General features: G+C 38.0%; 1 protein-coding gene across 2 annotated transcripts; it reads left to right on the forward strand.

Moving 5' to 3' along the window:
* Positions 1-8,278: 8,278 nt before the first annotated feature.
* LOC127422212 (uncharacterized) lies at positions 8,279-56,535 on the forward strand. 2 transcript variants are annotated; one of them, XM_051665550.1, is made up of 3 exons: positions 8,279-8,614; positions 49,451-49,546; positions 55,940-56,535. In XM_051665550.1, exons 2-3 carry the CDS (start codon positions 49,526-49,528, stop codon positions 56,525-56,527), a joined length of 609 nt encoding a protein of 202 aa, XP_051521510.1. In that variant the 5' UTR covers positions 8,279-8,614; positions 49,451-49,525; the 3' UTR covers positions 56,528-56,535. The 2 variants fall into 2 exon arrangements, with proteins under 2 accessions (XP_051521510.1, XP_051521509.1); XM_051665549.1 differs by lacking the exons at positions 8,279-8,614; positions 49,451-49,546 and adding an exon at positions 33,215-36,561.
* Positions 56,536-72,089: the final 15,554 nt, after the last annotated feature.

Consider the following 72,089-nt stretch of genomic DNA (forward strand, 5'->3'; position numbering starts at 1 on the left):
TGGTTATAAATTACAGTGACATACTGACCTAAAGATTTCTTATCCGCAGAACCATCAGGTATGCTCATGGTTTTTATAGGGATATTGTTTGGTTCGTTGGTCTGTTGGATTGAATCGCTCCAGAGTTTGTTTGCAATCAGACCATCCAGGTGGTCTGGGGGCCGATTGTTTTGGTGCAGATCCTAATGTGATTGTCATGTTCATATATGCCTAAATGAACCGAACTAAGGGAGAAAACGCACCAGGTTCCAAAATAAAATGCTGCAAACAAGCATGGTCTGAAAACGCCCTTAATAAGTCGCTGCAGTAATGCCTCTATACTGTATGCTAGTATTTCTAGAGGTGTTCAAATACTATCTGCCACTATTTGCACAGGGGTTCAAATAGCAGTCATTAAACAAAAATATTTGACCGCAAAAAAACTTTAATGACTTATTCCAATTCCTATTTTGTCTAAGAAAAGCAATATCTTAGGTCATAACATTAAACGTTTAACTGCCTCTAAACATCAAGGCCCTAGAGTGTATACTTGTCCCTTTCATTTTCTCTCAACAATTCTCTGCACCCCCCACCCCCTTCTCTCCCTCCTTCCAGGGGCCTAGTTCTGGCACAGAGACTTCACCAGACTTATGGCTGATATTTTCCTGTCTTCCTGCACAGCTCTTTTGTACATGCTAATCATTCACATTTGAGGGCTTGACACACTGATTCCGGAAACAAGTTTCTATGGCCACATAAAGGCTGAGGGGATCAAAGAGGGTGTGGAGTGGAATACTGACACCGAAAACAGAAGAAAGAATTGTGTGACTTTGAAAAAAAGAGGCCAAGGGGATTCCTAAACACTTTAATTTGCAAGAAATGCCCTGTCTATTTAGTCGGGGTCCAACACATGAGCATTTCGTGTATACAGTGACTTGAATACATCTCTTTGTAACATGTTTTCAATATCTGAATAGATATTATTTTGTATTTTTGTGGTACAAACGGACAAGTTGGTGTAACCATCTAAAGTTCATTAAAAGGCTGAAATTCTTATTAAGCAGCTTGTTGTATTTCCATATTTTCTAATTAATGAATCATCTTCATTAAAATATTATTAATATTTGAAAACATTTTGGCAGTGTGTCAGGGTGGTAACATGAAGGAAGCCATTTTGCTGTCATGCAGTCCGGAGGCAAAAAATAAAAAATAAATCAACATTAAATGCTGAAATAAAAAATAAAGAAATTTTGTCATATAATCTTTTATTATTATTTCTTAAAAAATTAGTGATTTATTTTTTTAAATATGATTTTATGCACCAAATCAAAATCAGGTGGTTTAACCAACATGCAGTTTAACCAACATGCAGGTAGCCATTTTGTTATGTGACCCAAAAAAAAAAAAAAAAAAAAGCAGAGAGGACACCTTTAGATCCTCATGACTGTATGTGAAGTCTTTAAAAAATATAATTATTTTCTTATAACATTAAATATCAATATGGTCATATGTAGTTACCCTGAAGAATCTTCTTGATATTCTTGTCTCAAATTTATGATAATTTTTTTTTCCTTTTCATTATATATATATATATATCTTATTTTTCATTGACCCAAATATGAATTTGCCTAGAGCATCAGAGAAGATCTTTCAGGATTAGAAATTTAAAATTCCAGGGAATAACGATGGTGGAAAAACAAATTATATAGGGGCAAAAGTAGTCAACAAGGTCAAACTAAGTTTAACAAACTCAGTGAGGGGAAGAACAAATGAGCCACCTCATTTGTTCTCGAGGGAACAACATTCATCTTTACGCTTTTGATTTACGTCCATGGAAAGCTGCTTAAGCAAACGGACCACTGAATGTGAGTATTGTTTGGTTATTGTTACACATCGCGCACCCTGCACTCCACCCAGGAAATTTACAAACTCAGCACCCATTCTTTTTTACCCCAGTTCCCAACGACTCCAACCCCTCTCTGGTCTGACAGCAGGTTAAATACACACAGACTTTTCCCATTAGTGTGTGGTCTCTATGTAAGCAGTGACACCAACACACACTCAGGGTTATCGGTCAGCAAAATACTAGTGCCATATTTGATTGATGAAAGTGTCAAGCAATAAGAAATGACGCTAAATTAACGGCAACACAATGGTCCTAAGAAGTGTAAAATATCCTCAAAACTCCAACCAATTATCCCTGATGTTTGTCTACATTTGTATGCTAGAAGACACCAGGATTTTGATTTACTAACGGTTTGCGTATATAAAAACACTATAAAAACAACCAAACTTGATATTATATTACAAAAATGACCGAGCTGATCTACTAATGTTGTGTTCTGAGGATTGTGTCTTTCAGATACGCAAAATAGCATGTCTTGGCAATTTTTGCGTGTTTCTCTAAATGAATATTCAATTTAGAGGAGTGCTTCCAACATGCACAAAACAAAGGGGGGTGTCGATGCAAATAGATTCAGTTGCACCCGCAAAGTGATTTATCATGCAAAGAAAGTCATTCTAGAAACAGTATCTGTGAGAGCAAATTAATATGAGTAAAAGGCAGGTATTAATCTGATTCACACTGTGCATTATGTTGTCATTGTGGCAAAATAGACTTTGAGAACAGAGAATACAATATTAGGGTACATCATCATCATCATCGGCGGTCACTCGAGGCGAGTATGACTGTCCTCTCCGTTGGGTCATCTACTTGTGGGTCTTCAGACGGCCGATCCGTGAACCACATATTTTGGTGCAGTGTGGGCAGGGGAGAGTGGTAATGGTTGGTGGTGGTTGAGCCTTTTTTTCCTTTCTCCTTGCGAAACTGTCGCTTCCTTCAGCTGGGAGTACAGGATCTGTTTGGGGAGACGTGTGTTGGGCATGCGGATGACATGGCCTGTCCATCGGAGTTGGTACTGCATTATTGTGGTGGTGATGCTGGTTATGTTGGCTTCCTCCAAAATGCTGATGTTGGTGCATCTGTCCTCCCAGCTGATCCTCAGAATCTTTCGTAAGGATCTTTGGTGGTGTTGTTCCAGGGCTCTCAGGTGCCTGCTGTAGGTGGTCCATGGCTCGGCTCCATACAGCATGGTGGGGAGGACAACGGCTCTGTAGACCAGGAGTTTTGTTTGGGCCTTTGAGTCTGGCGTAGGCTCCACTGGCACAGCTCAGGCGATGGTTGACCTCAGAGTTGATGTTAGCTTTTGAGGAAAGAAGGCTGCCGAGGTAGGGGAAGTTGTCCACGTTTTCAAGAGTGGTGTTGTCCACTTTTATGGTGGGCTGGGGTAGATGGCTGTTTGGGTGAAGGCTGATGTAGGACCTGGGTCTTCTTGATGTTTAAGGCTAGACCCAGGGCTCTGTATGCCTTGGCAAAGGCATTCAGGATGCCCTGGAGGTCTTCTGCGGAGTGTGCTGCAATGACATTGTCATCCATGTACTGAAGCACCGTGATGGTGGTGTTGCTGACTTTGCTCTAGGCCTTGAACCTTAAGATTGAAGAGTCTGCTGTCAGTTCTGTACAGGATTGGGATCCCCTGTGGCAGCTCTTAGCCAATGAGGTGGAGTATGGCAGCAATGAAGATGGCAAACAGGATAGGTGCAATGATGCATCCCTTTTTGACCCCTGTTTCCACAGTGAAAGGCTCAGTGACTGACATGACATCATGTAGAAGCCTCAGTATTCTGATGTACTTGTCATGGCAGCCGTACCTTGATAGTATGCTCCACAGAGCCTGGCGGTCTACCGTGTCAAAATCCTTTGTCAGGTCTATGAAGGCCATGTACAAAGGCTGCCTTTGTTCACTGCATTTTTCCTGTAGTTGGTGTGCTGTGAATATCATGTCTGCTGTACCTCTGAATGGGAGCACTTCCTCAGACAGTGGTTGCAGTTGGTTTTCGAGGATATGAGCAAGGACTTTGCCCGTTTTTGACAGAAGCGAGATGCCCCTGTTAATTTCCACATTCAGCCTTGTCCCCCTTCTTGAATATGGTCACTATTAGAGCATCCCTGAGCTCTGAGGGAAGGTCTTCTTTTTCCCAGACCTTGAGGAGTAGGGCATGGATGTGATACAGGAGCTCTGATCCACCTTCCTTTAAGATCTCAGCTGGGATCCCATCTGGACTGGCGGCCTCTGTTATAGTTGGAGGTTCCTCCATGTCTTCTCTGATGGGACTCTGGGGGATGTGGCTGGTATTGTCTGTTTCAGTTGTGCTGTCACGTTTGAGGAGTGCTCCTCTTGGAAGTGCTCCTTCCATCGGGTGTTAATGGACTCGCTGTCCTTCAGCAGCTCCTGCCTGTCCTTTGAGTGCAGGGGGTTTAGGCTGCGGTAGCTTGGACCATAGACGGCCTTGGTGGCACTGAAAAAGCCTCTGGTGTCACCCAAGTCTGCCAGTCTCTGTATTTCCTGAGCCTTTTCTGTCCACCAAGAGTTCTTTAGCTCCCTCACCCGTCTCTGGACATCCACCTTGGCTCTGGAGTGAGCCACCCTTTTGGCCTTGCAGGTTACATCATTTTGCCAGGCATGAAAGGTTTTCCTTTTCTTGAAGATGAGTTGTTCAATCTCTGTGTCGATCTCATCAAACCAGTCCTGGTGTTTTCTGGACTTGTACCCAAGAATGGGTTTGCAGGTATGGTGGATTTGAGCAGGTGTAGAAGGTCTCTGTTCCACCGTTGAGGTCTTGGTTGGATTGCTCTTTGTCAGGGACCTCCCAATCTACCTTACCGCCATGGGTGGCCCTACCAGGAGCATAGCTCCAGGCGGCATTGCTCTCAGGATCTCAGGACCACACAAGCCTCTCCACCATGACAAGGTGACAATCTCCGGGGGAGGAAATATGCTTTTTTGAGTAACAAATTAAGGTGATGCTTACTCAAAATAACCACTTCAGAAAAGGGTGCACGATTTCCTGTTAATTTGGCATTTTATAACATCAAATATTCTATAAACAAATTAATGTCTATTGTGATTAGATCAGTCAAGTTGAGCCCACTTTGAACATTTTACAGACCAAATCTATTCCCATGACTTAAAAAAACTATGTGTTTTATAGGGGCCTTTAGCCCCTGCAACAGGGGGGCTTTTTTACCACAAATAATATCCTTTCACTTATTGGAAAGCTATTAAAAAACTTTTGATTTAATGACCTTTAACAAAACTGAAAATGATAAATAAGTATTTTGTCTCAAAATAAATGTGCACATTTCAGGGATTTTCATTAGCTACATTAATTTGCAACATTTAAAAAAATATTACAAATTTAGATTAAATTGCCTCAAAAATCAACATTTAGACACCACATTCAAAGATCTCATGTATCAGGAAAATGTTGCTGTGCATGCATAGTGACAAACATGTGATTAGGAAAGTGTTGTGGAAGTTTTTGTTGCTATTTAGTGTTTTGGAAGAAAAGAATATCAAAGGAGACTTTTACCCCGAAGGGCCTTTAGCCCCGTTGTACCCTACACTACTCATGAAAAAATTGTTATTCATTTATTTATTTTAGAACACAAATTCATAACTGATGCAGTCTGGCCACTCTCTGTTGACCTCTCTCATCAAACAAGGCCGCAGATCTGCCGCTGACTGGATGTTTTTTGCCACCACTCTGAGTAAACTCTAGAGACTGTTGTGCGTGAAAATCTGAGGAGATCAGCAGTTACAGAAATACGCAGACCAGTCCATCTGGCAACAACAATCATGCCATGGTTGAAATCACTGAGATCACTGTGGTGAAGTGGGCATGGTCGTGTGTCTGTTTGAGGGAGAGATGGAGTGGTGTGGCTCATCAAGTGGGTTGTCCTCACCCTCCGCTACTACCTGCTGGGGCGAGCCTACACCCTCTGTTCAGATCACGTCCCACTCCACTGGCTCCACCGTATGAAGGGTGTGACGAGGAGGAGGGCGTGGCCGGGCCGTGATGATGCATGGCCAGTGCTGAATAAGCTGATCAGCGGGAGAGCAAGATAATGGGGAGCCAGAGGTGCCAGTTCGAGAGAGAGAGACGCACACGGCCGCATTGCATGTGTTTCTGTGTTTGTTTTATGTTGAGTTTCTTAATAAACTTTGTTTACCGTTCAGCAGGTTACCGCCTCCTCCTTGCCCATCCTTATACCGTTACAATCAAATTTTTTCCCCATTCTGATGGTTGATGTGAACATTAACTGAAGCTCCTGACCCATATCTGAATGATTTTATGCATTGCACTGCTGCCACACGATTGGCTGATTAGATAATCGCATTAATAAGTAGGTGTACAGGTGTTCCTAATAAAGTGCTCAGTAAGTGTAAATTAATGTTATAATAAATTAATTATCCGTACATCACATTGCATAAAATATAATACTCTCTTTTTGGAGGGTGTGTGCAACATAACTGCATGTGTGTTTATTTGTGCAATTATTCTTAGTAAATCTGCAATAAACCTGCAATGCAACCACAAAGTGCATGCAATTTGATCGATTGCAGGAGCAAATTAGTACCCTTTATTGTGATCTTGGTGAATCAGGACCCAAACCTTAATATTCACAAAGATTTTGTGAGACATTTTATGGCTGTTTACCCTTGAACAACCACATGAATATCCATTGAATTGTGTAACCACATAAATGCAGTAATTGTCATCTACAGAACCATTTACTAAAATTGAGGTTGTTTTTATCTATGGTAGGCCAGAAACATACTGTACACAAGTACACAAACGTAGACATAAATGCTTGGTCAATGCATTGTAAGTGCGCAGTCTCGTTGTATGTAATTGCGTTACTATGGCAGTAACAAAATCTCAATACAAACTAACTTAATCAGCATTATTCTTTTCAAAATGCTGCTCCAACATAACAGTAGTTAACCTGAAAGAGAAAACTGAAAATAGACAATTTACATCAATGCCTGCTATAACACCCCTTGCCTATGGCCAGAAACATACTTAGTGCAAGTGCTCAAATACAAAATGCTTGGCCAGTCCAATAGCAAGCATATGATATATACAGAGTGTTTTTGCATTACTGTTGTTGTAACAAATCTCAGTACAAATGGAGCAATAGGGTTACCTTCAAATGTTGTACTTTTTAACCAGATGTGTTATAGAGCTGATCAGCTGTGACATCAATTTGTAGGCGAACCTGGAAGTCTAATTCGCCATGGGTTCCCTCTGGATTTTCCTATGGGTTTTATAATGGGAATTTTTAACTTATGAGTTAAATAAGATCTGTGGGAAACATTACTTCACGAAACGTGGATGTTTTGCTCTTCAACATAAATTACACACAGTCGCCGTGTGTTTTTTTTAAAAGTATGTAATCCAATTCAGCTTCAAAATTCACATTTGAAATATGAAAGTGTGTAATTTATGTTGTAGAACAAAATGTACACGTATTAAGTAATGTTTACTACAGACCTTATTTTACTCATTAGTTCAAAAACCCCATTACAAAAAGCCATAGGAAAATCCAGAGGGAACCCATGACGAATTCCGGGTTTTTGGACTACAAGCTGAACAGCTCTATTATTCAGGTAGCTAGCTATAAGCATGTTGACAGTTTAATTCAGTTTAAGAAGTTCTTGAAACGCTACATGTGCAAGCTGATAGGTCCTTTGAAATGTAACAGTTAGCTAATAGCACACTACATGGCTCAAACTGATAGGTTCTAATATGTTAAACCAATCAGCTATGGTGCAAACTGATACGTCTTTTTACGTGTTATCTGTTAGCCAATCAACTTGCATACTCTCTTTGGCTAACATTAAAATTGCTCAGTTGTTATGTTTCACTGCAGTGCACTACAAGTTTTTTTCTCTGAAACCCTTCTCCTCCCCAGCACCACTTGTCTAGATCTGCTTCAAGGGGATTGTATTTATGTCTAACCGCCTGAGACCCAGACGAGATTGCTGTGTTCATTTTCTATTTTCTCTTTATGATTTGTTACTAGTAGCACTTGATAACCAAACAAAGCAATTTCTTAGAACAGCAAATAGTTTGCCTAAAAATGTATGTCCTTATATGGGGATAGCAAGTCTATGTTTTGGAATTTTTTAATTAATACCAAGCTACAGAAAGTCAGCTTTGTGTATATGTAACAGGTGTTATATTTATTTATTAATTTCACACAAAATCTCTCTTTTTGTTATTATCATTTGTTATATTTATATAATTATTTTGTATTCTGGAAATTCTTTTAATATTTCATTTAATTTATTCTTTTAATATTGATTTCTTGTATTTGAGATGTCATGTTTCTATGGTTATATGGTACTTTTTCAGTATTGTTAAAAATGGCGCGTGGCTCCTTTAAGAATTATGTTCCGGTTCCGGTTGTTCTCCTTCAGTTCGCGGTAAGCGCGACTGAAGAGAGGTTAGTTGTGCTGAAGCTCCGTCTAAAAAGTTTGATATGAGTTTTGTTTATTGTAATAAAACATGTAATTTTGTTCTTAAATTCACTTTAATCTTATTTAAACATGTATGAAGTTTGTGTGAATGATATGGAGCATGTATTTTTGGAGAGAGTTCATTAAGCATGAGTGTGCAAGCTCTGTGGCTAAAATAATGCTTTTCACGGACAGGCTGGTGTTCCAGTTGTGAGAGAAGGCCACAGATTCGAGCTTATTTTGATAAATTTGTTTCTTTATTCATGCAGGTATGTTCTCTTTCATGCTTCTGATAATATTGTTTTGAATTTATGTAAAATGCTTTATTTTATTTAGTTTTATTTTTCTATTTTTTAATGAAATATGTTGAACACAATTGATTTTGATTTACATGAGAAACATGAAAAGTGTAAAATGTGTTCAGTTCGCGGTAAGCGCGACTGAAGAGAGGCTGGTGTTCCAGTTGTGAGAGAAGGCCACAGATTCGAGCTTATTTTGATAAATTTGTTTCTTTATTCATGCAGAATAAAATCTGGCCTGAGTAATTCCTGTTGCCCGGTCTTGTTCATTTATCCACACAACGCAGAGCTAAACGAAGGCCGGTCACATATACATTTTTTATTACAATGTTTTCTTTACTTTAGCAACAAAATCTCAATGTTCTCTCTGTATTGTCAGACAAACAAGTGGTAGCTAGTGCTGTAGTATTTTGAAATATTAGAAATTAGCTTAATCAATTCTGAATCAATGTAATGGTCATTGGCAGGGCTGTTTCTAGACATTAAGAGGCCCTAGCAAAAATTTATGTTGGATTGTGGTTAGACATTTTTTAGCTCTAAACAACTTTCAAATGTTCGCATTATTATTTATTTCTTGTTTTTATTAATTGCTGTGGTAAGACATGCAACAAAGTGGTAGCTCATTCAGATAATCACTTTATCGCATAATCTGCTTCAAACAGTACTCTTTGATTTTTTTTTTATTTTTTTATTATTTTTTTTTAAGACTCAATGCCATTAAATTTGCAAGCTTTGTCAAATCTTAAAAAAAAAAAATTAAAAAAAATCCACTTGTTCTTTCTCAGGTGCTCATGGTAGCAGCCAGGTAACTTTCTAAACAAAATTTGTTACCTGATGAACTGATAAAAACCTGTACACCCCTGTCTCACAAGAGTTGTGTAGGGCTTTACTGGTTGTTTAGATCAGTGTTACTATCAGAAATAATAATTATTTCTTTAGTTATTAATTAATATTTAAATTAATTAATTGAATCTAACTCATTAAAACCTCATATGGGGCTCCAGTAAATGTAGTGTGCTATGTTTAGGAGCAAGTTTGGTTATTAGCAATAATTAATAATTATCAAAGATAATTATTAATTATTAAAATCAATAGAACATTGATGAGAATCAATGTTAGCTTTTTTTAATCCTTTAAATCAACAATTATCAAAGATAATCGTTAACTGTTAACATTGATGAAACATTAATTAAAATTAACACTAGCTTATTGATCATTCAAATTCAACAATCAAAGATAATTATCAATTATCAAAAATCAATAGAATATTAATAAGGATTAACATTGACGGGGCACCACCCTGGAATCAGGGACTAATAACCAGATAGTAAAATAGTCTCAATATTAGATTGTTTTCTTAGGAAAATCGACATCCGAAGAATATCGATTTTCGGGAAAAAAAACAATGAATGAAGGCTTGAATCCGAGCACTGATATCCCGTCAGCATGACACAGGCGTACGCAAAACAAACCAAAACACTTCTTTGTAATATAAACAAAGTTTATTTTATACAGTAATATCAATTAATAATTAATACAATGCAGTCAATAAACTTCCAACTACAAACTAAACAGTGATATGATTAGATATGGAAATCAAAATAATCCTATAACACATAAGGTGTGTGTGTGTGTGTGTGTGTGGTTAGTACGTGAGAGAGAGAATTAACTGACGGCCCTAAAGCCGATTTCGTGATCGTGGGAGAGAAAGCAGCTATTAGTTTATCACTCAGAGACTCGGTGGACGGCTCGTAAAAGTCCCGCGTTCTTTGACTCTATAATGGATAACTCAGTTTGCCGGTTTCACCCGTGATGGCGAAAATGCACAACAGTCCAGTTTGGTTGGACCACAATACAGCAAAACAAATTCGTGATAATTAATACCCTGAGTATTAATAATGAGCGGACATGGTGGTCCGTAAACTGTACAAGCAAATAAAAACCTTGAAACACAAGAATAACACACTATAATATTCTATCTCTGCCCAGACGTAAACCTCTTACTTGAATCGCATGAGGACACAGGTAGAATGTTTGTCCCTCCGTCCTTTAACTCCGACCCCGTTCCTTGAGGCTCGTGTGATAACGGGAGGCCGTTTCCTCGCTCTGTTGGCGGGCATGGCTGTTGATTCTCAGCGGGCTGGTGGAGAACTTCAGAAAGGTCGACTTGATTGAAGATGCAAGAGAAATCTTTAATCTCTTCACTTCTGCAGGCAAACAGATGAAGATGCAGATTGCTCTGCGATCTCCTTCGGATCCGTTAGAGTGTTCGGTTGAACACAGAGTAATCTCAACTCGTCCAGCAAGATGGAGATTGTATGGCCACAGTTTCAAGTCGGACGTTACTTCCTTGTGCCACGAGGTTGCACCTGAGAGCAGCGATGAGCTGCGTCTACACACTGCAAACAAAGTTGCTGGAAGCAAATCCCGGAAGCATTTCAGAGGTATTTCAACTCCTGATGATGTCATGGTTTGAGGTGCGTTCTGTTGTGTGCCTCATCCGATAGGAGTTGAGAGTTCGATCCTTTAGTGAGCATGGCTTCATGGGATTTGTAGTCTGTTTTGGACTCCCTTTGTTTGATTTTGGCGCAATTTTATCAGTATAATTTACGACTTGGAATGTGGGGGCTTGAGTTAGGTTTTTACGACTGTGTTAGGCCTGCCTTTGTCTCCTATCTGAATACATGAGGCCCAACAGTTGCATTGCAGTCCGCCTATCAGAATGGATTTTCTGCTGCATCATTTTATGCATAATTGCTGTGAAAGTTCTGTGGGTATTCCATAGGCATGCTGTCTGAGACTGTTTAGTGTTTTAGAAGTACAGTGACTAAAACATAAGGGAGTGCACAATAATCAATTCCTTACACATTCTGATATTATCTGATATATACTTTTATTACTATTAATATTCATGTTAAGAAAAAATAAATCAATTTTTAAAACTCAAACACACCAAAGAACAGCCTATGCATTTTCTTATTTCCTGCTTTGTAATAAACAACAATATAATAAATACAAAAAAATTTAATACATGTTTTTATTGACATTCATTGTACTGGTTTAAGAATAGACCACTAAAAAAATAACCTTATCGGTCGGCCTCTAATATGAATAGCCTATTATAGGAATGCATCACATAGTGTTTCTCTAAGAAACATGTTGAATTCAGTGTTTCTGAGTGAAAAGCTCACAATCTTTAAGCTCATTCTTTATAAGTCAAGCATCTAGATACTTGTGGGCAAACAGAATATCTTGCTTTTTATTTAATCGCCTCTCAGTTTCTGCTGCTCTTGTTTTTTTGCGTGCAGCGCATAAAATGATGGTTTTTGAGTGCGACTGAATGCGAAGCGCAGAGGAAACATTACCTCGACCCTGAAAAAAAAAAAAAAAAACATGTCCATGACCATGTGCTAAAGTTTGAGGGCTCGAGATTTCGTGCTAGCAAAGTAGGCATCGGACAAAGTAGGCAACGCTGATAATACCATCATTTGTGGATTTTCCAAGCACAAAAATGTATCACACACGTACGTGAATGGATTAAAATGTATTTTCGCTTGTTATAATTTGTTATTGCAATTGCAAGCAAAACTGTCACACTGTACAGCCCTGGCCAATTACCAAGTTCACAAGTTCTTTTTTTTTTTTCATTCTCTACTTCCACAACTTTGTGAATTCACACAGCGGCTCATAAGTGCATGACTGCCTCCACTGCAAGATATCAATTCCTACTTTTAAATTGACACACCCTTGGCCTGCCCACTGGCGCTCAGTCGGTAAGCTGAAGAGAGAGTACTACTATTCCTGCAGACCAAAAGGAACTAACACTATTTTGATGTGTTTCCGGTAACCACGTTTTAAGAGCAGAATATGTTTACCTTCTAAAAACGCATCTTGTTCCGTTCTATTCCACTGCTGCTGCTTGTGAGAGAGAGACGATTTTTGTACTGTGTGTAAACAGATATGGAAGGTGTGAGATATCATGGCTGCAAAGACCAGCGTCTCTGCTTTAGTCTTTGTGGAAGCATCCCACCATTAGGAAAGAGTGGATAAAGTTTAACAAAGTTCCTGATTGCATCAGTGCAGGATTTTGTGTGTGTGTGGCACGTTTCATTGTGGGTGGCAAGTGTGTTCGGCACATTTAATCTTGGACTGTGATTTCTGTAAATTTTATGGTGGATTATAAGCCTATGTGTGTTTGGCTCGTATCAGCATGGAGTGCCTTTGGCTTGCTCTCTGGGGGCCTAAAGACAAATAATGTTAAGGCATGATTTTCAATTGTGTTTTTCAATGAAACTGCTCAATAAGGACTCTAAGGCCCTGATTTACTAAAGGTTTGTGTGTATAAAAACATGTGAAAACTTGATAGAATGCCCCAAAAAAGGTCAGATCTGATCTGCTAGTAGTCTTCAAAGGATTGCGTCTTTCAGATATGCAAAACAGCACATCTTGTTAATCAATGTTTGTAATTTTTGTTTGAATTAATATGCAATTTAGGAGTCACGTGGCACTATGCAAGGGTCGGATGTGTGAATGGAAAGCTCTGCGCAATTTTTTTTTGTGTCATAAACTGGTGAGATTCAATACACCCTGTTTTATAACTGTTCTATGAAGACAATATGTCAAAGAACACAAAATCCTCAGGCTCTGGAGACATTAAAAGACATTTACGTGCTCAAGCTGATACCCCAGACAAGACCGCAGACCAGGGACTCAGTTTGGATGGTGCGGTGGGAGAAATACAGCGGCAACTGTCCAGCATGTCTGTAATGCTGACGAAGGTCCTGGCGGACTTGGAGGATCTTGCGGTAATATGTCGATTGATTATGGCCATGGAGTTGAAATTCTCTGTGTTGGTTACAAGATTGTCAGACCAAATTTCTGAGATCATCCAATAAAGATCTTGTGTTACGCAAGGAGAGGAGTAAAGGAAGGCATACTTGGAAGAACCATAGCATTTTCTTGTTCCCAAACTTTGCGAATTCGACAAGAGAGAAACGTGATCGAATCAAGGAATGCAAGATACTCTTACATCAACAGAAGGTCGCTTTTGCACTAATGTTTCCGGCCAAACTGAGAATAGATACTAAGGATGGCCGCAAAGTATTTACATGCCCACAACAAGCATTGTCATATATAAAGTCATTGAAATGAGTAAGTTATTTTGGTGATTTTTACGTTGCCTCCAAGTGAACTTGACTTGCTGAAAATTCACTTGATTGTCCAAGGAAGCTGGGTGCCTTTTTTGTTTCTTTTAGTGAATGTTCCACCTAATGGCTGGAGTTTGTTTTGTGGAATAACACTCCTTAGGGACAGTTGTGGATGAATTATTTGTTCTTTTGCCTCCTATTGGATGGAGTTTATTTTGTGGAATATTTTTTTGCAGGACATTGGAAGGATTAGATCATCTGCTGCACTTATGAAACAGCTGGCTCACTGAACATTCGTTTGACTGCCGGAGGAAGCTGAACGTTTATATATATATATATATATATATAAATTATTATTATTATTACTATTACTATTTTTTTGTGTGTGTTTGTTTGTGTGTGTGTGTGTGTGTGTGTGTGTGTGTGTGTGTGTGTGTTGGTTCCGCTAGAGGCTGGAGCTTGTTTTGGGGATGAACAAACCTTCGGGAAAGTATGTGGATGAATCAAAACATTCTTTGTGTTTATTCTGCCTGTTGGCTGGAGTTTGTTTTATAGATTTTCCTCTGTTATGTAATTCTGTCTCACAAAATTTTTATAGAAGCACTGGACTTGAGCAATCTGACGGCAAAGTTGTCGTGGTGGCTCTCGTAGGCGTACATGGACTGTTTGAGTTTAGAGGGATGGATGCCAGTTGGCGATGTTGTGCACGGGGTTAATGCTCAGGTTTTTCTGTTTGTTTGGTTCGGGGGGAAGTTCGGGGTTTGATTGTTGCACTAATGTTGGAATGTGGTCTTTATAATTTTGTTTTTGACACACAATCTATTTTTTCTAATATGTCAAAATGTCAAATGTTAATATGAATGGAGTGTCTCTCAATGTGGAATGTGAATGGGTTGGGGCACCCCATAAAAAGAAGGAAGGTTATTACTTTTCTTAAATGTAAGATATATGATACTGTGTTTCTTCAAGAAATGCATCTTTCCCTGCAGGAAGCTAAAAAATTTGGGAAGATTTGGGGTGGACATGTTTTCTTTAGTGCTGGCTCAAGTAAGAGCAGGGGAGTCATTACATTGATAAGTAAACATCAACAATTTAAAATCTTGCTCTTACAGATATTTGGAGACTTTTGAACCCATCTGGTAGGGACTCTAAATTTTTTTCATCAGTCCATAAGATTTATTTTAGAATAGATTTTTTTTTTATATCTAAGTCCCTCATTTCATCTGTTGTGGATTGCTCAGTTGGAAACATCTTAGTCAAAGATCATACACTGGTGAGTTTAGAGGTGTTGCCACATACGGAGAAAAAGAAATCATATAGTTGAGTAGGTCCTAACTCGGAGTAGGAAGGGAATATTAAAAATGCAGAGCTGAAGCGCAGAATGTCGTCTGATGGCCTCAGAGAATTGACACGATTGAAATACAGATATAATACTATTTTGTCACGGAAAGTGGAGTTTTGGTTATTAAGGGCAAGACAGTCATATTTTGAGTCAGGGGACAAAGCAGGGAAGCTTTTGGCTAGATATATAAAGCAGAGGGAATCTTTTTCTACCATTTCTACCAATCTGCTGGGGGTGAAATTTTTACCTCGGCCATTGATATTAATAATGCCTTTAAAGAATTCTATCTTGATTTTTATAGTTCCACGTCTTCGTCTACTGATGAAGATATTAGATACTTTGTGGAACCATTAGAACTTCCTAAATTGACGACTGAGCAAAAAAACTCTCTTGATTCTGAGATAACCTTGGAGGAGATTGACGAGGTAATTAAGGCCCTGCCTACTGGCAAGTCTCCAGGGTCAGATGGTTTTGCTTCTGAATTTTTCAGATCTTATGCTACAGAATTGGCTCCACTTTTGTTAGAAGTTTATTAAAGAATGGAAAGCTTCCGCCAACCATGACACAAGCCCGGATCAGTCTGATCCTTAAAAAAGACTAAGATCCAAGCGAGTGTAAAAGTTACCATCCAATTTCCCTGATCCAGCTAGATGTAAAAATTTTGGCAAACATTTTGGCTAACCGGTTAAGTAAAGTTATGACATCTCTTATACATATAGATCAGGTGGGGTTTATTCGGGGCCGTAGCTCATCTGATAACATTAGCCATTTCATCAATATCATGTGGTCAGTAGTGAATGATAAGACTCCAGTCGCTGCCATCTCACTTGATGCCGAAAAGGCATTTGATATGGTAAAATGGGATTATCTTTTTAAGATTTTGGAAATTAATGGGTTCGGGAGTACTTTTATTGGATGGATTAAGTTACTTTATAGACACCCTGCAGCAGCGGTACAAACAAATTGATTAATTTCAGATTATTTTACTCTGAATAGGGGCACTCAGCAGGGTTGCCCTGTTTCCCCATTATTGTTCTGTCTTGCCCTGGAAACATTAGCAGCTGCAATAAGAAAGGAGGATGATTTTCCAGGGGTGGTGGCGGGAGGTATGGCGCATAAGCTTTTGCTTTACGCAGATGATATTTTATTATTTGTCTCTGACCCTACTAGATCTATGCCTTGACTCCACAGAATTATTCATTCCTTTTCTAAGTTCTCGGGATGCAGAGTTAATTGGTCTAAATTTGAAGCTTTGGCTCTGACAGCATACTGCCCGGTAATGGCTTTTCAGCCGGGCGCCTTTCAGTGGCCTAAACAGGGCATTAAGTATTTGGGTATTTTATTCCCAGCAAATTTATATGATTTAATCATATAATTTTGAGTTAATTTTGACCCTTTAATAAAAAAAGTTTGAGTGATGTGGACAGGTGGGCTTCACTATATTTATCTATGACTGGAAAGGTTAATGTTATAAAAATGAATTGTATTCCAAAATGCAACTACCTACTACAGTCTCTCCCCACTAATGTTCCCCTCTTTTATTTTAAACAATTTGATAGTATTACTAAATCTTTTATCTGGAATTATAAACATCCTCGGATGCATTTTAACAAGTTACACAGGCCAATTGACAAAGGTGGGTTAGGTCTCCCCAAGATTTTGTTTTACTATTATGCTTTTGGTCTCAGACATTTGGTGCATTGGTCGCTTCTGCCTGAGAGAGCCCCTCCCTGGCTTTTTATTGAACAGAAGGGCCTTGCCCCTATCTTGCCATTGCAAAGTTTTTCTAACAAGCTGCCCAGAGAAGTAAAGACACATCCCGTTATCTCGCACATGCATTTAGTGTGGACAAAAGTTTCTGATGTGTTCAATTCGGACATTTACCTGAACGTTGCCACAAGTATTTGGTTAAACCCTAAATTGTGCATTAACAAGTCCCCTTTCTGCTGGACAGAATGGATTGAGAAAGGAGTTGCTACGCTGGGTGACCGTTGAGATCTTTTGAAAATATTATACAGCGGTTTGGGATTCCCAGATCTCAATTCTTCATGTACTTACAGCTGCGCCATCTACTTTGCACCATCTTTGGGTGTAGTACGCAGCCCCCTAAAGCGGCAGACACTCTTGAGATGGTGCTTGCTGCTTTTGGAAAGGGTCACGAGGCTTCAGTGTACTGTTCCTGGCTAATTCAGAGTTAAGGGGATGAGGTTTTAACATCTCTTAAGAGGTTATGGGAGAGAGACTTGAATTTAGTACTGGAAGTTGGAGAATGGGGTAAGATTTAAAAAAACGTCAAGTCTGCATCTAGAGATGCAAGGGTGCGCCTCATTCAATTTAAGATTCTGCATCGTTTTTATTGGACTCCCTCCAGATTGTATAGGCTTGGCCTTAAAGACACACCCACTTGCTGGCGATGCCAGTTGGAGGATGGGGACATAGCCCATGTTTTTTGGTCCTGAACTAAGATTCAAGAGTTTTTGTCGAAGGTTCGGAATTGTATTTGTGAGGTCTTGGGCACTTGGATCTTATTGTGCCCCAGACTTTGTATTTTGGGTGATGAGGCAGGTATTAATATAATGAATAAACATGTAAAGAGCTGGGTCCTTACCAGCGTGATGATCAGCACGCAAGTAATGCAAAGGGGATGGAAGTCGACTGATGCGCCCTCATTTCATGAGTGGTGCACCAAGCTGGGCACTGTGGTGGCATTCGAAGAGATGGCACATAGACAGCTGGGCAGTTTGGGTGCATTTGGGAAGAAGTGGGGCAATTATCTGGAATTGCAATCACATAATTGTTAAAAGTTGATTCTGTGTATTCTTGTGTTGTTTGTTTAAATTTGTATTTGGAATCAATAACAAATTGTTAATATATATGTATAAAAAAAAAAAAAAATGTCATTTAGAGGAGTACCTCTTGAATTTATGATATTGTAAAATCCTATAAATAAATATTTTCATGAATAAATGCCAAATTGTATTGAATAAAAATAAAATAGAATTATTTAGTGAGAGCTATACTGTAAGTCAGTGCGCATTTGGTACATCTGGCACATGTAAAAGCCTCCTTTTATTTACTTGTTTTTTTTAATGTTAGATAGCCTCCAGAAATGTACCTTTAGTACATTTATTGAATGGCAATAGAATAAAATACAAGAACATAAACAATGGCAACATAAAAGATCAGATGCCATAAAACAAATTTTTTTTCACTACTACACTTTTCAGCCCTTCTGCTGCACACTTGATTTTGTCTCAATATAGTCAAAATTGCAGATATAAACTGACAATGCATAGCAAAGATCACCAACGATATCCATGCAATTTCTCCTGACAGGAAAGAATCTGTGGTGAGCTAGCACGAGTGCAAATGTGACATGAAAAATATAAATGTTGAAGCAACCATGTCATTTTGTGGTGCTTCAATGCCACATTCATTGCATGGAAAGTGCAACGCTCTAGTTGAGCTACTGAACCATGCAATTTGATCACATTTGAACAAGCTAATAAATGTAGTTGTATATATAATGTAAACATTAAAATGTATCACCTTACAAGTCATGCACTATAGTAAAAGCGTTTATCCATCCATCCATCTATAGCCTCTTGTCCTATGTAGGGAGCTGGAGCCTATCCCAGCTGTCTCAGGCTGAAGGCAGGGAAACTCCCTGGAGAGGTGGCCAGTCCATCATAGGTTTAAAGTGTTTAGATGTCAAAATAGTATTGTGTGAGGAACAGAGCAAAATGTAAGTGCTTAAGTACTGATAATCTGCCGTTTTACTTGTGATTTGTATGAAAGTGAATAAAAGTCTTTGTTGTTGTAATACCTGTTTCACTAGGTATGTATAACGTAGGTATTGTAACGTGATTCTCTGACACCAGGTAGGAAACAATGGCTCAACCAGTAGTGTGAGTTTGGGTCTGGACTATCTGTTTGTCTGACACATGGCAGATAGGGAGAGTGTTTGGTAAACCTGTTGAAAAGTCCTTATTTTAGCAATTCCATTTGTGGACACTAGTGACACAAACTTCACCTTTATTTTCAGCAAAGTTTAAGTTACTTTCAGTCTATGTAATAAATCTAAGTAGTCAAAAGAACAGTGGGCTCTGGACTGAGCACAAATGAACACAAAACTTTAATACACTACCATAAAACACTGAATTGTTGATATTTTACGTAACAAAGACTTCTGAATCATCGTCCATCCCGTCTCTCTCATCTAACCCTCATGACCTTCCCCAACCCCACAGAACAACTTTCCCTGCACTCTGGCTGTGATATTAATAATAATATTAGCAGGAGGCAACTCACCACAGACCAGATAATGTCTAGGTACTGCAATTTAAGGAGGCAGGAGCTGCCAGCGAGTGAATGCAGGTCTGGAGGAGTCCTGCAGGTCTGTCTACATGTGGTACAATCTCTGTTTTACACATGCACGCCTCCTGCTAACTACTTTATTGCTCATTGTCTGTTTATGAGTTTTCATTAAATCACAGTGGAGAGACGATCAAGGACGGACAGAAATAGGACGCATTTAGTTAATTCCATTCATGTGCATTTATTCTGTGTTGTATTTTTGTGTTGCTTTGTTTTTTTATAATGGCATGTACAAACACACTATTATTGGCATTAGAAAGTTGCAAAATTCAGACAACAATACCAGTACATACAGGAGTGTAAACAATTTGTTTAAAGTACAGAAGATATGTGGTTAAGTATGGAGAGAATGGAGAGTGAAAAAAATATTTTAAATCATGAATCTCCTATCAGTGATGGCATTAGGTCCAGTTAATTTCAGTGACCATTTCAAAGTTTGACCTCTAAAAGATGATAAATTTGTCCTAAAATCTAATGAAGACAACGACCACATTTACATGCACTTAAGAAAACAGTTTATTCCAGCGTTTTTGCAGAAAGCAGCATTCTGAAAGGTCATGCAAACAAGAATGCTGATTTCCTTACGATTAAGGGATTAAGAGAAAGCGGTTTAACATCCAGGTTTCTCCTCAAGAACATGTCTTAATTTGGCCATGTAAACATAAATGGCATTCTAACAGGTTTTTGAAGAGTGTGCATACAATAACAAACATCAAATGATGCAGCCCCATAGTTATACATCCATAGATGCCTTTTTCGGTTGGTTTGGATCACTCCATGGTTTGGATAAGTCAACCGTGGTGCCATCTTGGTACGGTCAACAAGGAGAGCTGTTTGAATGCAAGTGAATGAAGGAGATGCCTCAGACTGCTGCATAAACTGCTTTTGCGTGGAAACAGTTCATCAAGTAATTAATTGACTGACTGGGTGCTAATTTTCAGTATGATTGCCATGCTGTTCATTTATTGAGGACTTTGTTTGCAATTTGCAACAAAAAGACAACAACAACAACAACAAAAAACTGTTTTAGAATTAAAGTTGGGACATTGCATCAAGTAAGGTTTATTTACAGTAACTTACTATTATAAAACTCTGAAAAGTTCTATACATAAATACAACTTACTGTGTAGTAATATGACTATGCTGTTGCTGTAATATTGTATTTTGGATGTTAGATTTAAAAACAAATTTATGATTTGAATAAAAAATAAAAATAATGTAAAATCAAATTATTATGGGTGATTTTCAAGCTAGATTCTTTTATGGTTATGACCCATCTGCCACACTGTGTTTATGATCACTAGTACCACCGCTTATATTTTTGAAGCTTCCAGCATCAGACAATGCTCTGATTATCAAAAAATGTTATAAGAGCGTTTTACCAATATTCAGTTTAATTTGGAATTTTTATATCACCTAAAATATTGCCCAAAGTTTTCGGAAAATCAGATAATGTGAAAGTTGACTGGAAAAGACTCCAGACTGTTGCAGATCACATACTTTCATGTGTTGACAGAAAGCTCCTGACCTTTCAAATAAGGCAGACATGCCAGTGTATAGTGGTCCATTGGAACAGCTGCTAATAAGGTATCTATATACATATATATATCTATGTGCAGCCAAACAAAAAGTTAACTCAGCAGAAAGAAATCAACATTTCTCGGAGTACATTGAGAAAAGCACATACACTTTCAACTATACCCATGAATACACACCAATGTAAAATATCAATGGTCCTTCACCTTCGCGTATATACGCTCATACATTGAGGTAATCCTGGAGTTTTATGTACAGTTGTGCTCAAAAGTTTGCATACCCTTGGAGAACTGGTAATATATGTACCATTTTTAAAGAAAACATGAGTGAGCAGGCAAAACGCATTTCTTTTATTTCTTATGGGATTCATATTCAACTGTAGGTTATAACAGAATGGCACAATCATAAAACAAAACATGGCAACAGAGAAAAAAAATGAAATTTTTAATTAATTATATTTATTTATCACACATTATACATTTGCACATATACAGTGAAATTCTTTTTTTCACATATCCCAGTTAAGCTGGGGTCAGAGTGCAGGGTCAGCCATGACATGGTGCCCCTGGAGCAGATTGGGTCAAGGGCCTTGCTCAAGGGCCCAACAGTGGCATCTTAGCAGTACAGAGGCTGGAACCCCTGACCTTCTGATCAGTAACCCAGAGCCTTAACCGCTGAGCCACCACTGCCCTCTGGGGGAATGAAGTCTGCATACCTTTAGTTCTTAATACTGTGTATCGCCACCTTTAGCATCAATGACAGCATGCAGTCTTTTGTAATATTTGTCTATGAGTCCCCAAATTCTTGCAGGTAGTATAGCTGCCCATTCGTCTTGGCAAAATGCCTCCAGGTCATGCAAAGTCTTTGGTCGTCTTGCATGAACCACCCGTTTGAGATCTCCCCAGAGTGACTCGATGATATTAAGGTCAGGAGACTATGATGGCCACTCCAGAACCTTCACCTTTTTCTGCTGTAACCACTGGAGGGTCAACTTGGCCTTGTGCTTAGGGTCATTGTTGTGCTGGAAAGTCCAAGAGTGTCCCATGCGCAGCTTTCGTGCAGAAGAATGCAAATTGTTTGCCAGTATTTTCTGATAACATGCTGCATTCATCTTGCCATCAATTTTCACAAGATTCCCCGTGCCTTCAGAGCTCACACACCCCCAAAACATCAGAAAGCCACCACCATGCTTCACAGTGGGGATGTTATTCTTTTCACTATAGGCCTTGTTGACCCCTCTCCAAACATAGCGCTTATGGTTGTGACCATAAAGCTCTATTTTGGTATCGTCACTCCAACTTACAGTGTGCCAGAAGCTGTGAGGCGTGTCAAGGTGTTGTCGGGCATAATGTAACCAGACTTTTTTGTGGCATTGCCATAGTAAAGGCTTCTTTCTGGCAACTTGACCATGCAGCTCATTTTTGTTCAAGTATCGTCGTATTGTGCTCCTTGAAACAACCACACCGTCTTTTTCCTGAGCAGCCAGTATTCCTCCTGAGGTTACCTGTGGGTTTTTCTTTGTATCCCGAACAATTCTTCTGGCAGTTGTGGCTGAAATCTTTCTTGGTCTACCTGACCTTGGCTTGGTATCAAAAGATCCCTGAATTTTCCACTTCTTAATAAGTGATGGAACAGTACTAACTGGCATTTTCAAGGCTTTGGATATCTTTTTATATATCCTTTTCCATCTTTATAAAGTTCTATTACCTTGTTACGCAGGTCTTTTGACAGTTCTTATCCCCATGGCTCAGTATCTAGCCTGCTCAGTGCATCCATGTGAGAGCTAACAAACTCATTGACTATTTATACGCAGACACTAATTGCAATTTAAAAAGCCACAGGTGTGGGAAATTAACCTTAATTGCCATTTAAACCTGTGTGTGTCACCTTGTTTGTCTGTAACAAGGCCAATCATTCGAGGGTATGTCAACTTTTGATCAGGGCCATTTGGGTGATTTCTGTTATCATTATGATTTAAAAAGGAGCCAAACAACTATGTGATAATAAATGTCTTCATATGATCACTATCCTTAAATAAAAGACAGTTTTTTTGCATGATCAGTCACATTTTCAAAATCAATGCCAAAATTTCACAATTTCTGCCAGGGTATGCAAACTTTTGAGCACAACTGTAAGAGGGAAACCCCACTATTGCAGTGCAGTTCCGCTGCAGGTCATGATAGAAAGTTACGAAAACAAACACAGAAACAACTCTGCAATATCTGGAAATAAAGCATAGGAAAGGAGATTAAAATAGCAAAGTCTAACTCGGATACCATGTGTGTTATTTACACAAGCTTCGAGGAAATATTACATTGCTGTGGAGAAAGCTGCTTTCTGATCGAGCCGCATGTATATGGGAGCAAAGAATATGCCGCTTATACAGTGCATGTAAACAGGTGTTATGGATCAATTGCAGATTGTGTTAACTAGGGATGTGCGTGTGCACGTGAATAATTTTACTTGCCTTTTCAGCACATTCATTTAATGTGAATTGCCAAGGAGCAAAGAAAAGACGTTTTGCACATTATAATTATTTTTTTTTTTTTTTGGTATCATGAAAACCATTTTAACATGGTTTCACAGGGTAACATGGTTGCCTGTGTTAACGTGGGACATTGGTTTGAATGGGAACTGGAGATTACGCTTGTTGGAGCAGTAAATTGCAAGTGGAATTCTTTTATTTTAATGCAACATTAAAGCATCATAGGCTGATATGTGTCAATAATAGGCCTTTACTCTTAAATTACTTCTTTATTAAAAATAACAGCTTGATCAAGTTAAAAAAAAAAAAAAGGTTGTTCCCTTTTTGATTGAAAGGCTTATTGGTCTAATGTTCGATAACCATACAAGCCAACATGTGGTCAAATCCCCTGTGAGCATCTGCATTTTGATTGAAATTGTTATAATAGCATCCTTTACTTTTCTGTGCATGAAAATGATGTATGTTTATGACTACCCATGACACTGCCAAAAGGTGATCTTTCAGAACAGTACATTTTCTTTTGTGGAGAGTACAAAGGCCAAATGGGTGAAAATAAATGATAGTCTGAAAAAGCATGAGAAAGTTATTCAGAAACATAATGAATTTGTTGTTTGGCAAAATCTTAAGATTTTCAATCTTAAATCATTTGAAATATCTTTAAAAGCCTCTTAACTATGGACAACATAGTTACTTTTTTTTTTTCTTAGTAATTAGAAAATTCAATAGATTATACTATATACACAATAGATTATATTTATTTATTTAAAACAATAAGATACATTGTGTGTGTGTGTGTGTGTGTGTGTGTGTTTTACAAAATCGTTTTCATTAGACCTGTTAAAAAAATACATCATTAACTGAAGCAAAGCTACAAATGCATCCTGTTTGACCTGGATTTAAACCCAGGTCACAATGTGTACTGCCAGTAGGACTAATGATGCGTTCCATTGAAGTCAGATGTGAGATATCCCTACTTGAAGGTATTCCATTGTCAGATGCTCGGAAGATGACGTTTAAGGAAACAAAACTGTAATAATCCCATTAGCTTAGCATGGGTTTGACCGTCAGAGGAGATATCTCCTAGCAACCCAATTGATAAACAATCTTTTAATATTTAAACAATATTTAATTAAAGGTGCTGTAAGCGATTTTGTTTTCATGCAAAGGTATGCAAAAAATTGTCCTACTCCCTGAGAGATATTCCTGAAATAAGTTTTGTAAGATATTTCACCTGTCTCTGTGACAGCTCTAGACTCTGTAAACAGCAAACAAAAATCTAATCCAACGGCTCAGTCTCGTGGAAGTAGAACGGCTAAAATCACTTACAGCACCTTTAATAAAAGTGAATGTTTATCACTTACTTTGTATATCTCCCTGGGTGCCGACATGTTTGTGTGACATCATGTAGTGTACCTACATCTTGGCAAAATTGGAGTTGAAAATTTCTGCATGAGTTTCCCAGTTGGAATTCTGACTTCAAGTGGTGTTCCATTGCACTTTTCCTAGTAGGAAGTTGGGAAATCTGACATTTCTGAGTTAAATGGCATGCAGCATTACACTAGACCATCTTCCCAGGATTAATTAATTTATCACTATGTTAATTTTTATTCAAATCATTATTCATCATAAAGAAATAAAAGCCACTGAAAGTATATTATTGACACATTTCAGCCTATGATGCTGTAATGTTGCAAATAAAATAATTCCACTTGTGATTGACGGCTCTGACAAGTGTAATAGCCAGTTCCCATTCAAACCAATGTCCCAACGTTTTATGGCGGTTGGCAAACCAGCTTTTGGTGCATATTCCGCCACCTACTGGGATGGAGTGTGGAGCATTGATGTAGAGGGAAAACTACATAAAAAAATAATAATAATAAATACATTAAAAAAAGGGAACCAACAAACTACATGTACATCTTAAATCCTGATCATTAACTCTGTGTCTTTGAGATATTTAAATAAAATGTTGAACACTCTTACAGTTGTATCTTTGTTTAACAAATTCTGCAGTGAAAGCTGATTAACTCCTATATCTCTAAGTGCTTCTATAAGTTGTAGTCTTTCATTGTCATAACCTTTATTAAAAAGGTTGACTGTTTCTGACACAACATCTGGATACATGTTTTCCAAACATATGTTAGTTCTGAGATATGATCATTTTAATTAATTATAATTTTATTTATCACACATTATACATTTGCACATATACAGTGAAATTCTTTTTTTTCACAGTACTGGGGCTTGAACCCCTGACCTTCTGATCAGTAACCCAGAGCCTTAACCACTGAGCCACCACTACCCCTTATAGTATACTGTCTTACCGCTGAGCAACCACTGCCCCTGATATTATACTGTCTTCCCTTCTATTCCCAAAACTTCTCCTCTCACTCCCAACTATTCTCTGAATATTATATAGATGTCGTCCTTTATTCTCACTGTCCCATTTTCTTTGCCACATATCCTTTACAGCTCCTTTAATTAGCCCTTTTATTTCCAATTTACTGATTGGAACATTCAACTCTATGTCTGAGTGTTTTAATGCTTGTTTTGCTATTTGATCCACCACTTCATTTCCTTCTACCCTTATATGAGCAGGTACCCATACAAATGAGATAACTGTTCTTGTTTGATGTATTCTGAACAAACTTTGTAAAATATCTGATAAAATGTCTTGCCTAGTTGATGATTTTCCACTCTTTAGACTTAATATTGCTGCAAAAGAGTCAGAACATATGACCACTTCAGGTATTTTGATCTTTTCCACCCACCAAAGAGCCAGTAATATTGCAAGCATTTCTGTTGTATAGACTGATATATGATTAGATGTTCTTTTTGCTATTTTGTTCCTAAACCTTGGTGTATACACTGCTGATGCTATATGTCCTGTTTCAGGATCTTTAGATGCATCTGTATATAGCTGAATTACTGATACATATTTTTGATCCAAATATTTATGTAATATTGTTTCTTTAGGTTCTTGTCTGTTTTTATCATTTATACTCACTAGAAGTTAAGTCAACTACAGGCATTGGGAATAGCCATGGGGGTGTTGCTGGCAATACTACAGAAGGGCAAACATCACAGTTACTTATTCCAATTTGATGAGCCTCTTTATTTGCTTTCCATCCAAAACTATTCAGATTTATATATTCATGTTCCCAGCAATTTTCTAATTCTTTTTTAACTGGATGTACTTCTGAATGCCCTTTCACAGTTGCCCAGTATACCAATTTCAGTTTTAACCTACGAAACTCCAACGGCATCTTACCCATTTCAACCTGTAGAGCTGATACAGGTGATGTTTTAAATGCTCCACAGCATATTCTTAATGCTTGATTTTGTATTATATTTACTTTATCAAGCAGAGATGCTGAGGCTGTTCCATAAATCATACTCCCATAATCTACTGTAGACCTTATGAGTGCACAGTATATTCTTTTCAGAGACTGCCGGTCAGCACCCCAGACTATACCTGCCAAACACCTCAAAACATTCCTTTCCTCTCTTACCTTTATCTATTATCTTTTTGATGCGTGTTATTTTTGAATCCATCCAAATACCTAAAAATCTGATTACAGACTCTTGTTTCAGTTCTTGATCAACTTTAATTTGATAGGTGTGGTTTTCCTCTTTTTTTTGAAAAACACATTACTTTAGTTTTTTCCACTGATAATCGAAATCCCCAATTATTGGCCAACATTTCTACTTCTTTAATAGCATTCTGCATGCTTTCTTCTACATACGACACATTTCTACCCCTCTTCCATAAAGCACCATCGTCTGCATGTAACGATTTTTCAATCCCAGGCCCAACACTGTTAAAAATATAATTTATCATAATGTTGAACAATATAGGGCTACAAACACTACCTTGGGGGGGGGTACCATTTTCAATTGCATATATCTTTGAGTATGATGTATTCACCCTTACTTGAATGGTTCTATCAATTAAAAAATCCTTAATCCAATTATACATTTTTCCATTAATATTCATATTACCCAGTTTGATTAAAAGTCCTTCCTTCCACATCATATCATATGCTTTTTCCACATCTAAAAACACTCCAATTAATACATCTTTATTGACCTGAGCCTCTTATATCAGATTCTAAACTTAAAATTACATCCGTTGTGCTTCTTCCTTTTCTAAAACCACTCTGATGTTGACATAAAAGACCTTTTGATTCCAGGACATAAGTCAGTCTAACCATTACCATTCTTTCCATTAATTTACAAAGGTTAGACATTAACGCAATTGGTCTATAACTTGTCACTTGTGAATGATCTTTCCCTGGCTTTACAATTGGAATAATTATGCCATGTTTCCAAGAGGAGGGAAGCTTTCCTAACTTCCACACTCTATTAAAAAGATGTAATAAAATATTCTTTGACTTATCTGATAGATATCTAATCATTCCATTGCATATTTCATCTTTGCCAGGAGAAGTTTCTCTCACCCCTACAAGTGCCTGATTTAATTCATACATGGTAAAAGCTTCATCCACTATGCTTTCATCTACATCTCTTTGCTCTAAAATATTTTGATTTTCTCTCATTTTGTTTTCTCTAGATAACCAAATTTCTAATGATATATTCCTGTTACTGTGGACCTTGACAATTTTCAGCCAACACTTCTGCTTTTTCAGAATTTTATATAACTTTTTTTCCTTCACTAATTAGAACAGGTATCTCTGTACTGGGTTGGATCCCTCCCATCTTTCTTATCATTCCCCATATTTCATTAATGTCTGTCTCTTTTCCAATTTCATCAAAAAAATTCCTCCAATGATTCTTTTTTGCCATCTGAACTGTTTTCCTAACAATTGCTTGTGCTCTTTTATATTCAAAAAAATCATCAAAATGATTTCCTCACTTTCTTAAGTGCTCTATTCCTTTTTTTGATAATTTCATTGCACTCTTCTGTCCACCACGGTACAGTCTTCTTTCTCCTTTTCCCTCTACTTCTCCCAATTACTTAAGTTGCTGTTTTGTAAATAACATCACTTATGCACTTATTCAATTCATCAACATCTTCTACTGAAATGTCTATTGCTAACATTCTTGACTCACTTATTTCTTGGACGTTTTCCCAATCAGCAGATTTAAGTTTCCATCTAGGATTTTCTTCTATTTCAACTTTTTTTAGATCTATTCCAATTTTACTGCTTATGGGGAAATGGTCGCTCCCTACTGTGCTCTCTTCCATAACATTCCATACACAGTTCCTTGCCAAACTTTGAGACGCAAGCGTCAAATCAATTGCTGAATTACGTCCCTGTGCAACATCCACCCTTGTATACCTTCCATCAATTAAGCATATTCATTCTTTCCATTCTAACATTTCTTCTACCGCATTTCCATTCTGATCAGTATATGTGCTTCCCCATAGTGTACTGTGAGCATTAAAATCCCCACAGCATATCGTTTTATGATCTCCTATTCCCCCAACATTCATTAAAGTTTCTCTACTTAATCTTTCGCATGGATTATAAAAATTAATTACTCTTATACTCTGTGATTCATCCCATACTTCAACCACCAGTGACTCATACTCATTTATCTGCACTGTTCTAAACCCTATTCCTTGTTGTACAAATGTAGCAACTCCACCACCATTACCAACACCCCTATCTCTTCGTACTGCTGTATATCCTTGTATCACAAAGATTAAATTCGTTTTAAGCCATGTTTCCTGTATACATATAATTTGTGGTTTACTTTCAAAATTGTCAACAAATGTCTTAAACTCCTGCCCATTAGCAACTAGACTTCTTGCATTCCACTGTAATATTGTAAAAACCATTACAATCCACCACATGCTGTTTGAGAGTTTGTATTCTGCATCTTGATTTTCTCGTATATTTGTTCCACAGTCACTTCTTCTACCTCCAGATGCTTTTCTGCTGCCCTAATTATGATTTTAATATTTTCTGTTCTGCTTTCTGTTTGTGCAGAGCAATTTATTACCTCTGCCATAAAGGCAATGAATGACACTTTGTCTACTAGCATCGTATTTGCATTCACCTTGCTACAACTGTGACTTTCTTTTGTTCTAGTTATAACATCTTGCGTAGGCCTATGTTCTTTTGGATCTACCTTCTTATCACTCTTTGTTGCTTCTGTGTATGTCAACCCTTCCAAAAACTTGATGTTTTGAATTTTCACTGCTTCTTTCCTTACATGACATCCACCATAGCCAGCACTGTGTTCACCTCTGCAATTACAACATTTGGGTTTCACATCCTGTCCACTTTTTCCATATTCATGTTCTCCACTGCACCTTCCACAACGCTGCTTCCCCTTACAAACAGTTGCCACATGTCCGTACTTTTGACACTTATAGCATCTAAGCGGAGGGGGAACATATGGTCTAACAGCATAGCTTATGAACCCAAGAAATACTCTTTCTGGTAGCTTTTCTTCCTCAAACTGCATCATTATAGAAAGGCTATCCAGCCTTTCTTTTTCTTTGATATATTTCAGTAGTTTGACATCTACCACTGTTGCCCCTGTTAAACTTCTCTTGATTGTGTCTTCTGAGACATCAGTTGGAACCCCTGTAATGACTCCCTTCATCCATTTATTTTCTTCCAACAGTGTACACAAAATCTTTTTGTCCTTCTAATGTCTTTAAACCTAGTACCTGTCTTTGTTGTCTACTATCCTTACAAAAAAGTAGCAACTTTCCGTTCCGTAACATTTTCGCATTTTCAATTTTCCTGATCGCTTCAAGTGCTTTAGTTATTTTCAATGGGTTCAATTCATTTGTATTATCTGACATGAATTTTATCAGTACCTTATACTCTTCCTTCTTCCTTTTGTCCTGCTGTTTTTCCCTTTCACTATCCGATCCAGAAAGTTGACTCCAAATTTTTTTCCTTTTCCAATTGTCCAATTTCCATTTTTACCTCCTCTTTCTCCACCACAACATTCATCCTCTATTTCCAGTTCACTTCCTGATCCTACATCACTTCCCTCCATCTCTGCTCCAGTCAAACCCCAGTGTTGCCAACCCGACTCCTTCCGGAACCTTGTCATGATCCTGCCATTTTGGTCTTGTTTTATTCTTGATTTGGCAGGATTGTGACAGTTTCCTCCACCAATCTCTCAGGTTGTCCACATGTTTCCCACAGGTGTTGCTCAGCAGTGCAATCAGCATTGTCTTATTAGCACTGCTTGTGATTATGGGCAGCACCTGTTATCAGTCCTTCCTTCCCTTCTTATATTCTCTCCTTTGTCTTGTCTTCCTTGTCAGATTGTTGTGTTTTATTTCCAGTCTAGTCGTGTTGTCATTTCCAGTTACCCCCAGTTGGTTTGTTCTCAGTTTAATTGTTGTCTTGCCTTGTCAGAGTTTAGTTTGTATTTTGTTGGTTTTGTTTTAATAAAACACCTTTCATTGCCATCGTGCATCTTGGGTCCTTCCTCAAAATCTGCGACAACGTTAATATGGGCAAACATGTAAAGCCATTAAAATCGCTCTAAAACTGTGTCAAATTTATTAGAACTGACATTGATGAACAACCAGAAAGCAGACCAATGTCCCACGTTAACATTGGTAATCATTTAAGCCGTTAAAATCACTCTTAAACTGTGTCAAATTCATTAGAAAAGACACTGATGAAACAACTCTTTTTAATAATGATACCAGCATTTTTTACAGTGTGCAAATAGTCTTGAATGAATCTGCTGAAAAGGCAAGTAAAATTATTCACATGCACATGCTCATCCCCAGTTAACACAGTCCCCAGACGATCCATAACACCGGAATGCTGCTTTCTCGCAATACGCCATTTTCTCACAATAAGCCGCTTTCTGGTGTCCATGTAATCGTAGTCACTGTCAAGGTAATGTTTGGATGGAATACTTTAAGGAAAAGTGCACCCAAAAATGAAAATTCATCAGTCATGTTGTTCTAAACCCATATGCCTTTCTTTGAATGTTGATCTTTTCCATAATCAGAAGCATATAGTGACCAGGGGCTGTCAAGCTCCATAAAAGTAATACATACAACTTGTGCACAATTATCAAAGTCTTTTTAAGCCATGTGCCAGCTTTTGTATTTGCATTTGTGTAAACTTGGCCAACAAACTGGCAGCAAAATCAGGTTAAATGTGAATGACTCCCAACAACATCTTGCATGTCTCATATCCGATTCCGATGTCCTAAGTTTGAAAATGTGAAAGCGGGACATTTGAGAGCTATTGGGGATGGGAAGATTTTCAGTGAATAATGACTTTAATTTGATCTCAGAGCCATCTGTCCATTTTCCCTTAAGTACCCTGCTGAAAAAACTGCATAAACCAAACCAAGCTGGTTTGCTGATCTTAGCTGGCCCAGCTGGTCTTCAGCTGGTCAGCCAGCTGGTCTCAGCCTGATCAGCTGACAAGTGCCCAAAACCCCTCTAAACCCTGCAAACCAGACCAGCTTGACCAGCTTTGGTTGGTTTAAAAGAAAATTCTGGGTCAATACAAGTTTATCTTAATCGACAGCATTTGCGGCATAATGTGATTACCTCAATGATGGAATGGAAGTGAATGGAGCCAATCCATAAATGTTAAAATACTCACCGTTTCAAAAGTGAAGCTACAAGATGTAAGCATTATGTGTGATGATGAATTTAGTGTGGAAAAAAAAATACTTACTAACCTTTTCAGTGTAAAGTTATAACCAATTTTACAACTTCGTTGCCATGTTGACCTAATGCTGTAAAATCTTAAACCCAAAATGACAGTAAAAACAACAATTTAAACAACATTACAGCTCAAATAATTGCCTGAACAAGTTAATAGAATATTTGATGTAAATGCTTTTATAAAATTATAAGCTTCACATCTCTGCCTTTAATCCTACAAAAATGTTACCAGTTCACTTCTATTGTAAGTCCCTTACTGTAACCTTCAGTGAGACAAAATAAATTTTTTAAGCAATCTTATGTCACAAGTGCTGTTGATTAAGCTTAACTTGTATTGAACCTGGAATATTCCTTTAAAGGTATAGTTCACCCAGAAATGAAAATTATCTCATTTACTCACCCTCATGCCATCCCAGATGTGTATGACTTTCTTTCTTCTGCTGAACCCTAGTCACTGTCTGCCTTCATTGTATTGACTAGAGTAGTATCAACATTCTTCAAAATATCTCCTTTCTGTTACAAAGAAGAAATTAAGTCATATGGATTTGGAAAGACTTGAGGGTGAGTAAATGATGAAAGAATTTTAATGGGTGAACTATCATTTTAAGTAGTTTCTTTAGCAGGGTGTGTATAGATGATGACTCCAAATGGTCACTGTTTACTTGCTGCCTGTTTAATTAACTGTTTGAAGTACTGTAATCCCAAAGCCCATGTTTTGATGACTGAATGTGGGTCGTACTCGTTGTTGGCTCTTTGTCACTCCACAACTCATCCAAGGGTCAAGATCTCCATTACTGGAAGAAGAATATGGTACATACAGTATACCTTAAGGTGCCATAGTACCACCAAACATAATATTTGTACACCAGCTAAAACATATATTTCCCATACAACACTGAAATGTTTCAATGATAATATAAAGTGAACAATCTGTTTCAAATCCTAGTTGTAATGATATAGTTGAGCCAATAGATGGCGCCATTGAACTATGGTAAGGTGGGAGCTACACAACTAAAATTAGTGTACAAGAGTCACAGCTACATGAAGGATGTAGCGCATATGCTGCTGAATAAAGAAGATTGTTTAACACATTACAGGCGAGTCTCTGTGTATGCTGAACATAAAACATGGCGTCAGAAGTCAGAACCAACAAAGACCGCTCAAGTCAACCAAGCAAGTAATTAGTGTGTCTACGGACGGACAACGTGTTTGTTTAACTTTTGTTCCTCGTACAGTCAAATCAGATTAGCAGCTATGGCATACATTATCCCAGTTCCTGAACCCATGGACATGAAGGGTGATGCATACAGCAACTGGATGTTTTTTTGTGCGCAATGAAAAACTATGAGATTGCCACGGACCTGGAAAAAAAAAGACAAAAAGGTTCGTGTTGCCACACTACTGACAGTAATGGGAAAGGAATGCCACCAGCTCCAACGCCACCTACACATGCCATTGGCAGACAGGGAGGATCCGACTAAAGTACTGGATGCATTGCAATCACATTTTGAACCATGCAGGAACGTGATCTACGAAAGGTTTGTGTTTAATGACTGTAAACAAACTCAGTGTGAGACTGCGGAACAGTTCATAGCCAAGCTAAGGAAATTAGCAGATACATGTGAATTTGGTGAATTGACAGAAGAGCTGATCCACGACCGGCTTGTCATAGGCACAAAGGATTTAAGCGTGCAAGCATGGATGTTATGGGGACCAAAGCTCACACTAGCTGTGGCTATGGACATGTGTCGCGCTAGTGAACAGGCACAATTGCAGATACAGAAAATAGGTGGAGCGGAACGGGAAGACGCCATCAACTTTACTTCACATGAAAACTACTCTGAATGTGGCAGGCAGGGGTACAGACAGACAAACATAGCTGAGGATCACAAAAAGAGACAACATAACAATTCCTGTCATTACTGTGGATCACTGCATGCAAATGCCCAGCATATGGAGTAACCTGTAAAGCCTGTGGCAAACTGAATTATTTTGCACATGTTTGTAAACAAAGACAACACAGACCATCACTGAATCTGGTGGAGGAGGATAGCCAGTCCAAAGAACAAGCTGATGCAGTGTGGTACATCTCACATATAAACTGCATGCAAGCCAACCAAAATAAATGGTTCATCAACCTGAAGCTGGCCCCACACAATGACAAGTCATTCAATGATGATCCCTATTGTACCTTGAAGTGCCAGCTAGATACAGGCTCCACAGTCAATGTAATTGGCTTTCATGACCTCCTACGCCTACTGCAAGATGGCAATCCAACATTAATACCCAGCAAAGCCACACTCAAGCTGTATGATGGTGCGCTAATTAAGCCAAATGGAGAATGTGACCTCAAAGCAGACCATGAAGGACGCATATACATCCTCAGATTTCAAGTAATGGAGACATCACAGATACCGCTGCTTTCAGCTGAAACCTGCCAGAAGCTCAATTTACTCCAAGTAAATACCAACCATGTGATACATAATGTAAACACACAATGGGCACCTGCTGCAGATGCACCCAGCACAGCAGAAGAAATTATCTCCATGTATGATGACGGATTAGGATGCCTCCCAGGGGAGCTACACCTTGATGATGACCCCACAGTCCAGCATGTGAAGCAGTTGCCAAGACAGGTCCCTATTCCCATCAAATCAAAAGTCACCAAAGCCATACGTGAAATGGAACAAAAGGGGGTTATCGCTAAAGTTACGGAACCAACACCGTGGATCAGCAATATGGTGGTAATATAAAAGAATGACAAGCTACGCATCTGCATTGACCTCATCCCGCTGAACAAAGCTTTACTCAGATCACACTACCAAATGCCCAATTTGAAGAGATCCTTCCAGAAATAGCAAATGCAAAAATATTTTCAGTTCTAGATTCAAAAATGGTTATTGGCAAATAAAGTTGGATGAAACCAGCAGCTACCTCACCACATTCAGGACACCTGAAGGAAGATACAGGTAGCTCAGGATGCCATTTGGAATAAAATTAGCAGCTGAAGAGTACCAAAGTAGACAACATGAAGCATTGCAGGGCCTCAGAGGAGTCGGCGTGATTGCAGATGACATTCTCGTCTATGGGTGCGGCAACACTACCAAAGAAGCAATGGCAGATAATGATAAGAATATCTCAGCCCTGCTACAGAGAGCTAGGGAAGTCAGTTTGAAGCTAAACAAAAAGAAACTTAGTTTAAAGCTCCCTAGTGTGACATACATGGGTCACCTCCTCACAAATGAGGGCCTAAGCCCTGACACAGAGAAAATAGCCACAATACAGAACATGCAGACACCTACCAATGTAAAATCCCTCCAGAGGCTCCTGGGGTTTGTGAATTACTTGTCAAAGTTCCTACCCCATCTGTCAGACATATGTGAACCTCTCAGACACCTGACAGACAAGAATGTGGAATGGACTTGGCTACAACAGCATGATGCAGCTCTGGATAAGATCAAGTATTTAGTCACTCACTACCCTGAAACTTAAATACTATGACCTCAAAGAGAAAGTCACTCTGCAATGTGATGCCAACGAGAGAGGCTTAGGGGCAGCCCTCCTACAGAATGTACAAACTGTTGCATTTGCATCCAGAATACTGACCCCAACAGAACAACAATATGCACGGATAGAGAAAGAATGCCTCTCCATTGTCTTTGCTTGTGATACATTTTACCAATATCTGCATGGAAGAGAGCATATTACTGTTCATAGTGATCACAGGCCACTTGACGCAATCTTCAAAAAGCCCTTGCTGACAGCACCCAAGCGATAACAGAGGATGTTAGTGAGGCTACAGCGATACTGCTGTTGTATCTGGTACAAACCAGGCAAGGATTTGCATATCACTGACTTTCTCTCCAGAACGCCTCAAGCGAGCATGACACACAATTGCAGACACCAGCATCTGTCTATGCAATGGGCCTAACCTCACAAGACTTTGAACAAGTAAGCCACTCCAGCTGCATCAGCATCTCTAGAAGGACACTGGAAACCATCACAACCCACTCTGCCAAAGACCTGCTGTTCTACAAACTACATGCTCGCATTAAAAATGGGTGGCCCAACCACAAACATGCAGTCAACCGCTTGCTGCCACCTTTCTGTACATACAAGGAAGAACTTGCATGGGACAGTGGCCTGATATTCAAAGGACAGAGGATTCTCATTCCTGAAGCTTTGCGCCCTGTCTTTCTACAAAAAAATCCACACTGGGCACTCTGGAATTGAGGCTAGCCTGAGAAAGGCTCGTGAGGCAGTCTTCTGGCCAGGCATCACAGATGATTTAAATTTTTGTCAGCAGCTGTGCCACATGCAACTCTATCCAAGTGAGACAGCAAAAAGAAACTCTGATTCCACACATGTCAGAATATGGAAAGCAAAGAGAAAAAGGTGAGAGATTTACCATTAAAGATTAGATTTAGCTGAGGGGCTGTGCACGCCACCAGACAAACACACAGAAAGGTAACATTTTCCAGACTAGCTAAATAGGATATTTATTGACAAAATAAAAGCTAATAAGTAATATAATCATATATTATGTGAGTTTTAATGAGCTAGCTAGCGTAATCTACCTCCCTGAAGAAAAAGGTGTGTAGAAAAATTATGTACTATACTAGTATAGTATACATCATCATAAAATCATGAAGATACACCAAACCATTTTTATGAACCTCACCATAGCGAACTTTTCCAGACAGCTAAAAACAAATAAGTTACCTTGATGTTTGCAAATTGTATCGAGCTAATTTAGTGCCAAAACTAAACAAACAAATAGAATGTTTTGCAAATAAACACAATCTGCTTTGCAAAGAAAATCTCGACTCTCAAACAAATAGAAAGCGATTTGCAATACAATGTGACATTTGAAAGAAAATGAAGGGTAGTTGTCGTGTACCACTGGCTTTAACACATGTGCTCATATGGAACTCCTTTTTTATATTTGTAAAAGACATATCATATTTCACAAATAAATACAATCTGTTCTACAAATTTTACATCATCACTAAACAAATCCATACCAAATCCATACTACTTGTGTCACATGACTTTTGACACAATTTTCTCAACCACTGTCTTGATTTTCTCACAAATGCATCAATGCATATTTTCTGAGAAGATGGCGCTTCCGCCAGCTCTCTGTAGCTGTTTGAGTTTACCTAAATCTTGTGTGAAGTATGTTCCTCTGTGGTGAACAGAGCGGAACTTCTGAATTCTCATGTGAACAAGCCAACGTGATGACATCACACGACAGTGACGTGAGGCATTCAGTGTTTACAGGAAGCGAGTTTTTTAAGTTAATAAAGTTTTAATTAGCAATTAGTTTTTCACACAAATGTATCGATTCACTTCAGAAGACATTACTTGATCAGTGGGAGTCGTGTGGATTACTTTGATGCTGACTAAGTGTGCTGTTTGGATCGTCAAAAACTGGTGTCCATTCACTTGCATTGGATGAAGCTAAAAACCTGGGATACTTTCCTAAAAATCTTAAATCCTGTTCTGATGAAGAAAGAAAGTCATATACATCTTGGATGGCCCGAGGGTGAGTAAATTAACTGCAAATTTTCATTTTAGGGTGAACTATTCCTTTAAGGGGGAAAGGATGAAGGCTCACATCCCTGGAGCAATGGCAAAGCTGAGAGGAGTAATTTCAGGAGTCCCATTGAGTATGTCTGCTGTAGACATTAAAAATGAGATCCAAGGAGGCAAAGTAATAGATGCCACAATACTTAAAATTAAAAGGGATGGCTTACTGAAGGAAACACTTTTGGTGGTAATTCAGTTAGAGAAAACCCTCCCTAAATCAGTACAAATTGGCTACATGAATTACAGCGTGAGGGAATACATTCCCAAACCACTCAAGTGTAAAGCATGTCAAAGAATGGGGCACACAGCACAGCAGTGTAAAGGAAAGCTAAGGTGTGCGAGATGTGGAGGCCAACATAAGTATGGAAAATGTGAAAAGGATGCCAAGGTTAAATGTTGTAACTGTGGAGGCGAGCACAGTGCTGCGTATGGAGGCTGTGTAGTGCAGAGAGAAGCTAGAGCAGTCCAGAGAGTTAAGATAATTTGCAAAGTTTCATACGCAGAAGCACTAAAGAAAGTAAAGGGGGCGGGAACAAACAACAGGAATTCTAGTGGAATGGCTCAAAGAAAAGCAGTTCAAAATGACAGTAACACACCTTGGCTCAGTCCCAAGGCCCCATACCTATGCAGAGTGCTTGTGCTCACAAGTGTAAAGTAGATGATGATACACTAGTAGTGAACAAAGTGAACTTCGTGGTCTTCATCTGCCACGCCATTAATGTTGCAGCACAGCTAAAAAAGAAATATGATAGAATCAAGGCCATTGTGGAGGTGGCAGGAAGATTCCTAGATATGAGCAGTGTTGGGGAGTAACGGAATACATGTAATTGGATTATGTATTTAAAATACAAACTATAACTGTATTCCACTACAGTTACAATTTAAATCATTGGTAATTAGAATACAGTTACATTCAAAAAGTATTTTGATTACTGAAGAGATTACTTTGCATTTTATTGTCATTTGTTTCATTTAATATGTATCCTTTCAGATGGAAAACATTTATACATATAATTAATGCAATCCAAAGTGCATTTGAACAGCGGTGAAACACTTTCTTATGATGTGTTACATTCATACGAGCAGACAGAGAAGTACGTTTGAAGTAAGTTTGGAGCAGAAGAAATAGAAATAAACGTTGTGTAAATTGTCAACTTTACGCTAAGCTAAAATGCTATTTCTTGCCATTTTACATGCACATGTTACCAGGTACGATCATATATTTTTATCAGCAAAATTCACATTGGATCATAATTTATTTTTTTCTAGAAAGACCTTTGATATTAGGGCAAACATTTTATTGCACTACATAACATGCAGGGCATGGCTAAGTAGTTTTTCAAGTGGATACATGAAGTCTGATTGCTCACCCAAGTAAAAGAATCCAAATGTCATTTCTCTAGGACATTCTGATCCAAAGATATCACTCTCAGCCTTTTTGAATGGAAGTCAATGGGGTTTGGTTGTTAGGGTTCTCTAAATGGTTGCTAGGGCGTGGCCAAGTAGTTTTTTAAGTGGAAACATGAAGTCTGATTGCTCACCCAAGTAAAAGAAGCCAACTGTCATTTCTCTAAGACATTTTGATCCAAAGATATCTCACTCAGACTTTTTGAATGGAAGTCAATGGGGATTGGTTGCTATGGTGCTCTAAATAGTTGCTAGGGCATGGCTAAGTACTTTCCATGATGACCATTAAGGGATGTAGAAATGAGATGTGAGGAATCTGTTTTCAGTCTCGGTGAGTCCGCTGGTTTGTTTTTGTTTGTCATCATGTTCTCTGTTGAGTTCATGTGTCGCTGATTTGCATAATATGCGTTGCCATGGAAGCCGTGTTTGTTTCCATAGTAATGCTGATCATGCCAGTTTGCTGCCAACGAGAACAGCCATTAGTTCCCTGGCTATATCTACCTTCCTCATATCAACACGGAATTAGTGCAAAATACATAAGAGCACTTAAAATGGACTCCAACTAATATTAATAATCCATAGGAACATGAATAAATTCTTGCAAAATACAAGAACACTTGAACAGACTACAAATATTTTAATAACAATCCATGTGACATGAGATGAATTCATACAAATAATACAAACATTCATGTATTAATATAAATAGCTAAATGGAAGTGCATGTTTTTTTCCCAAATGTTTTTAAAATGAAAGAAAGATGAGCACAGATTTTACTGTGAACGAATCTTTCATGAACGACCCATCACTAGGAACACATTATAAATTAATATCACTTAAACGTGATGTAGTAATTTGACACTGATGGTACTCCACTACTTGTTGAAAAAGCTGCACAACTTTAAGAGTATAGACGTGTCACATGACTACTGCACCCACAGTATTAACTTAACTGCTCCGTATTCTTACCTGTTCTCTTGCAAGTGATGGAGGTCCCACAAAGTCACAAATTGAAGACGATCCAACTTGAGAAATTCAGCCCTTAGTCTTTTTTGCATAACTTACAACAAGCTCTGTGTACATTGCTCGTGTCAGGCAAGAGCCTTAACCATAATAAAGAGTCAATGTCCAGCTATGCTGGATTGAATTTACACTAACCAGGCATGATAATTATCTAAACTATGACCATTACTAAGGTTCAAATTAGCCGATTAACAAAAATGAGCACACAAAATCAACTGAATCTGAGCATGAAAATATCACTAAACTTTTATAAAATTAATCCACCGCAGTGGTAGTTGTAAAAGGGTGAGGGAGGGGGACTCCACTGTTAACACTAATTCAAGGTAGAAGGCAGCTGTGCTGTCAGTCACACAGCCCTTCCAGTCAAGGGCGGTTTGTGTCCTGCCTGCGGGGTATATTACAAATATCATTATAGACTTTAATGACTGTTTTATAATTTGTACAAATCGCATACACATTCCATTTTTAATTTCAAGCACTTTTTCCACAAAACAAGCCGATTTTTCAGGTTTTCTAGACCTTAAATTTCGAAAAGCTAAATTTAAGCACTTTAAGGACCTTGTGCGATCCCTGTTATTACCTTTTTTCATTAATCAGATGCTTATATCCAAAGCAACTGACAAACAGAAGCTATTCTTCCAAAGGAGAAATTAAGAATAAAAAAGTTGTAAATTTATTAATTTATTTGTCTGATTTACAAGGAGTGGCTGAATGGCAAAATATTTTAGTATTAACTGTTAGTACTCTTTGAAGACATTTCTTGTCGTGGGACTCCCTCTGGTGGACAAAAAGTACAACAGCCTATTTTGAATGGAAGTCAATGGGATTTGGTTGCTAGGGTGCTCTAAATGGTTGCTAGGGCGTGGCTAGTTTCCATGATGATACCTGAAGTCTGATTGCTCACCCAAGTAAAACAAGCCAATTGTAATTTCTCTAGGATATTCTGATCCAAAGATTTCACACTCAACCATTTTGAATGGAAGTCAAAGGGGCTTGTTGTTAAGGTACTCTAAATTGTTGCTAGGGCATTGCTAATTAGTTTTTCAAGTGGATACATGAAGACTGATTGCTCACCCAAGTGAAACTAGCCAACTGTCATGTCTGTAGTCCATTCTGATCCAAATATATCCCTCTCAGCCATTTTTAATGGAAGTCAATAGGGCTGGTTGCTAGGGTGCTCTAAATGGTTGCTAGGGTGTGGCTAGCCAGTGACCAGAGAGATTCTTATTGGCTGATTACTAACCTGCCTCAAAAGATCCAGTCGCCAAGTATCTACAAAATTCTGTTCTGACAATACCCTTCTGAGCCATTTTGAATGGAAGTCTATGGGGGTGGTTGCTTGGGTGTGGCTACGCCATTTCCAAGATGATACTTAAAGACTGATTGGTAGCCCAAGCGACATGAGCCCGCCCCATGTCTCTACAACATTCTGATTGGGAGATACAGTGGTGTGAAAAAGTGTTTGCCCCCTTCCTGATTTCTTATTTTTTTGCATGTTTGTCACACTTAAATGTTTCAGATCATCAAACAATTTAAATATTAGTCAAAGATAACACAAGTAAACACAAAATGCAGTTTTTAAATGAAGGTTGTTATTATTAAAGGAAAACAAAATCCAAACCTACATGGCCCTGTGTGGAAAAAGTGATTGCCCCCTAAACCTAATAACTGGTTGGGCCACCCTTAGCAGCAACAACTGCAATCAAGTGTTTGCAATAACTTGCAATGAGTCTTTTACAGCGCTGTGGAGGAATTTTGGCCCACTCATCTTTGCAGAATTGTTGTAATTCAGCCACATTGGAGGGTTTTCAAGCATGAACTGCCTTTTTAAGGTCATGCCACAGCATCTCAATAGGATTCAGGTCAGGAATTTGACTAGGCCACTCCAAAGTCTTCATTTTGTTTTTCTTCAGCCATTCAGAGGTGGACTTGCTGGTGTGTTTTGGATCATTGTCCTGCTGCAGAACCCAAGTTCGCTTCAGCTTGAGGTCACGAACAGATGGCCAGACATTCTCCTTCATGATTTTTTGGTAGACAGCAGAATTCATGGTTCCATTTATCACAGCAAGTCTTCCAGGTCCTGAAGCAGCAAAACAGCCCCAGACCATCACACTAACACCACCATATTTTACTGTTGGTATGATGTTCTTTTTCTGAAATGTGGTGTTACTTTTACGCCAGATGTAATGGGACACACACAGCTTCCAAAAAATTCAACCTTTGTCTCGTCAGTCCACAGAGTATTTTCCCAAAAGTCTTGCGGATCATCAAGATGTTTTCTGGCAAAAATGAGATGAGCCTTAATGTTCTTTTTGCTCAGCAGTGGTTTTCGTCTTGGAACTCTGCCATGCAGGCCATTTTTGCCCAGTCTCTTTCTTATGGTGGAGTCATGAACACTGACCTTAACTGAGGCAAGTGAGGCCTGCAGTTCTTTGGATGTTATTGTGGGGTCTTTTGTGACCTCTTGGATGAGTCGTCGCTGTGCTCTTGGGGTGATTTTGGTCGGCCGGCCACTCCTGGGAAGGTTCACCGCTGTTCCATGTTTTCGCCATTTGTGGATAATGGCTCTCACTGTGGTTCTCTGGAGTCCCAAAGCTTTAGAAATGGCTTTACAACCTTTTCCAGACTGATAGATCTCAATTACTTTCTTTCTCATTTGTTCCTGAATTTCTTTGGATCTCGGCATGATGTCTAGCTTTTGAAGATCTTTTGGTCTACTTCACTTTGTCAGGCAGGTCCTATTTAAGTGATTTCTTGATTGGGAACAGGTGTGGCAGTAATCAGGCCTGGGTGTGGCTAGAGAAATTGAACTCAGGTGTGATAAACCACAGTTATGTTTTAACAGGTGGGGCAAACACTTTTTCACACAGGTCCATGTAGGTTTGGATTTTGTTTTCCCTTAATAATAACAACCTTCATTTAAAAACTGCATTTTGTGTTTACTTGTGTTATCTTTGACTAATATTTAAACTTGTTTGATGATCTGAAACATTTAAGTGTGACAAACATGCAAAAAAAATAAGAAATCAGGAAGGGGGCAAACACTTTTTCACACCACTGTATGATCCGACAAATTTCATTGTCTTGTCATAGTAAGAAAAAAACAGTTGTTTTCATGGGCAAGAGCCTTGCCATAGTTTGCCTATGGGGCACCTTTGGGCTGGTTTTAAGGCAGCATTTTACAGTTTTCGGATGCAGCCATATAGAAATGACGCGAGACAGAAACGGGGATAATTGAAAAATAAACATACTATAATTCCAGACATATGTAAACATATCCCTAAAACAATGTGACAGTTAATCATGTCTGGCAACTTGACAAATATGTTTTCAATATTTTTAGGATATGTAAAAATTAAGGTGACATTTGATTATTTATAATCATTTTGGAAATCACAGATTTATTTGCAAACTAATATTATAAAAGTCAGAAGACAGCGTACCACGTTTCTTCAAATAAATTTATATGCATTTATGCACTCATGAAAGCCTTAGACTTAAAATGATTTCTTATCCTGTGGTCCCCTCTGGTGGACAACAAATAGAATTACAGCTTTTATTGGTCAGATAAATGGCTTGATTATTTAAAATGTGCTGTTAGCCCCATTCATCATAAATCCATGAAATTTAGTATGATTCCTCAGAATGTCCTGTTTTCCATATTTACACAGTTTTGTGAAGTTTGGCATTTGTGCACACAAGATACAGAAATATTAGTCATAATGGGCCACACAAATCAAATATATCAGATTGTATCTTCTAGATGATTTAATGGACCAAAATTATTTTGATAACTTTTTGCCTGCATGGTCTAGTGCTGACCTGGGCCCAGTTTGGTGAAGATCTGATTAACACCCTAGGAGGAGTTTGAAAAAGTAGGGTTTTCAGTAAATTAGAATGGCAGAAACATTTTATAAAATGAAATAAACTGAGATATACATTTTGTAGCACTTGACGCAAGGATTTAGAGGTAAAAATCATTTTGATTTTAATGTGCTCGGATGCGGAGTAATTAGCAAAAACCTAAATGTTTTTGTAATAGCGCCACCTTGTGGTCGATTCTCACAAAACTTGGTACACAGTCTCATTTTGACACTGTGTATGAATATCTCATGTTTTGTAATGGCCGGCCATTCAGATTTGATGTTATTAGGTGCTGAAATTTTATTGGCTGCTGGCGGCCATGTTTGTTGATTTTTCCAAATGATATTTGAGTGATATGTTAGCCTTTGGGCCATAGAAGATGCAAACCAATTTTCAACATAATTGATCAAACAGCTGTGGAGTTATGAGCGTTTTTTAGTTGTAGCACCCCAAAAAGAATTTGACGTGACTTAGCGTGTAGCCTCAGAATGTCGTGTTGTCTATGTGTATCTAGTTTCGCTACATTTGGACTGTTAGTTTGGTAGATATAGGTCAATTTCGATTACATGGACAACGCATGACCAGTTTGTTGGCTTATAGCTTCGTAATGCTTTGACGAAATAAAATACTTTTTGTCGGGAGGTTCCATAGATGATGCATACCAAATTTCGTGCGAATCGGGCATACGGCCTTTGAGGAGTTCGAAAAAGTACATTTTCCTGAAAATTCTAAATGGCAGAATATTTTTATAGACGGAAATTAAATCGGAGATATACGTTTTGTAGACCTTGACTGAAAGATTCAGTGGAAAGAATTTTGATCCTAGCCCTTACGGCCCCAGAGTTATGACCACAAATGCAAAGGTGCTTATTATAGCACCACCTAGTGTCTGACGTGTGTGTGTGTGTGGGTGCCTGAGTAGTGGGGGGGGATTTCTGACCATCCCACCAAGTTTGGTGTCTCTGCAACTTATGGTCTCTGACGCCCAGACACTTTTAAGGCAGAAAAAGAATAATAAATAATAATAATAATAATATTAATAATAATAATAATATTAAATATAGCCGTGAGCAGCAATTAACGGGGTTCAAGCGGTTTAAGGCCTTTAAGCACATGCGTAAAAAGGTATTATGTTTTATTTAGCAAGCATGTAACCATCTAGATCATAGATGGAATAGACCATTTACAGCCAGTACAGGCAATTTACTAAGGAAATACATGGTCTTTAAAGCTTTTTAAAGCTCATAGCGCGACCTATAGTCCAATCTCCATAAAAGTATGCATGCTTGTTTAGAGTCATATGTCACATGTGCTCACCTAATTTTGTGAAGTTCTGAGTTTTTGTTTAGGAATTATGGGCTTATTTGTACACTTGACCACGCCCATTTTCTAAATGACAATCTTATAGCTACCAAAAGGGTAGTTCAATCATGGCACCTTGGAACTCACCAAAATTGTTGTAAATATAGTGAAGCTGTTGTCTATCTTGTTTAAACCCATTGAAATGTGCTGACAGTGCTGGTTTGTTAGTAACTGTTGAGAGCTTTATGAAGCACTTGACAGTGTGGCGGCGAGGTCAAAGCATTTCATAAGTCTGTTTTTGTCCAGTTGTGTTATAGACTCTCACACACACACGCACACACATATTCACACATACACACATAAATTTGTTTTTATATGATTATGTAGACTTTCCATTGACATAATGATTTTTATACTGTACAAACGTCACTTTTTTATACTGTAAAAACATCACTACCACTAAATCACCCATCACAAAAAATGTCTGCATTTTTAGATTTTGAAAAAACATCACTCGCGCGGCCTGACCAAATGGGCCTACAATGTCAAATGTTTTTCCTTTTACTGTCTTGGTGGGTAAATTCGGTCCTTACAATTAGGGCCATAGGCAGGGTTTTATAATTAGAAGTGCCAAATTTGAACTAGTTAGGAGGATGTTCCCACGAGAACATTTTGATTTTTGTGCTTTACATATGTGCATTTTAAGATGTTTAAATGCAAAAAATTGGATAACAATAGCTTTGAAACAATGCCAGTGGGCAGTACATTGTCAGTGAATGCTCTCTTGTCATCTCCATGATTTCCATCATGCTTTCATTTTCTTTTAGTCTCCTTATTTTTCACTCTGTTCTCCTAGGAAAGCTATGTGACTAAGTTTATTAAATGCATTTACAATATGTGCATGTTCATTATTAATTTTATGCCTAATATGCTGAAAATGGCTTTGTTCATGTAAATATAGGGTTATTTTCATTTCAAGATGGTGAAATTAGACAAACGTTTATTAGTTTTTATCGTTGATTATCGGAAAACAGCTGTCAAATGTTAAATATTTAGTTTAGCTTGTTACATCTTAAGTTATGAAGTGTCGCGCTGGAATTTGTGCTCAGTTGCTTTTGTGAACAAAAAGCTTGCCTAGTTTGATTTGATTGGTTATTTGAAACATTTTGACATTGACAAGCGGTGACAGGGCCAGTCAATCCATTAGGCGTCATAGGTAGCCGCCTAGGGCGTCACCATATTTGGGGTGCCGCCCCACCGAATCTGATTAACAGTACCAAGCCACATTTAATTTTCCTCATATCTCTTATTACTTCAGAAAAGTTTGTTTGGTCAAATTGGTTTGTTGGCGCCCCCTAGTGCCGATGTGAATAAGTGGCAGTGTGTGCAAGGTTGTATTAGGCCAAGTGCAACAGGACACTCATCACCGGTGGTTTTTTATTTATTTACATTTTAATAAAATTAAAAAGTACATCATACTTATCAGTCATCACCGTCGGTGTGTCTGTGTGACGTGTGTGTGAGTGTCAGTGATGATGATTTAATTTTTTTACGGTATTATGGACGATAATGATGATGGCATAATTTTTGCTGCTGACGTATTACCGGCAGTAGCAATCAAGATTGTTAGTTGAGATTCAAAATGAAGCGACAAAAACCATCGGGAGCTCAATTTCAAAAAAAGAAAATAATAAGAGGCAAAGTGTGAAAAAAACAAAAGTAAGCTTATTACAATTTCTATATCATTTGTCATTTTTGTGGTGTTAAATTATTTAAATAATGGATTTACAATGAAGACTGGGATTGGTTGACTTCAGTCCAACTCTTAAAAATGCTAATGGTTAAGACAGACTGATTTTTGCTTCCATAATAAGATGCTGTTATGTGCAGTATCTGAATGTTTGACTTGTGTTACTAAAAAGTTCAAACCTGTTCAGTCAATGAAGTCAAACACCCTGATAATTTGTGCCAACAACAAACCCCAACCCCAGGCAGTCTCCCCTAAAATTTTTAGATAATAAAGATGATTATTACTAATATTTATTACTTATTAGTAAGACTGCGCTGTCTGCAAGCAACAAGCTAACTATTTAAAAGCAAAGCCAATGATGATTTAACTAGTTAGCACTGACTGAAAGTACAGTAGTTCTGCAGTAACAAAGAACAACATGTTCTATTTTTTATTTTTTTATTTAAAAAATCTTAGCACTTGCTTTGTATTGACCATAAGGTAAATTTTTTGTTATATATATATATATATATATATATATATATATATATATATACGGATCACAGTGACCGTATCAAAATTCAGTTGTGGGAGGCACAAATGAGAATGCTTGTGAGTGGTCATTCATATGAAATTAGCAATGTGTGCACTAGGGAGTCTGCTGGTGAATTGTACGTGACAACTACTCGATCCACGGAAATCAAAGAAGTGGAACCGCTGTGTTGTGTGAACTCAGAGCATTTACACTTGATAAAGGCCAGATGACCACATTAATTGGTCATATCACTGCAGCTGAGGTTAGCATGTCCCGACAATGTGTAAAGTGCTTTGCTTGGCAGGCTGCATTTAATGCTAAAGGCAAGTTTAATCTGTGTGAGAGGTGCAAGCTGCTGCAAGTTTTCAACTGACTGTGACCACAAAAGTCTGCTTGTCAGGAGATTTTTGGTGAGGAGGATCTGAGGGTGTCCAATTCGGTGTTGAGAAAGTATTTGGAGCAGGAGGGACTTCTTGAGTTGCTTATGGATGAGCAAAATGTCGAAGAGCACTTGTTTGAAATTGGATTGTGCAGTGTGAAAATTAAGAAAAATTCTGTTATTGCACTGAACAAGGTGGTCAATGATCCAATGCCATCAGGTGGAAGCAAGAATTTGGTGGGTGAGACTACAGCATCTGAAACCAAGAATAAGCTAGGTGAAGCTACAACTGTTGGAAAAGTGAATTTGCTGGCTGAAGCTACAACAGTTGTAAACGTGAATTTGCTGGGTGAAGCTCCTGCAGTTGGAGTTGAGAATTTGCTGGCTGAATCTCCTGCAGTTGGAGTTGAGAATTTGCTGGGTGAAGTTGCAGCCATTGAATTTGAGAATTTTTTGGATGAAGCAGTGGAAGTTGAAAATGAGAGTTCTTAACTATGTTGTTGTCAGAACCTAACTGAGCATGTTGATTTATCAGTGTTAGTGCAACATGTTAACAGTTTACATTAATATTTGCAGTGTTAATGTGATTAACATGCTGGTTGATTAAAATTACAGCCTTTAGTAAATCTTACATGGCTGATGTTTGTAGATTTAATATGTTCATTATGTACATTTTCTGTTGTTGTTGCTTTATATTTCTATAAAGTGTATGGTAATAAAAGGCACTTTAATTTTTTTGTGTGTTGATATAGCAGTAACAGTGTTGATAATATTTATTTTAAACCTAAGTTTTATGTGGGTTGTTATATCACTTTTTGTAAAGTATTCTAAATGTTATGCCTTTACTTAAAAATGTTTACAGTTTTAACATGTTCAGCCATTTTGTTTTTCAATTTTTATTGAAAAGAAATGTCTAGAAAGACAATTTTGTTTTTGTCTGCAGTAAGTGATTCAGTTTTTTTTTTCTTTTTTTTTTGTGAAAATTCTCAATTTAGTTTTCTTTTAAAGACTTTGATTTAATGTTTGAAAAGTGTTAAGTATTATGTCTTTTTGTATCTTTTTATTGTTTTAAGTGTTCAGTAAAAGTAGTTTTGAAACCATTCATTGCTTCTGTTTTTTTGTTTGTTTGTTTGTTTTTTTAATTAATAAAGGGGTACAGTATTTTCCAGTTTAGCAATAGACTTGGGCACTTATGTTTTTGTTTTTACTCGGGTTGAACATTTATATGCAGTGCTGTGCTAGCCATTATTCTTAATGACTGACAAGATGACCTTATACCTTTTACATGACGTTCATTGGTTTAATTGGAATGATGTTTGTATAGTGAGTCTGTCAGCTGTCACACTATCCAGGGCTTTACTTACAGTAATACTTTTTTTTATTTTTATTTATTTATTTATTTATTGCTTTAAGAATTCTGGTTGTTTACAAGGCAATGAACAACTTTGTACAGATGGTTGGTACTTCCTGTGATGGAAAGGGGACTGACTGTGTCAAACAGTTTGTGTTGCTTTACCTGGAATAGGAGATGCTTAATGTGGACATTCAGGTGAGCAAATTGTAATTGTTTGGTTGTGGTATTCCCTAGGATTTATTTGAAAGATGCTAGAAATTGCGCACATAATTTTTATATCATAGAAATCCCTGTATATTCAATATTTGTTTTTACTGTAATTATTACATTTTTACATTTTTACATTTTTGTTTACAATAACATTTAGATTTGTATTTCAATGCAGCTTTTAATGGGGTGAAAATGAGCTTTTTAATAGTCATTTTGGGTACATTTAATATTCTGAATTTTAATCAGTAATTTGTAATTTCTTGAACAAGAATATGTGGACATCAAAACATGCAAACTCAGAGCGAGGGGTTAAACTTTTATTTTGAAATCGCGATGAACAGTTAGCATATTTAGAAACATATTGATGTATTATCCTGTGTTGGCGTAGGTTTATAATGATTTACGTTACAAATCTGATGAAATGGCGCACATTGCGTTCCCAGATAAAGTTAATAAGAAACCCAAACTCTCAGCATATGCAGAGATGGAGATTGAGACGCGCCCCACGCATGTAAATGATAACATGTTGTGCAGCATTTACTGTGAACGGAGCTGCTCTGAGAAGCACGTAACCTACAAGCATGTAAATAATTAAAGCGCATATATATTAAACATGCAGGGCATATATTTATTTAATTGAATTGCAGCCTTTGTGAATTCACAATAGCACTATGCTATAGTATGGTTTTTAAATGGTTTGAATACATCGTGCAGCCTTAGAAAACGGTTTAATAATGCGGTTTATTGATACTCTTTTCCAGTTATATATTTTGTCATTAAAGATTTTTTAAAAATAATACTAAAATATTGTCTTGTCTCATTCTCATGAACCCAATATTGTGTATGTTGTTGTATTGTGAGCTAATTATATTGTTACACCCCTAATACTTGCACATACTACAGGGTGCCATTTGAGGAAAATAAGGGTGGGGGGATGAATTTAAATATTTTTATTAATGAAAATGAATCATGAACCACAGTGAGTTTATAGAATATTGTCACATACACACTACATTGTTTGAGAAGAGACATCTGTATTTATATGTAGAAGTGAATGTGCTAAATTATAGTTGTGTGTGTGTGTGTGTGTGTAAACAACATGACTTCCATAATTGTGATGACACTTTCGTAACTATAGCAATGTCTTGGTGTCTTACTGTTAGCAAAGATGATCCAGCCTGCAGTTGTGTGAATTTTGAATTACTAGTTGATGATAAACTAAACATTTGACAGCAGTAGGGTGGTTTAATACCACAATATTGCCTCGCAACGCAGCAGCCATACTCGGCGCTTTTGGACTCAAGATGGCGCCGAGTATGGCTGCTGTGTTGCGAGCTCCGACACAACATAGCAATTTTTTGTTTGTTTTGTTCACAATTCTTATGTTTTTTGTCTTGGATGTTGTCTGCCTTATTGTCTACGACAGACAAACACTTTTGGACATTGGTTCAGCGATCTCACACCGAAAACCGGACTTCACATTCCTCAATGCCGACCCGCTGTTTACAAACACGCAAGCGGAGCCCTTTGTCTGGGCAGCACGGCCGCGGAAACGCAGGAGGAAAAGGGGAAACAGAGCCGGCGTTCTCATCAGAGTAAGACGCCGCGCAAATCGACCCCCGCTACCCACTATTCTACTGGCAAATGTTCAGTCTCTGGATAACAAGCTCTGCGAGCTGAAAGCGCGGATCTCTTTCCAATGAGAGATGAGGGACTGCTGCAATATCTGCATTAACAGAAACTTGGATGTCTGCGGAGATTCCAGACTCAGCCATTGAACCCGCGGGGTTCTCCGTGCACCAAGCGGAGAAAACGAAAGACCTCTCAGGTAAAACTAGAGGAGGTGGTGTATGTTTTATGATCAACAAATCCTGGTGTGATCAGAGGAACGTACATTCTATCAAGTCTTTCTGTTCTCCTGATCTGGAATTTCTTATGCTTCTGCGTCGACCATTCTGGCTACCGAGGGAATTCACAGCAGTCATTATCACTGCTGTGTACATCCCCCCACAAGCCGACACAGACCGGGCACTCAAGGAACTGTATGGGAGTATAAGTGAGCAGGAAACAGCGCACCCTGAGGCCGCGTTCATTGTGACCGGGGACTTTAATAAAGCCAGTTTAAAATCAGTCGCACCAAAATATCACCAGCACATTAGTTTCAACACACGAGGGGACCGGGTTTTGGACCATTGCTACTCTCTGTTCTGGGATGGCTACAAATCCCTCCCCCGCCCACCATTTGGCAAATCGGACCACTCTTCCATTCTGCTTCTGCCCGCTTACAGGCAGAAATTGAAACAGGAAGCACCCACCCTCAGAACGATCCAGTGCTGGTCGGACCAATCAGACTCTACGCTACAGGATTGTTTTGATCACACGGACTGGGAGATGTTCCGGTCCGCCTCTGATGACGACATTGAGCTTTACGCTGATAGCGTAATGTGTTTCATCAGAACGTGCATAGAGGAAGTGATTCCGACCAGGACAATACGGATCTATCCGAATCAGAAGCCATGGATCAATAGCGGTGTTCGCACGGCACTTAATGTGCGGACCTCCGCTTTTAATTCCGGGAACGCGGAGGAGCATAAACAAGCCAGTTATGCCCTCCGAAAAACTATCAGAACCGCAAAACGGCAGTACAGGAGCAAGATTGAAGGACAGTTTAACACCACCAACTCTAGAAGCATGTGGCAGGGAATTAAAATCATCACAGACTTTAAAGGGAATAAAAACTCCGCCATGAACACCGCTGCCTCTCTACCGGATGAGCTAAATACTTTTTATGCTCGTTTCGAGGGAAATAACACCGCCCTCGCGGAGAGAGCTCTCGCGGCTGAAGCTACAGAGGTTAGTTCACTCTCCGTCTCTGTAGCGGATGTAACCCGATCCTTCCGAAGGGTGAATATCCGCAAAGCCGCGGGCCCAGACGGCATTCCGGGCCGCGTCATCAGAGCGTGCGCGAACCAGCTGGCTGGTGTTTTTACGGACATTTTCAACCTTTCCCTCTCTTTGTCTGTATTCCCCACATGCTTTAAAACATCCACCATTGTGCCTGTACCAAAACAATCAAAAATAACTTGTTTAAATGACTGGCGTCCTGTCATCAGGAAATGTTTTGAGAGACTAATCAGAGATTACATCTGCTCTGTATTGCCACTCAATCTTGACCCGCTGCAGTTTGCTTACCGCAACAACCGCTCCACTGATGATGCCATTGCATCTACAATACACACTGCTCTCTCCCACCTGGAAAAAAAGAACACTTATGTGAGAATGCTGTTTGTAGACTACAGCTCAGCATTCAACACCATAGTGCCCTCCAAGCTAGATGAGAAACTCCAGGCTCTGGGCTTAAACAGCTCGCTGTGCAGCTGGATCCTGGACTTCCTGTCAAGCAGACGCCAGGTGGTTAGAATAGGCAGCAACATCTCCTCATCACTAACCCTCAACACTGGAGCCCCGCAGGGCTGTGTTCTCAGCCCACTACTGTATTCCTTGTACACACATGACTATGTGGCAACACATAGCTCCAATGCCATCATTAAGTTTGCTGATGACACGACGGTGGTAGGTCTGATCACTGACAATGATGAAACAGCCTACAGAGTGGAGGTGCACACTCTGACACACTGGTGTCAGGAGCACAACCTCTCCCTCAGCGTCAGTAAGACAAAGGAGCTTGTGGTGGACTTCAGAAGAAAAGACAGAGAACACAGTCCCATCACCATCAATGGAGCACCAGTGGAGAGAGTCAGCAGCTTCAAGTTCCTGGGTGTCCACATCACTGAGGAACTCACATGGTCCGTCCACACTGAAGTCATTGTGAAGAAGGCTCATCAGCGCCTCTTCTTCCTGAGACGGCTGAGGAAGTTTGGAATGAACCGCCACATCCTCACACGGTTCTACACCTGCACTGTGGAGAGCATCCTGACTGGCTGTATCTCCACCTGGTACGGCAATAGCACTGCCCACAACCGCAAAGCACTGCAAAGGGTGGTGCGAACTGCTAGACACATCATCGGAGGTGAGCTTCCCTCCCTCCAGGAAATATATACAAGGCGGTGTGTGAAAAAAGCTCAGAGGATCATCAGAGACTCCAGCCACCCGAGCCATGGGCTGTTCTCACTGCTACCATCAGGTAGGCGGTATCGCAGCATCAGGACCCGCACCAGCCGACTCCATGATAGCTTCTTCCCCCAAGCAATCAGACTTCTGAACTCTTGATCTCCCACGATCAAAATACATCAGCACTGCACTTTATTACCCTTACTCTTATATCTCACACCGGACTGTCATAAATTATATTATTATTATTATTATATTATGTTCTATCTTAACAGCTGACTATCAACCGACAGCCTGAATGTCAATACAGTACAATACTGTACATTCTATATATATATATATATATATATATATATATATATATATATATATATATATATATATATATATATATATACATATTTAATTTTTTTTTATTTTTATTGAATAATGTGTATCTATATAGTAAAAAAAAAAACAAAAAAAAATGCGTATTGTATACTGTACAGTGTATGTTATTATTTGTATATTGTTGAGTGTAATTATGTGTATAACAGATGTTTAAATTGTGTTGTGTTAATTTGATGTTATTGTAAATTGGTATATGTCTCATCACTGTCACGAGTGCTATGTTGATCGGAACTGCACCCAAGAATTTAACACACCATTGCACTTGTGTATATGGCTGTGTGACAATAAAGTGATTTGATTTGATTTGATTTGATTTGCTATGATACCAGAATGTAACAGCTTGGTATCTGTCTGTGTGTGTATGTGTGTGTGTGTGTGTGTATATGTATGTATGTATGTATGTATGTATACGAGAGGATGGTAAATCCCCCCAGCAAATGGCACCCTGTGTATATATTTACAGTATTGTTTATTTTACATGCTTTAGTAAATTTGCTTTAGTAAATGTGCTTATAGATGTTAAGCTCTAAACTGAGTTGTTTTCCCCTACAGAAGTTTCAGAAGAATTTCAAACTTGATTTGATTTAAGACATTAATTTTTTTAAATAGGTATTATAACAATATAGGCAATAATTTTCTTTTTTAGAAAATATTGTGCTAATGTTCTGAGTCTAGTTTACTAGATGAATGTTAAATATGTTAATACTAGGGGTGTGACGATATACTTAGCACACAAGAAAAGACAATACATGATATTGGGTTCAAAAGAATAAGATGAAACGATATTTTAATACTATTTTTAAGAAATCTTCAATGACAAAACATATGACTGGACAAATAGTCTTTTAATCACAAAATGCAAAACAATGCAGGTGCTTTCAGAAATTATTTAACTAATCTAGGGCTGTCAAATGGTTGTTTTGATGATTGAGTAATCTACTGATCATTTTGATGATTAATTGATTAATTGATTTTTTACCATAGAAATGCTATAGCCAATGTGATTTTTTTGAACAAGAACGTGGATATCAAAACATTTAAACTCAGAGTGAGGGTTTAAACTTTCAATTTGCATATTTACAAATATATTGATGCATTCTCCTTTGTTGGTGCAGGTTTCAAAATTATTTACATTGTAAATCTGGTATTACATGTTGTGTTCCCAGATGAATGTTATTAGCAACCCAAACTCACAGCATATGCAGAGATGGAGTTTTTAACTGAGCTGCTGAGACGTGATGTATGCATGTAAATGATGATGACCCAACACTAAGCACGTCAGACATTATATACATTCTCAAATGCATGTTATTGGAAACCCAGACAAACAGCATATGCACTAAAATATATATTGCAAGCACTGTAAAAGGTTTTGCTATAAACTCAACTTTGTTGGACTGATATCACGAGACAGCTTTTCATCTCAATGAGAAATATCGTCACATTTTAATATGATGGGATCTCATGGCATGAGATCTCATCACACCCCTATAATTTAGTAAATAATACAGTGCTGATTATATGTACGCATTAGAAAGAAAGTCATTACATTGTCTGTAATAAACATTACTTGTTTAAAGTTTTTTGTACAGATGTCTAGACATAATTCTTTAATGTTTGGGCATAATGAAGCATTTTATTTAAATATTTGCCAATCATCATCCAATTATTCTGTAGTTTGAACATTAACATATTCCATAATCATTTAAATGCTTAACACTGCTATTTGGTGTCTTTACTGAAGGTAACAAATTATATATATATATATAAAATAACATGTCATATCATTATGGCTTGAATACATATTTTTTATGTGGACAATAAGTCTTTGCTTTTAAGAATTTTTAATGTATTGTGTTTGTCTATTTGGATATACTAATGAAAGAAATTTTTATTTTTGTGTTTTTATGTATATAGATGCCTCGAACAAAACACAGTCATCGTTCGGAGGCAGCCAGGAAGAGGAAGCTAAAACACATGGCTGCTATTCCCGAAGAGGCTCTGCCACCTCTTAAAAAATTGGCAGAATTATCTGAACATCATGTATTACACAATGGGGCTAAACTTGATTCTAAACGTGATCCTAAACATGATACTGAACAATGCTTGACAAATCTTGAAAAATCAATCAAAAGTTTTGAAAAACCCTTGATAAGTCTCACTAACAAAACATTCTTTAAAGTTCTGCCTGAATCTTTTTCTTTCACTACCAATAAAGATGATACTGACAAGGTGACCATGAATGCTGTTTCTGATTTATGTCCACAGACGTCCTACATCAGAGGCTCTTTCCATCAAGGTCATTCCCGTTTTGGCCCCAATAAGAGCAAGCAACATGCTGTTAACAGTTTAACTGCAATTATGATGTGTAAGGTGAAAAGTGTGTTGCGATGGACCCCGAGTGACCTGAATGCTGTTCTGATGCATGGAGATGACCTCTACAGTGCCATGAGAGATGCAGGGAAAATCAACGATCCTGCCCGAGGCTACATACATGCATGTTGATGAGTTGCCTGACATACACATGATGAATAATTATAGTTTTTCAATAAACTATGGTCAATCATCTATTGGCTTGTTTGGTGTTGATCAGTATGATGAAGGTTTGCAAGGGTTTGCCATGTCACTTGATGAAGCAGTGAATGAAGCATTCCAGAGGTTTGTTGCATGTTTGGTAAATATTAATCTAAACATATGTGCAGCTGTCAAAGAAGGTTCCTGGTATGCAGTGATTGATCCACATTCACAACACTGTGATGGAACATGCGCAGCTGTGGGTAAGAGTGTAGTGGCTTTCTATCCCAACATGGAGTCCCTGCTCATTCATTTCAGGAAACTTGGTGTGTTCTTGAATGCAAATCATCATCCATTTGAGGTAACTGGGGTCAAGGCAAAAATGATTGACATCAGTCAGCATGTTAATAAAGTAGATCGGTCGGTGTGCTGTCCAGTGATCGAGAAAACTGATGAAGCAGAAAAAGTGAGAAAAGATGTGAAACCAGAAATGGAAATTGATGTTGGCTGCAGTCACTCTTTGTCTGATGTCATAAACACAGATAAAATATCTGTAAATGAAATGTGCACAACAGAAAATTGGAATGGTAGCTGTGTTGAATTTATTTCACAAACTGACAGTGTTTCTTTTCAGTTCAGTCCATTAACAGTTCAGCAACAAAAAACAATTAGCTTGAAGCTGAACATTGTAAACATTGTAAAAGAACAGAATAATGCAAATGAGATTGTTGAAATGGCTGAGCCTTGTGAAACCAAAAGTATTGAAGTTGATGGTAACTGCTTTTTCAGAGTGGTAACTTATGCTATAAGTGGAAGTGAACAAGAACACTAAAAAATGAGACGAGCTGTAGTTACACACATATTACAGAATGAAGGGAGGTACATTCAGTATCTCAGACAAGGATACAGTTCTGTACCAGACTATATTGCCACATCAAGAATGAAATATTTGGGCGACAGAACTGGAGATTCAGGTCACGAGCGATTTAATTGATGTAGACATATTTACATACAGTCAAGAGAAATGGCTTAAATATTCAGCCCCAAATGTCTCATCAAATAGAAATAGCTGTCAACACATGGGAATTTATTTGAAACACGTTAATGGCTGTCATATGAAGTTGTTGTATGTGTCAAAACCAAGGATAGTAGCTGTGCCTCCTTTTGTAAATCACCATTTGAAGGCTCAGGGTTTAATGCATCATTAAAACCTAACTCATACCCACGTAAGGTTTATAGAGAGAAACCCCAATACAGCAAAAATGATGACTTTAAACAGAGGGAAAAAATCAATGTAAACAACAAATATCATGAGGATGAATCTTACAAAGAGAAACTAATAACATCCAGCACTGAAAAGTACAAGCAAAATGAACAGCATCAAGAAAAAGTGAAAAAAAATGTAGTATGAGATTTGTTTGCAATGGTGAGGCAACTGGGTATCCCAACATGGTTTTCCTCATTTTCATCAGCGGACTTGCGATGGACAGAGCTAATGCAATCTATTGTAAAACAAGAGGGCTGTCAAACTCCTATTGATGAACTGGACTGGTCTGATAGATGTGGGATGCTTAAATGCAATCCTGTAACTGCTGCCAGAATGTTTGATCATCGATTCCATTGCTTTCTAAAAGATGTGATTATGTCGCCAGCCCAACCAATTGGAAAAATAATAGATTATTTCTATCGAATAGAATTTTAACAATGTGAAAATATTTTATAAATATTTTGGGTTGAAAATGCACCTCAAGCGGACAGAGATGACGATGATGAAGTTGTAGCATTTGCTGATCGGTAAGTCACTTGTGAAATGCCACCTGAGCAGCAAAAAGAAATGTATGAAATTGTGAGCAGTGTGCAACAACACAGCAAAAGACATGCAAAAACATGTTAAAAACATTGTGTAGATTTAACTTTCCACGTCCACCAAGCAAAAATACTTTAATTACAAGAAGCAGCCAGAGTGATAAGGATGAAAAAGAAACTGATGATGAAAAACATGAAAGTAAATGGAAAAAGACAAATAACTGTAAAAAAATATCAAAAGAGATAGCTGAAGCTATAATGAAAAACGTGAGAGAATGTTTGTTGAATAGTGATGCTGTCTTTGACTCAGCTGATTCTATGTTTGCGTCTATTGGTATAAATAAAGAGATATTTGAAGCTGCTTATATTAAAATGACAAGGAAAACAAGTGCTGTTTTTGAAGAGAAAGCCAAGTGATGTATTGGTGAATCAAAATAACCCAGATCTTTTACGATGTTGGAATGCAAACATGGATATACAATTTGTTATTGATGCTTACTCTTGTATAGTATATATAATTTCCTATATTTCCAAAGCAGAGAGAGAAATGGGGTTGCTGCTGACTAATGCTCAAAAAGAAGCACATAATCAAGGTAATATGGATGCAAAACAGGCTTTAAGAAAACTTGGAAGTGTATTTCTACATAATCAAGAAGTCTCAGCTCAAGAGAGTTTTTATCGACTGACTAACATGAAACTAAAAGAAGGGTCAAGGAAAGTGGTTTTTATTCCAACTGGTACTAATCCAATAAAAATGAGTTTACCCTTAAACACCATACATAAAAAAAACTGAAAGTGGAAAAACTGACAGTGATAGCATAAGGATGAAAAGCATCACAGACGGATACAGAGCACGGCCAAAAACAAAATAATTTATTGGAATGTGTTTAGCAAGCTTTGCATCAGAATACAGAGTTCTGTCCAATCTGAAAGCTCATGTTCAGATAGAGTAAGACTGGAAAATGACATGGGGTTTGTGAGAAAAAGAACTCGTACAGACTTTGCCATTGTACGATATGTTCGTTTTTCGCCCACTAAAAATCCAGAAAATTATTATCAAAGTATTTTAGAATTATTTTTGCCTCATTTTTTGCTAAATCAATTGAAACCACCAAATTTCACTTCCCATAAGGATTTTTATGAGACTGGATTTGTAACAATTTATAATGATGAGCTTGAGTCATTGAAAATTATAGTGGACACAAACATGGCAACATTTGAAAAAGAAGCAGACAGCATACAAAGGGCTCAAGATGATTTAGAACAACATGGACCAATGGAAGATGCTTGGGCCCAAAGCGTTTAGAATGTTTGGAGAGTAAAAAACAACAAATAGAAACAGAGGAGGGTGATGATATCATATCCAATCTATTACCAAATGCTGGTGCTTCCACATTAGAAAACAATCCATCTGCTATGATAAAGAAAGATGCAATGGCTTTGCTATGTTCTTTGAATGAAAAACAGTCACAAATCTTTTATAAAGTGCGGCAATGGTGTTTAGCAAAATTACAAGGTGAAAACCCAGATTCATTTCATGTGTTCATATCTGGTCCAGGAGGTTCTGATTAAAGCAATCTATTATGAAACCTCTCGCATCCTTTCAAAGTTAACAGAGAACCCAGATGAGACACATGTGCTATTAACAGCTCCGACTGGTGTTGCTGCTTACAATATTAATGCTGCAACCATACACAGCACTTTCTCTATTGGAACAAATGCTACACTGCCATATCAACCACTTGGAGATGAAAAAATGTATTCCTTGAGAGCGAAATTTGGAAAACTGCAAATATTAATAATTGATGAAATTTTTGATCATAAACTTCTAGCATATTCATGGAAGATTAAGACAAATCAAACAAACAGGAGATTACTCTCCATTTGGAAAAGTCTCTGTCATAGGAGTTGGAGATTTTTATCAGTTGTCTCCCGTTAAAGGAATACCACTTTACACTGAACCTGTGAACAGTGTGAATCTTTGGGAAATGTAACGTTGTTGGCTGCTGACAATGATGGCAAAGACGAAGACGTGAAGATGAAGATGAGAACCCAAGTGCAGTTTATTTACAGAACGTGAAATCCATAACCCTGACTACAAAACAAAACATGGACTAGACTTGACTTGATTACAGCATATCAAACACATTCATCACATTCACATTCAATACTAGACCACTAGACAATGCAAACATGAGGGCTTAAATACAAGACATGGGAGAACATAAACCAATGAACAAACAGAACTCATAACAAGCTAATTAAACAATAACCCAATGAAAACATGACACAAGAACATGGAGGGAAAACAGAAATCACATGACAAGGGAAACAGGAACACATGACATGAACCTAGGAACTAGAATTTCTAAATAAAAGACATGAATCAACAGAATACACATGACATATCCCCCCCCACTAAGGGATGGCTCCCGACACCCCAACACAAACAAAACACGTAAAACATGACATAAATTCAAAGATCTGTAGGGAGCGGGGGGGGGGGTGTCTTGAGGCGTGGGGCGTGGCATGGCGAGAAAGGGCGAGGGGCATGGGACCAGGGCAAAGTCCGTGGGGGGGTGAAGCCATGAGAGGCTTGAGGTGGAAGGTGGAGCCGTGAGAGGCTCGAGGGGTGGAGCCATGGAACATGGTGCCCGGAGAGTAGCCGAAGACTCGAAGGGCCAGAGTGGAGCCGATGGCAGGGAGGACCAAGGCGGTGCTGGAGGCTCGGAGGAGCAAAGCGGAGCTGAGGAATCGGAAGACTGAGGTGGAGCCGGTGGGACTGAGGACCAAGGTGGAGCCGTAGGGAAGGAGGTCCCCGGTGAAGCTGACAGATCGGAGGGACGAGGCGCAGCCAGAGGATCGGAGAGCCAAAGCGGAGCCAGGTGACCTACAGACCAAGGAGGAGCCGGAGGGACGAGGGACCCCGGCACAGCCGACAGGCTGAAGGACCGTAGTGGAGCCGAGGGAACGCCGAGCTGAGGCAATGTCGAGGGACCGACAGGCCAAGGCGAAGTCCAGGGCTCAGAGGGTCCAGGCGGGATCAGAGGGCCGAAAGTTCCCCTTGCCTGCTCAGGAGAACTAAGGGTGGGTATAAGGGTGGGAACCATCTCCAGGTCCCACTGCACAGGTGTGGCTGTGACGTGGCATGGAGCAGGCTGAGGTGTTGCTGTGACGTGGCATGGAGCAGGCTGAGGCGTTGCTGTGACGTGGCATGGAGCAGGCTGAGGCGTTGCTGTGACGTGGCATGGAGCAGGCTGAGGCATTGCTGTGACGTGGCATGGAGCAGGCTGAGGCATTGCTGTGACGTGGCATGGAGCAGGCTGAGGCATTGCTGTGACGTGGACCTCTGGCTCGGCGGCGGCCATGATATGGAACTCTGGCTCGGTGGCGGCCATGACGTGGAACTCTGGCTCGGCGGCGGCCATGACGTGGAACTCTGGCTCGGCGGCGGCCATGACGTGGAACTCTGGCTCGGCGGCGGCCATGACGTGGAACTCTGGCTCGGCGGCGGCCATGACGTGGAACTCTGGCTCGGAATCCACCTCCCCCACAGTGAACGGGGAACCAATGAACCGTAGGGCGAGGTCGATATATTGAGCCAGGCTGAGGGAACTGCGACCACCAGGCATCAAAAAAGAAATGGACTCATTCAGTCCAAATCTAAAACAGTCTTTGAGGGCAACCTCATTAAAGTCCACCTGGCTGGCTAGACCGCAGAAGTCCTCAACATAGTCCTCCAGGGGACAATTCCCCTGACGTAGGCGCAGAAGTAAAACTGCTGGATTCATGGTTGGTCAAGTATTCTGTAACGTTGTTGGCTGCTGACAATGATGGCAAAGACGAAGACGTGAAGATGAAGATGAGAACCCAAGTGCAGTTTATTTACAGAACGTGAAATCCATAACCTTGACCTTGACCTTGACCTTGACCTTGACCTTGACCTTGACCTTGACCTTGACTACAGCGTATCAAACACATTCATCACATTCACATTCAATACTAGACCACTAGACAATGCAAACATGAGGGCTTAAATACAAGACATGGGAGAACATAAACCAATGAACAAACAGAACTCATAACAAGCTAATTAAACAATAACCCAATGAAAACATGACACAAGAACATGGAGGGAAAACAGAAGTCACATGACAAGGGAAACAGGAACACATGACATGAACCAGGAACTAGAATTTCAAAATAAAAGACATGAATCAACAGAATACACATGACAGGAAACTAACTTCAGTTTTATTGAATTTACAGAGATTATGCGCCAGAAGGACAAAAAGTTTGCAGAATTATAAAATTGTTTAAGGCTACGTAAAAAAGATGAAGTAATGCTTGAAGAAGATGTTACTATGCTTAAAAAATGTGAAACAGGTGATGCTGATGATAGTACAGATATCCACATTTATGCAACTAATAGTGAAGTTGACGAACATAACATAAAGATGTTGCATAAAGAATGCACTGACATGGTTACTGTGAATGCCCAGGATTTTAAGAGAAATGCTAAAACTGGCTGAATGGAAAAAAAAAAAAGATGGGTTTCAGAGTGCACAACACTTATTTGCCATCGATGCTCGAGTAATGCTACTGAAAAATATTAATGTATCAGATGGTCTTGTGAATGGAATTTTTGGGACAATTAAAGAATTCTGTTATGATGATAATGAAATATTTCCACCAAAAATATATATTGAATTTGATGATTACAACTTGGTAAAGAAGCTAGAGGTAAAAATCAATTTTTAAAAGCTGGACTGGAGAAAAGCACACCAATCGAACCTGAAGAAGAAAGAGTAACAAGCAGTGGTGGTGTCAGAAGGCAGTTTCCTTTGAGATTGGCCTGGGCTTGCACAGTTCACAAAGTACAAGGTCTGTCGGTCAACAAAGCTATTGTTTCAATGAAAAAGATATTTGCTCCAGGACAAGCATATGTAGCAAGTGACCTCTCTTGATGGACTCATAATAGAAGATTTCAAAGAAAAAGCTATTTTTGCAAAAGACAACATCGAGCAAGCCCTACAGATTATGGCTCCATTCATTGTTCCATGTGAAACCATTGAAAGTTTAAAATTTTAAATTATGTTACACAATGTTCAAGGGCTCATTCCACATATTTTAGATATTCACCAAGATAATAGATATTTTCAAGCAGATACGATTTGTGTAACAGAGACATGGCTAAAACCAAACTATTTTCAGAATAATATCACTCTTGCTGGATACTATTTCCATGACAAACAACGAAGTGTTGCATACGACACAAGTCAGGATGTTTTTGCTAAACTAAAAGAGGAAAATCATGGTGGTGTTGGTAAATATCACAGAGAGAATGTAAAAGCTGCTTTAGTTGATTTAACATGTATTAACATTGAATGTCTAATGTGCACTATAGAACATTTAAACACAACTGTGGCAGTCGTATACAGACCACCATCATATAACATGCCGTTGTTTAGAGAGAACTTGATTAACTTAATTAATCAAATGAACTGCTTACCGGGTGGGAAAATAATTCTAGGAGATTTCAATGAAAACCTTTTCAATAAATCAACTATTCAGTATTTTGGTTTCATACAAATAGTTGAAAATGCAACAACTGAAAATGGCACATTAATTGACCATGTATATGTGAAAGAAATTGACTTGGATAAAATAAAGATTGATATCATGCCCACATACTTCAGCTGTCATGAATGCATTGTGCTAAAGTGGCTATTATAATGCAACGTCCATCCTGATGGGGGGGTGGAGGGTACAGAGGTAATTGTAAGATGAGGACGGCCTCTGTGGGAATTTATGCTGCCTTCACGTGCTATCGGAATTATTGTAAATACGAGTTTCTTAGTTGGAAATTTAACATGAACATCATATTGAGTAAATATCTTTAACAACAAAATATTAATCAATAAGATTTCCTGAAGAAATAGGCAAGAATTAACCTGCCTTCCAGCGAAATTCCTATTCTTATGGACAACAAAACACATGAACACGACAAACTCATAATCATGACTTAAGTCAGAAGTAGGAAATTTCTGATGGCACGTGAAGGCAGCATTAGCCATTGGGATTGTTTAATTTTTTCTACTTTTAGTGGGTGTTAAGGTCATGTTCATGTTCATATTCATGTTTAACTATAATAATTAACTATATTAATATTTTGTCATTTAAACATGTTAATTAATATATTTAAAAAATATATCATGGCTACAAAAATAAGGCCATTTATTCAGTGGCCTTAACACCCACCCAAATTTTCTAAACTTTCTACTAGTTTTAATTCGACTAGTTTTTGATTTCGTTTATTCATTCATTCATTCATTCATTCGTCTTTGTTTCTTTCTTTCATGTATTTTATTGTTCAAAATGTCTATGTAATATGCTTTTACAATGAATTTGTATGCAGACTTGCATTATAGAGTTGGCACTAATAAGATTTATAATGAACTACTTCAAAAGGTGGTGTAAAAAAATAAACAAATTCTTTGCAGCAGAACAGTAAAAACAAGATATATAAAAGAGAAAGGAAAGAGAAAGAGGAACTTTAAAAAATCTTGGACTATCTTTGCTGCTTCATTCTCATCATATTCCAACACTTCAATATTGATAAACAGGTAAGACCATTTTTTTCTTTTAAATTGGTCATAACTTTTATTATATTAACATAAAATGCCAAGATTACCACTCTGTAATATATGTTTGTGTTAGAAGGATATTCTATTGAATATAAAACACTGTGCTTAAAGTGACCATTTACTTACTGCATAATCCATTTGTATGAGTTGTAAATTGTAAAAAAGAATTTTCCTAATCAGAACCTCATTGCCTATAGGTACACCAAATGTCTTATGCTGCTGTGATGACCACATCATCTTCATTATTAGGACAACATTCAACTCCACAACCAGCTGACATTTCCATTCTATGCAAATCAAGGAAGAACAGTTTGACTGCAGAGAACATTGTCCAGACCATTACACCACCAGCACCATCCTGGACTGTTGACTCAAGCAAGTCATGGATTCATGCTCTTGGTACCAAATACTGACCCTACATCTGTGTGGCTCAGTTCAGCAGCAAATCAGATTCATCAGAGTACAGACTACATTTTTTCACTGTTCCCTGTCCATTTTTGTGACTTTGAGCTCATTGCAGCTTTAGCTTTCTATTCTTGGCTCTCAGAAGAGGAAACCAACATGATCTTGTCGTTTTACATTGCCATCCATCTCAAAGTTTGATGTGCTGAACATTCTGAAATGCTTATCTCAGTTGTATTGAATTGTACAATTTCTATGAACTCAATCCAGTCTGGCTACTCTTAATTGGCTATTCTTCATCTCATCAACAAGGAATTTCTGTCTGCACTACTGTCACTCACTGGGTTGTTTATTTCTTTATTTATTTATTTGTTTGCACCCTGAGTAAAATATACAGACTGCTGATCTTGTGGGATTTTCATGCAGAACAGTTACAGAAATACTCAAACCAGGCAACAATCATGACACCGTCTGCCTCACTGATGAGGGCAACACCAGCCCTACTTCAAACCCAGAGCCTAGCCAGCCTTCAGCGATGCCTGGTACAGATAATAAGTCACAGCCCACTGCAGACTCAGAGCCTGAGCCCACCACAAAGTGAGAGCCTGAATGTTTGACAGAGGCCAATGTCGTCTGTCATTGAGGGTATTTTAGTGGTGTTCGCCTGCATGGACTGAAGCACCGCCCACACTGCCATCACTAAGGATCATCCTATGAGCTGGGTCCCCACTGAATTATTGTTATGTGATGAGCTGGATTATGCCATGTTACAAGATCTACGGTCTCCACTGGTTCAGCCCAGTTCCAAGGCGTCTTCGTCTCTGCTGGTTCAGCCAAGTCCCAAGTTGTCTTTGTCGCCGCTGATTCAGTCCAGTCCCAAGTAATCTTCATCGCTCCAAGTGTCTTTCGTTGCAGCTGGTCCCAGCCAGCTCAAAGTCTCCTTCGTCTTTGATCTACACTGTTCACGACTTCACCTATATCAGTCGGGCTCCTGGTTCCATCCTGCCTCTTACCTCCATCAGTTCTGCTGTGAGCCTTCATTCTGGCTCTGCTCTAAGTCATCCTTTGCCTCCTCCCTCCATCGCATCCTGCCTGGCTCCTTCCTCCATCATCTCCACTGTGGTGTTTTCTTCTGCCAGATCCTGGGTCTCATAGTTTTTTTTTCTGCTCCTCGTCAAACTCTGGACCCTCGTCCCTCCCTGTTGCCTCTGTTGACATTTTGCAGCGCGAGCATACGCTTTTTCGTGGTGGGGAGGGGGGGTTATGTCACAATCATATTCTGTTTACTTTCATTGTCATGTTCAGTTTCACTTTCCCTGTCACTGCTTGCCTAAGTTCTTGTTTGTTGTTTTGGTTTTTTGATTAGTGTATACCTGTTCCCTGTTTTGTTAATGATCATTACCTCTGTATTTAAGCCCTCTATTTCCTCAGTTCATTGTTCTGGGTCATCAATGTTAAATGCAAATTTATGACAAACTGAATTTATGTAAATAATATGTTTATTATTATGCTGCTGACTTTATATACAGCCAAACTTGCTTCAGCAGACTTCCTCCTTGCAGACTTCAGTTCCAGCACTGCTTTATCATGTCTGCCTGAACACCTTGATTAACTGTTCAGATGTGAGTGTTCAAGGTTGGAGCTAAACTCTCAAGGAATGTGGACTAATCTTCTACTCTTGATTGTTTCTTTAATGTACTACTTAAAAACTATACTTTTTTATTGAATATGTTCTGTTTGCTTTCAAAATGCATTTTTTTTCAATGCACTGAAAATGAATGAATGAATGAATGGATTATTTTATTGACATTTTTTCATATTTTGACTTAATGTACTTTGTTTTTAAAATGTATTTATATATTCTGTAATTTCAAATGTTTTTTTCATAATTAACAATTATTTTTATTTAATATGTGATTTAGTTTTGAACATGTATTAACACAAAAACTTTGCTACTTTCAATATTTATTTACAATTATTGGATATTTTTCAGTTATTTTCTTATGTTTTGTTTTAACATACATGTTTTGTCTTTCATTTAAGCTTTTTTCAGTTACTATTTAAAAAAAATTAATTTTGATATTATGTACTTTTTTACACTTATTTCTATATTCTGTAATTTCAAATGTTTTTAATACTTCACAATTATGTTTTTTGATTTAATATGTTTTTTGTTTTGAACATCTATTAACACAAAAACATACTTTAATATGCAAACAGTTGAAACTGTTTTCATGTGCATTGTTTTAACAAAATATTTTATTATTCATTTAAAATATGTTTTTATTTATTTATTTATTTATTTTTCATGTACTACTTAACAATTTTCGTTTTCTATGAGTTTTGGTTTGATTCTATGTACTTTGTTTTTAAATGTATTTTTATATTCTGTAATATCAAGTGTTTTTTTCATACTTCATAATTATGTTTTTTATTTAATATGTGATTTTCCTTTTGATCACATCTATTAACACAAAGACTTTCCTACTTTAATATATCCAAATAATTTAAATGAATGAATGAAGGAAGGAATGTATGAATATTAATGTACAATTATTGGATATTTTTCATTTATTGTAATATGCTTTTTTTTTTTAACAAATATTTTAAACTCTCATTTATTTATTTTTGTCCATGTAATACTTAACATGTTTTGATTTGTTTGACTTGGTTTTGGTTTAATTCACAACATTTCTGACACTAATATATACAAAGAACTGAAATCTAATGAATTAATTTTAAATGATATCTTATTTAGACAATTATTGTATAATGTACTTTGAAATTATTTTAATACTGTTTAAATTTACTATTTTTATTGTTTTTTCTCCTCTTTATAACAAAGTTTTCCTTTCAACTCAACATACAATCACACTTCTTTTTAATCTTATATATAAAAAGAGAAACAATATAATGAGTTCATAATAAATGCATGAAGTATTTCTTTGCAATAACATTTAAAAAATTGTATCTACTTTGTATGATCATGTGCTTGTTTTTGCCAAATTAAAAAACATCTTTGTGTGAATTGTGTATACACATTTTTTTTGTAATAACTCAACCATATTGTGGTGTGCTTCAATGAGAAGATTGGCGCAGACAGATTTACCGCTGTTTTAAGAGTACTTCTTTAAAACAGTTGCAGCGTGTACAATATGAATATAAACAGTCCTAAACAGTAATAAATAATGAGATCATACACAGGTATAACCAGCTAAAGAACTATGTTTCTTGAAACTTTGTAAAACATTATTCGTAAACCTTAGAAAAACAAAAAAATACAAATAAAACTGGTTTTATTCATACAATCATTTACACACTTGAAAACCATGATTGCGCCTCCCAGTGGACAATTCCTTTTTAAAAGTGTGCACAGACCTCGAAGGCCATGAGTTAAACAGGTCCACCAATCTGTCTCCATAAATGATAAATGATACGTAACAAAATGCTTACTGCAAGTCTCTCTCTTTACAACATCATTTTCAGGTTCCACTTTAATCATAACGTGGCATAATTGTAAAAATTGATACCTCAGTACAAATGAAGTGGTAAACTTTGAAAATTTTTATTTTAAATGTTATAATAATGATTTTACAATGCCCAAATATGAATGCAAAAGCAACACATGTGAAAAGAAATATTTTAGAGAGTAGAATGCCATCTAGTGGTTATAATGGTGATTTTATGTCACTTTCATTTTAAAAGTGTATGAAAGAAATCTCCACTAAAGAAAGGTACATTTTCTATGTTAACTCCATTAGGCATGCTTACACACACACACACACACACACACACACACACACACAGACAAACACTTTTTGTTGTAGATATAGATATTTCATATGAATGACAAGAAACAAAATGCTTATTCCAGGTCTCCCCTTTAAAATACCATTTTCAGGTTTCACACACATTTTGTTGTTGATATAGATACTTGGAATAAATGATAGGTAAGAAAATGCTTACTTCAGGTCTCCCCTTAATAAGATCATTTCCTGATCTCACTGTAAACATAATGTGATATAATTGCAAACCCTGATACCTCAAATGAACAAATGAAGTGATAAACCTTGACAAAATGTGATTGGTAATGTTATTATAATGATTTTATAATGTCTAAATATGATTTCAAAAGAAAAACCTGTGAAAAGAACTATATTATTGAGCAGAATGAGCCAAAGAGTGGTCCTCTCCTGCCATCTAGTGGTTATTATGGCAATTTCAGAGAATTTACCATAAGAATATAGTAATTTTTCACCTTTTTAACTGTTATAGAGATAACTATTGCCCGATCTACATAAAATTTCGTGTGCTTGTTCAGAGTCATATGTCACATGAGCTAACCTACTTTCCAGAAGATCTTAGCATTCCTTGTTGAGTTATAGGCTTTTGGGTACACTTGCTCAAGCCCACATTTTAAGGCCTTTCAGCACATGCGTAAAAATGTATTATGTATTCTTTAACAAGCCTGAAGCCACCAAGATCAGAGATCGATAAGACAATTTACAGCTAATACAGGCAATTTACTATGGAAATATATGGTTTTAAAGCTTTTTAACAGTTATAGCGCCAACTATTGTCCAATCTCCATAAAAGCATTGCATGCTTCTTTAGAATTATATGTTGCACGTGCTCACCTAGTTTTTTGACTTTTCATTTAGGATTTATAGGCTTTTGAGTATATTTTGCCACACCCATTTTCTAAATGACCCTGTTATAGCTATCCAAAGGGTAAAGTTCCAAATTTTTTTGATAACTATTGACCTAGAGAGTCCAGACAATTGTACTGCATTGCAGATACGCCAATGTCCTCATAGACAGTCATGGCACCTTGGACAAAGACACTGCATGCCGATTTTCAACTCAATCAGACTAACGGTTGCGTAGTTAGAGCTTTTTTTCATGTTGTTTTCCTGTTATCGAACCACCAAGTGGCAGTTTTTTTTTACTGTGTTATCAGATTGAGCTCATACACATGTGTTCCGAGTTTGGTGAAAATATCTCATTTCGTTCGGGCATTATAGCCATTTAAAATGGCCCGCCATTTTTGCACGTTTTGGCACCGCTTAGCGACCGTTAGTCGAAATTTCAACTTTTTTTGATAATTATTGATAAACAGACTCCAGAGTATATTTCTGCACTGGTTTGGTTCCGATCAGGCGAAAAACCTAGGACTAATTCTCAAAAGTAGGTTTTTAACATTATCTGAAATATTTACTGAACGGTTTGACAGACACCAATGCTTCTTGAGGCAAAGTTGTTTAGAATGAGAAGAGCTATCAGGTGATATATATTACTTGTGTTTTTTCACAACACTGCATTATATACAACCATTAACACCTATAAAAATTGAGATAGCACCACCTAGTGGCCGATTTTTTAAAGACTTTGCACAACCCTCTCAGACCAAGAGTCAAATAGGTCCACCAAGTTTTGTTCCGATCTGTCATTGTTAACCTTGTGTAATAGCTGCTGAAATTTGCTTGGCCGATGGCGGCCATGTTTTTCAACATACATGAATGTCCAGACATTGATGGCAGCTGAGTAAAAGAGAGTGTATGCAAATTTTGAAGTCAATAGGATTAACGGTTTCATAGTTACAGCCAATTTCAAGTTTTTTTGGTATTATAGTGCCACCATGTTGCAAAAACTTGCCAACTTTTCTGGGCGACCAAAGATTGACCTCTTACATAAGCATGCCATGTTTGGTGAAGATATCTCATTTCCTTCAAGAGTTATAGCCATTTATGTAAAATTGGCCACTCCTACTTCCGATGTTTTCGCATACCATAGCTAGCTCATTTTGATAATGAGTCTCCATGGAATTGTTTGGCACTGGTTTGGTCCTGATTGGATGAAAAACCTAGGACTAGTTTGCAAAAGTAGGTTTTATGAAAAATCCAAGATGGCAGAAAAGTTTTAAAGGCAGAAATGAAATTGGAGATATACGTTTTGTTTGAGCCAAGGATTCCAATGGTATAAAGCACTTGAGTCTACGACAATGTAGCGCCCCCTATTGACCGATTTGGCCGAGTCCGTGTTTCTGAGTAGCGAGCAATACTACTACCATATGACCAAGTATCAAGTCTCTAGGCCTTACGGCCCTCCAGTATCGGACTTCCGAAAAGGCCTTATGTCACTTTGACTTCCATTGAAGGTGTGAAAACTTTTTCCTGTAATAACTCCTTTAGGGTATTCAAGCTACATCCTATAATTCCAACACTCATATTTTCTATCTATCACTCCATTACTTTCTTTTTCTATCTTTATATCACTCTTTTTATTCTTTCTTTCACTCTATCACTTTATCACCCTAGCAATTGCATACAACCTAGCAACCATTTAGTGCACCCTAGCAACCAAAACTCCTTTGACTTCCATTCAAAAAGGCTGAGTGTGATATCTTCAGATTAGAATGTCTTACAGACATGAGAGTTGTCTTGTTTGAATTGGGTGAGCAATCAGTCTTCAAGTATCATCATTGAAACTACTTAGCAAAGCCCTAGCAACCATTTAGAGCACCAAAGCAACCAAAAACCATTGACTTCCATTTAAAATCATTTAGATGGTATCTCAGGATCAGAATGTCGTAGAGACTGCAAAGTTGGCTTGTATGATTCAGAACAGCAAGCAGCCTTCTTGGTATCACACTGGCAACTGCCTAGCAACCAGATGGGGTTACCCTAGCAACCAAGTAA

The sequence above is a fragment of the Myxocyprinus asiaticus genome, chromosome 31 (assembly GCF_019703515.2).
Source record: "Myxocyprinus asiaticus isolate MX2 ecotype Aquarium Trade chromosome 31, UBuf_Myxa_2, whole genome shotgun sequence".
Lineage (NCBI taxonomy): Eukaryota > Metazoa > Chordata > Actinopteri > Cypriniformes > Catostomidae > Myxocyprinus > Myxocyprinus asiaticus.

Coding starts and splice junctions, on each gene's coding strand:
- LOC127422212 (XM_051665550.1), top strand. CDS start 49,526: ATGCTTAATGTGGACATTCAG. Junction 49,547..55,939: donor TGCTTAATGTGGACATTCAG/GTGAGCAAATTG, acceptor TTATGTATATAG/ATGCCTCGAACAAAACACAG.